At 44.1% G+C, this 62,218-nt stretch overlaps 1 protein-coding gene across 2 annotated transcripts; it reads right to left on the bottom strand.

Annotated features, from left to right (window-relative positions):
* Window positions 1–4,997: 4,997 nt before the first annotated feature.
* runx2b (RUNX family transcription factor 2b) lies at window positions 4,998–44,941 on the bottom strand. Of its 2 annotated transcripts, none has more exons than XM_069158592.1 (7): window positions 44,854–44,941; window positions 26,258–26,520; window positions 24,612–24,768; window positions 22,470–22,574; window positions 11,722–11,889; window positions 9,005–9,166; window positions 4,998–6,182 (listed from the first exon to the last, which is right to left on the bottom strand). In XM_069158592.1, the coding sequence occupies exons 1-7, from the start codon at window positions 44,909–44,911 to the stop codon at window positions 5,704–5,706; spliced, it is 1,392 nt and encodes a 463-aa protein (XP_069014693.1). In that variant the 5' UTR covers window positions 44,912–44,941; the 3' UTR covers window positions 4,998–5,703. The 2 variants fall into 2 exon arrangements, with proteins under 2 accessions (XP_069014693.1, XP_069014694.1); XM_069158593.1 differs by lacking the exon at window positions 44,854–44,941 and adding an exon at window positions 27,641–27,855.
* Between the last annotated feature and the right edge of the window lie 17,277 nt (window positions 44,942–62,218).

Below are 62,218 nucleotides of genomic sequence, written 5' to 3'. Positions count from 1 at the left end.
TTTTCTTTTAAGACTTTAAAGTCGGCCGTCGCCTCATCAGACATGGAGATAACAGAAGTTCAGGGAGGTCGAGGCTTCGTGCTGATTCAACACCGGAGAGAGCCCACTGTAGTGAGTTTATCCTGGGACTAAATGAGAAATCAAGATGCACAGATTTCTGTTTAAAGGCAGAGAAGACGAAGAGACACTCACACTGACACTCACACACACACGCAAACACGCACACGCACACGCACACACACACACACACACACACACACTCACACTCACACTCACTCACACTCACACTCACAGGCCTGTTAGTGGAGACGGAAACATAGGAAGAGATATACAGCTCTATGAGTGGTATGAGGCCCTTGAGGATCACTTCCCGCCTGAGCTGCTCCTCTGAAACATTTGTAGAGGTCAAGTAAACAGTTTGTATTGGGCTGGCAGCTGTGCATGTGCATGTGTGTGTGTGTGTGTGTGTGTGTGTGTGTGCGTGCGTGCGTGCGTGTGTGTGTGCACCATCGTCTGAATGGAGTGGGTTCGTCTCCTCATAAACTCTTGTTTGCACTCCTCTCCGTTGATTGCATAATGTGAGGAAGAAAGTGCAGTCTGCTTTGTGCTGCTGCTGCAAAACTACTTACAACCTGGTATAAAAATCAAGCGTACATCATCGCTGGCATCATGTTCGACCACCAAAATTGAACAGGGACAAAAACTCTACACCAGCCCGTCTTAAATGAGTCTGCCTCGGGACTGCTGTCTCTCCCGTGCATGCAGGACATTATGCTAATTTCCCTGGGTGTCTGGGTCCCGCTGCTCCTCCGGAGTTCATTATTATAATTGCTAGACATGGCTGAGAACGCTGAGAATGTGAACCTGAAACCAGCGGCAGCTTTTTTTTCCACGCAATCTATATTCAGGGAATTCCCAAGAATGTTTCCAATCTGAACCTTAAAAAAACACGAGGAGATGGTGTAGGTCTCCGTCTCTCCCTCTCTGCTCCGGCATGTGTGTGCACACTTGAGATTGGCTCTATTATGTCTTGGAATAATGTAAAACAGCTTCCCTGGTTCTGCCTGTCTCTGTTCCTGTCTCCATCGCTTTGGTTTCTCAGTGTACCTTTGAAATGCAGCCACGGCAGCGGTGGCAGTGGCAGCAGTAGTCTGGCTTCGGTGTGCAGGGGGCCCAGGGCCCACCTTCGTCCCCGTCCAAAGACAATGTTGGTACAGACGGAGCGGCAGACCAGAGATGACACCAAAAAAATTTGCTTCTTTACGTGCAACCCACTCGGGAAATCTGCAGTTTCAGAGGAGATCAAACAAGTGATGACGGCTAAATGTTCCTGGAGAATTAAGAGGGCTCTCAGTGGTGGCCCTTCGTACTGAAATGGGAAAAATACTCCGTGAATATAGTGGATACCTAAACATTTTTAAATCTAAGCTCCTCTGTAAACAAGTTCAATTACCTGGCTACATTTTATTCTCTGAGTTTATGTACTGGAGGTTTCAAGTTTCCACATCACACTTATTTAAGTTGCAATATTGGACCACCAGTGGCTTCAAAAACACATAAAAGTACCAATATAGTAATATAAAATCCCTCCATTGCATGTAAAGGTCCTGCATTATAAATAATACCTAAAGGACCGGTGTGGAGAAATTAGAGGGATCTAATGGCAGAAATGGAATTTAATATTCAGAATTATGTTTACATGAGTGTATAATCAGCTGGAATGAGAAAAGTTATTGTGTTTTTGTTACCTGAGAATGAACCTCTTCTAGAGAGCATGCCCTGTTGCACAGCCATTTTTCTACAGGAGCCCAGAAGGGCCAAATACTGGCTCTAGAGAGGAACACCACAGGTTCTTCTCTTACACACTTGGAAGGGGAAGGGGAGGCAACGGGTGTTCAGTTGGCTGCAATCTGCTATCTCACCAGGAGATGCCACTAAATCCTACACACTGCTCCTTTAAGTAAAAGAACGCAAGTGTTACTGTACTACTGACTGATATATTATTATATATGACATCATTAGATTATTAATAGTGAAGCATCAGTGTGTGAGCAGCATGTTACTGTTTTAGTTCCTGCAGATGGAGCTAATTTGAACTACTCTATATTCAGTTTTATATCCAGAGACCGCAGATAAATCTGAGGGGTCCTCAAACAATTATTGAGACTTTCTCTCTAATCTTTGATTTTTGCAGAACTATTGGATCATGAAATATTTTTTGAAATGACACCATGTGAGACGTTTTGAGGGAATAATCACTGTTTGGTGGAGCTGTTAACAGCTCATAGACATCTGAAATGTGACTCTGACTACATACTGATTCATGTTAATGTCAGGAGATAATCTTTGACAATGTGTTGTATATTTTAAAAGCTTGTGTATATTATCCATTGTGTCAACTCTTCATCTGATAAGTAATTAAAGCTGTCAGATAAATGTTGTGGAGTACATAGTGCAATATTTCCCTGTGCAGTGCAAATATAAGGTAGCATCAAATAGAAATACACAAGTAAAATTCAAGTACTTCAAAATTCTACTTAAGTACAGTACTTGAGTAAATGTACTTAGTTGCTCTCCACCACTGCTTGTTATGATGTCACAAATCAATGGACATAAATACATGCGAGTACCTCAGATTTAAGGAAAGCACAGTAAAATATCCAGTAGATAAACGTAAAACCATCATCGACTGATCATCATTCATTAAGTAATAATAAGCAAAAAAAATTATGGAGGGGAGAGGACCCAATCATACTTACACATGACCTTTCAAATTCGACAAAAACTGTGATTTCGGCGGAGAGACGAGATTAAGAGTAGAAATTAAGTTACAAAATTCCTATTTTATTCTTAAAATAAACAAAATGTACAATCACAATGCCAATTTCACTCACTGTTGTCAGGTCTTGTTTGTCCCTTAAAAAAAAAAAAAAAAAAAGAACAACCTTACGATCTTTATGAAACGTACCAGCAAAAATTGAATGGAGTCTCCATTTCCTGACAAGTGTTCATGAGAAGAAGCATAGCAATAGAAATAACAAGTAAACTTTACATAAGAGGAAGGTAAAGTACAATTCCTGGATATCATACACGTTGATCATTAAATAATACAAGGTTTGTAATGACAGTTTGTACGCAACATTTCAACAAAAAAAAAGAAGAAAAAGATGAACCTCTGTTGTGTGAGGAAGAAAAAAATACAAACAGGAGACAAACAAAAGCAGATGAGGACAGAGCGGGATGTCAGTGCTGCGTCGGTGTGTAAACAGTTTTTAAAAGACCGTTTCCTGGTAAACGTCTGAAAAAGAAAGAAGCAGATGATGTAAATTCCCACAGACGTGCAGAGTTACTATGGAGACACTGGATATGAGTGAAACTGGGAAAATGCTCTAAAATGACAAGAAACTAAAAGCTTTTTATTTGCTTTCTTACGTTTGACTGCAGCAGCAGAAATAGTTTTCGTTTGGGCCGGAGCAGTCGGGGAAATGTAGTGTGACATGTTCAGTTCCATTAACAGAGTTCAGAACATCCTCTGCAGAGACTGCGTGCAAAAGCTTCAGTGAGAAGCTTGAAGTCAGATCCTTGGACAGGGCCTTGTTTTTCTCAGCTTTTTCAAATTGGGTTATTATATTACCTACATGCACTGAAAATGTATGAAAGGGAAAAGAAAGGATTTTTTTTTTTTTTTCAAACAACTGCCTTGTGAGATCAGATTCAACTCCAATGTAAATGGCTTGTTTGGCCAAGTGTTATCCATTCTGTGTGTGTGTGTGTGTGTGTGTGTGTGTGTGTGACTCCAGTGGCGTTATATCTGCACCAAGGACCAAAACCACGAGCCCTGCTGGCAGCCAGCCGCAAGTGCTGCTCGAAATAAAACAAGAAATAAGTGCTTCATGAAACAAACATACACAAGTCTCCCATATTTTTTGGTTACCAGTTTGCTGCCAGCAGCTGAATCCAATCACCATTTTTTTTTTCTTTTTCCTTGAACTTTGACGCTTTTTTGAATCTCACATAGTCATTTTAAAATCCAGACCTCCCCTCACGCTGGGGCCGCAGAGTGATTTTAGGCTGGGACATTAGTCGGGGGGAGGAGGGTACAAATCAATCTGGTGAACCATGCCAACAAAAGCAAAAAAAAAAAAAAAAAAAAAAAAAAGCAAAATAAAAATTGATAATAAATAAATGTCAGAGGGAATGGTCACAGTCTCCCGTGTCTTTAACTGTAAGATTTCCTTTTCAATCTCAAAGACTGAAAGAGAAATAAAACAATACAAACCTGTGTGTCACACACTAAGACAAACTTTTTCAAAGCTGTCTTTTGCACATGATATGAAAACTAAAATAGACATGGCGGGTTTAAGCTATAATCTTGACGGAGCTTTCAGCCCGGCTGGATGTGGAAAAAAGTAAAAGAAAAAGAAACGCAGATACAGCAAATCTGTGGGATCATCCGAGGATTATTCCAGTCCTGAGGAGTTCATGTATCACAAAGTAACCGAACCTTAAAGTCGGACCTGCTGCTTTAAAGTGCACCACCAGGCGTGGCACCGCTGTAATCATCTTTGGGCTGAGTGTCGGTTCGTGTGTGAATGTACCATTTTCTGATTTGGACGAGGAGATACTCAAGTATCTGTGTGCATGTCAGACGAGACGAAGTCAAGAAATCAAGAAGAATTTCCCCAAACGGATAATTATTCCCCCCCCCCCCCCCCCCCCATTGAAGCTCTCCCTCGTGGTATGTTGCCAAGAGGCACAATACGAGTTATTGCTCAATAAATACCGAAGGTTTAATTCGGAGCCAAATGTGTGTCAACGCCTAGCGAGGATGTGGGGCTCTTAATGTGTGGAGCCGTTAAACTGAAAAGTTACACCAGAAGAAACATGTTGCAATACTCTTTGGAAATTACATTTCATATTTGAAACGATGTAAATCTTTGGGTGCCACAGAAAAAAAAAAAAAAAAAAAAAAAAAAAAAAAAAAAAAAGTAAACCTCTCTTAAATTACCTATCAAAACAAAAAGGATTTTAACTTAGTCATATAGATGCATCAAAAATATTCAGATTACACTTCTTTGACTCAAGTTTCAAATACAATACATAATTTATGGCTTTATAAGTTAAAACGAAGAAAAAAAAACGCCTCAATCTACATCAACGTCTCACCCACAATATACAAGTTAAATTAATTGGTTTTAAAGCAAATTTACTGTCCACACCACTCAAAGTAACATATGTGTTACTCTTCTGACTTGCTACTCAGTGCTTAATTTGCATCTTGATATTGTCGTAGTACAAAAAAACATGCTCTGCAAAAAAGCCGTAATGAAGTACAAACACTATACAAAAGAGGCAGTCTTTTACAAATATTGTTGAAGCATCCCTTAGCTTGTGGAGTAGAATAAAAGTAAAAGTCTCATCCACTTGGGCCAAGTAAACCAAAAAAAAAAAATTGTCTTTCTCATCACTGCTGTGAGAATGACTCCCTTTGTAATGCCTTGGTCACAACACATTCCAGGAAGACAAGTTCGAACAAGTCTGGTCTCTTTTTTTTATTTTTTTTTTATCTCAGCCTTAATTTCCAAGCAAAAGGTAGAGATCGCTGATGAGAGCTCAAAAATCCCCTTTCCACTATAAAAAGGTTTTGTGCTTTCAAACCATGACATCAGTTGACTTCTTATCTGGCCGCCCCGCTGCCCTTCTTCAATATGGCCTCCAGACTGCTTCATCCATGCGGCCCCCCGGGTTGAGGACGGTCGGGGAGTTACTGTGGCTCCCGTCTCCGTCCACCCCTCCCTCCGTCTGGCTGGGCAGGTTGGGGTTCACCAGGGAGGTGCCCGTGGAGGCGCTAGTGCAAGGCGGGATCATGCGGGATGGCGAGCGGTCCCCGCCGGGAACCATGGAGAACTGGTAGGAGTTGGAGGAGGCGCCGTAGTAGAGATAGGGCGTGCTGCCGGTCTGGAAGGGTCCGCTCTGGCTCTGGGTGGAGCCCGGGTACGGCGGGGGAAGGTAGGTGTGATAGTGGGCGCTGCCCAGCGACATGGCCGAGGTGACGGGCGGCGTGTAGGTGAAGGTGGCCGGGTAGTGCATCCGAGGGCTGGAGAAGCGGGTGTCGGTGAGGGAGGAGAGGCCCGGGAACTGACGCTCGAACTGACCGGGGAACGGGCTCAGGTCGGAGGAACCTGAAAACACACACAGACATTTCTTCAGGACTGTCTGACATCACGGATATCATTATGACATCTCTTCACACAGTTTGTCAGTTCTGATTATGTGAAATGTGGCCTGGGCTCATAAACTATTTAGCACTTTGTCTTGTAGAGTAATTGAATTTAATAAATAAGTCCCTTGAGAAATTAAACAGTAGTAAACTGAGTCGTCGTTTCCAGCCAATGTATTAACCAATTTGGAGAAGCTAATGGATTTTGTGGGCACAGTTATGGAGAAGCATTTATCTTAAAATATTGTTACATTCATCAACTTCAGCCGTGTTTTTCACTCCAACTCCCGAGTTATGATAAAGCTAACAAACACTCCGTGCATCCATGTGCCTTAATGTGTTTACACCTCTGCATATTTACGTTGCTGAGCGTGTGTTGGTGCATGTTTATGTGTATCTCTATGTTGTTTATGCATGCAAATGCATGTATGTGTGTGTGCAGTCCGTTCGTCTGTGTGTGTGTGTGTGTATGTGTGTGTGTGTGTGAATACTGTATGCACATAAAAAAGCAGTTGGGATGAATCAGGAGCTGCACATGTGGAAACACTTTGAGCAGAAACAGTTTCCATGAGATCCATAATGAGGCAGGGCTGAGCTCTGATGTGGCTCCTCTCCTCGCCTCCCATCGGCTCCAGAGCGTGTGTGTGTGTGTGTGTGTGTGTGTGTGTGTGTGTGTGTGTGTGTCCGTGTGCACGCCGCGCGCGAGAGAGAGAGTCAAGAAGGAGCCGCTCCATCTCACCCTTCGTTCCTCTTTTCGCTTCATCCCTTTAAAAAATACCCAAAAACCACTAACTGGCTGCGGCGAGCTTCGCGCTGGGCGAAGAGTTTAAGGAGAATACGAGGTCCTCCCCCTCTCGCGCTCCCTCCCTCCCTCCCTCCCTCTCTCCCTCCCTCCCGTCTCCTCTTGGTGGTTTAAGTCCAGCCATGGCGCTCTTATCATAAATCACCAGGCGTCTTCCGTGTCACCATGTCTGCTGCGTGAGGACAGGGGGCGTTGGGGTAGAGGAGGGGGAGGAGGAGGAGGAGGAGGAGGAGGAAGAGGAAGAGGAGGAGGAAGAGGAGGAGGAGGAGGAAGAGGAGGGGGGGGGGCAGTGTTTATGTGCAGGGGAGGAATTGCGAAGCCGAGGTTTTGTCGCTAGCGTCAGATAGCATATGCTGCCAATTAAGGGCCTTTAAACTTCCTCTGTCCACGAGATGGGTTCGACTGGAATAGAAATGGTCGGTGATTGTCTCCGCTGTGGAGCAGCAGCGTGACCTCAGACATGACCGGCGCGCGCTTCAATAAACTCGCGACTTTTAACTTTTGGACCCGTTTTGTTTTTCTGCGCTCAAAAGCGGTCCCCCCCAGCGATGAGGAGCCAGATCGAACTTTATGAGCTTAAACGAAACCAGGGTGTGAAATATCTGGAAGAACCCCACAAACTGTGAAGCATCACTTCCGACTTCAGGTGTTTGACTCGACTGATGATCTTGTGCATCTCAGCAAATGTCACATTACAGCACAGGAGCTCGATTGTTTGAAGGTGTGCCGCGGTGTGTGTGTGTGTGTGTGGGGGGGAGGGGGGGGGGAAGAGGAGAGGTGGTGGGTGGAGGGGTGGGTGGGTGGGGGTGGGGTTTAGGGGAGGTGTGGGGGGGGGGGGGTGGGAGTTTGCAACCGGGAGCATCCATATCAGCTTCTGCTTGTACTTGTCGGTATGTTCTGCGGCGGGATACTGTTACAGAGCGGCCTGGCGAGGTGTCAACATGATCTCCAGAGATCTGAGAGCCTTAGTCACATCACTTAGGAGGCATTAAGCGCTCGAGGTGTGCGAGTGGGTAGAAGGCGGGAGGCGAGGTTTGAATCCCGCACGCGCTCCCGCACGCACATGTGTCACTTGGAGAACAAAGCCTGACGCTCAGGAGATGAAAGCTGAAGGGAAAGACCAAACTAATCAAAGCTGACAAGGCAGCTGGCTGGATTTTAAACCCTTTCTAATGCAGAGTCACACGGCTGCATTGCTTAATCACTCAACCTTGCTCGGGGCGTGCACGCACACACACACACACACACACACACACACACACACACAGACACACACACACACAGACACACACACACAGAGGAGGGTGTAATGTGTTAGCACAAGGAAACAGACAGAAAAAGTAAGGAAGAAAAAAAAATAAAACCCTCACATGGCAGTGAGTCAAACAGGTGTACGGGGGAGAAAAGTTGTCTGGCGGCATGTAGGGGTTTTAAAAAAGGAGCTTTCACATCGGGGGGAAAACAGAGACAAATTGGAACACAGATGCTGCCGTTACTGCAAACAGACTGGCTAATGCAATTACCCAGAATGCCTTGTGAGAGTGGCGTATCGCTGTAAAGACACTTTATTTGTCAGTCACGAGCCTGTTATTATCCCTGGGCCTGTTATTACCCATACTCCTCTGGGATCAAAGGCTTACAGCTAGGAAAAAAGGAAACAATCGCTTTTTTTTTTTTTTTTTTTTCCATCGCTGTCTGAGAGAGGCCGTCCAAACCGCTCTCTGGAGAGACAGTCAGACTCTGACAACATGCCTAATACCTCACGAGCAGCTAGCTGTGCCGTAATATTCTCTAAGAAGTAACTAATAGCTTGTTTTCATCTTAGTATGATCCTCTGTTTTTGTCTGAATGTGAACCCGTGTGTGTCTGTCTCTTCACCCCCCCCCCTCCCCCTTCTGACTGTTGTGTCTGACTTATATGCAGCAGATTTGGAATCATCCCGATGGGACGAGCAGACTGGGTGGAGTAGTCGTGGTTTCTACCTGGCAATCGTCTAGGCACGTCACTGATGGCTGGCAGGCCCGTGCCTCGGCTGGAGGAGAGGGGGGTGGTGGAGTGGACTGAGGGGGACGCCATGGGACTCAGGTAGGACGGATACGTCTGTTCATATGACCAGGGAGGAGAGGACTGGGACTGACGAGGGTCTGATGGGGAGAAATGGAGCGAGGGTGGGAAAGAGAAAAGGAAGGAAGGAAAATAAAAAGGAGCCCAGAAAGACAGGAAAAGAAAGAAAAAATAATTACCAGAGGCCCACAGGCTTGTTCAAATATTCGAATTTTCTCTGGCTAAAATTGGACAATAACAATCACAACAACTGTAGACATTATTAGAGTCGCTGTCTGTCAGGCTTGTGTTTCGAGTTAAGTATCAGTTGGGTGCGTTATGCAACATCCTCCATAATGACACATCTCATGTTTACCTTCGAAGAGAAGATCTTCCTGTTTGCCTTATAAAACATTGGGCTCGCAGCTGAGGCACAGAGAGCCTCGCTGGCACTCTCCCAGGGTGTAAACATACCGGCAGACAACCGCACCACACTTTAGTATTGTGTCTGTGCAGCAGCACAACAACAGGACGTTGATTGAGACTGGAGGCTTTATCATATACATATCTATGTATGTGTTACGATGAGATTTCTAATGTGATGTGATGTGATGTGGGCTACTTATGCATTTTCCAGGAGGTGCAAAGAAACATTGTAGAGCACCTCAGCTAATGGAAATAGAAATCAATATTTCATTAAAACATATATTTACTTGCGTTAGCTGTAACTTCTGAGATGTGACTGAGAGTGCACGAAAACGTCTTAGCACAGAGCAGAGAGATCTAATACGTGGCTAAAAAAACAAACGAGAGAGCAGCTCAAAATAATGAACAAACAGTTTTTATTGTTAGCAAAGAAAAAAAAACAACTAAATTATGGGTTGTATAAATGGTCGGAGCAGATCGCTGAATGAGCGGAGAAACAGTTGGAATTTGGTCAAAATTTGAGCCAGACATATTTCGATCAGCGGATTTATTATTCGATATTGACCTATCGCGATATTTGTTGTTGGTCGATATGAAAACTTTTTTTTTTTTTTTTACAGATCAGAATGCAGACAAAAAAAAAGGTTTGGGGGGTAAATTTTTAATTGCTCTATTTGTGTTTTGTTTTTTTGTAGTTATTGATACTGCATGGACAATTTCTTTTTTTTTATTCTGCCTCCATTACATATCTAAAAGTGTTTTATAACCACATTTGAGGGATCATTGCAAGAAATGGGTGTTTATTTATACTGTATGGGTAAAAAGAATATCAGCTGATATATTGATATCAGAGCTTTTCTACTCTCTAATATCGGGTCCCAAAAATCCAGCGTCAGTCGGTCTCTGGTTTAAATAGCCAATAGTAATAGATGTTGTCGATCCTCTCCAGCTCCAATTAATATGTTATGAAAATGCAAAGGCGACGAAACTAAACTGTTCAATTGTATGAAGACATTCGTATCCACTTTTATAAACTTAAGTATCTCTATTGTAATGTAACGCATTCTGCAAATGAAGCGGTACTTGAGTTCATCTGACAGGGCTGACAGGGCGCGTCACACAACAAACTGTGCTAATTATTAAACCCGCACCTTTCACAGGATGCTCAATTCAGATATAACACGCTGTTTAACCATGCCTCAAATGATCCACTAAATAGCACCACAAAAGCCACGCCAGAGAGTAACTAAGAGCTAAATGACGGCGCGTGGCGAGCCTCCAGAGGTGCGGGCCGATCGGGTGGCAGCGCATCCCCGAACCGTGAGAGATGCCGTTACCTTCTGAGATGGAGATTGATCGAGCAGCGGAGCAGAGACAGACAGACGATCTCGGAGGCAACGTAACACACCGCAACGGGCGTTTTTGTGGCACAACCGCTGGTCCCATGAGGATGTGGGGTTTGATATTTCACCTTACAAACAGTTACTGTAGCTCAGCTTCTTGCCCGGTAATTCAGTGATATGACGCTGTTCAGAATAAGTGCAGTGTGCTGATGGTCCTGTGAATCCAGTACTATATTTTCCCGGCAGTTTGGGTGTTAAATACATGATTAAAAACACAAAAAGTTTTGAACACTTTCAAACCTTTTTGTCCTTGTGTGCAAATATGAAATACAAGGCTGGATAATCTATCCGCAATCAATGCTGTGATATTATCAAGCATGTAATAACAATGAAGTGTGGTCTATGCATCAGACAAAACTCTTCACACCTATTGTGATGTCTTGTTTTGGCAATTTCTTTTAAATCTCAATTTGGAGCCTTTTATTTTGACTCGATTTCCCAAGATGACAGACACAGTACGATCATGTCATACAAAACGATCAGTGCCAAAATACGATGACACATTTCAAAAGAAACACGGCAACCTAACAGGTAAAGCCAAAAACATGTTTTTGACTCCGGATAAAAAAAGGTTTCATTGTTCAGTTCAGTCGGTATCATTTTACAGTCTGACTCCTCTCACAGACGACACATACTTCGAAACAGACTTTAAATGCCAACCACCTGTGCAGCAGAAGGGGGTGTTTGAAACTTCGCTTAACTCCCCCGAGGTCGGGATCAGCTAGCGAGCAGTAAGCTGACAGTGAATCAGCGCTTTGGTTGGTGGATGATTCTTGGTGCCTGAACGCTGCACCATCACCACCAAGCAGCTGACCACGGGAGCTCACCTGTGATCTGCGTCTGTCCCTGCGGGTTGAAGGAGTTGGCCCCTGTGTTGAGGGTCGGCCGGGGGCCTTGAGTAGGGACCGCGACCCTCACTCTCATCCTCTCCAGCTCGCTGAGGCGGTCAGAGAACAGGCCGGTTTTGGGAGGGTCCTCGAGCTTTTGTCGATGTCCTGCAGACGCAGGGGGGAAACGCAAAGTTGTATTGATTAGTATGATGGGACACAGGCAACCTAATTGTAGTTAATCAGTGATTCGAATGGCTGCAAACCACATTGTTATCATTATGGGATGAACTGTGCCGTCAACACTCAGCTGTATCACGTTCTCTTGGCAGACAGTTTGTCAAGTATCCTGTACAAGGTATTGATTCTTCTGAGTCCTGCCCTACTTTGTAAATAGTTTGTGCTCCTACTCAAAGAGGAGTGACAGAGCCTTACATCGTGTTAATTAAAAACGCTAAATATCGTATTACCTTGCATGAGAGAAAGGAGGAGCATTGTATTGAGAGTGAGAGGTTGCATGTGTGTTCGTTCTTTTAACCTGAGGCTTCTTCCTCAGGTAAACACCAGCTCTCACGCCATTGCCCCATTATCCCCACAGGAGTCATAACTTATGCCAAATATATTCTGCCCGTTCTTTTCCTGCATTCCGCCGCTGATAATTTTACACCCTTTATATCCCAGCTTCTATTCTCATCCCCCTCTCAGGCTGGAAACTCTACACTCCTCCTATGTACGAGTACACTACATGCACATCGCCGCTGCGGGTCTGCACAAAAACACAAGAGACAGTGTCACTCGCTCTGTCTGAGCCCATCCCACGTCCCAGCAGCGCTATCGCCCCAGCAGCAGGAACCAAATCAAAACCTGCCCAGGGGCCCCAGGTGTAGACGACAGTTTAGCAAAGGCGGGGTTAGAAAAAAATGAGGCCTGAGCACACACAGTTCTTTTTTAACACCGACACAGTGGTGTATCAGTGCGTCTGTCTGGTCTTGCACTAGTTCCCCTGTAAAGGCGGTAAAGTAAATATCAAACAGAGGAGAGTAGAAACTCCTGCTATGCTTGGCAGAAGTCCAGCTGGCTCTGGCAAAAAAGCCGAGCTACTTCACAATCCAGCCCAACCTGCCTGCTGCCTGCTGTGGGAACAAAGGCCTGATACTACAGCTATACAACACAGGGCAGATGATGAAGAGAGATGAAGGTGAGCAACACAGACCTTTTAAAAAGACTCATCATCAGTGTTACTAAAGCATGATTACAGAGATCAAAGGCAAAAAAAAACAAAACCCTGCCTCACAGCCAAACAATGTGTATTAATGACATTCTGGCTGCAAGTCAAACCCACTTTTCTGCCTGTCTACAGATTGTTTTCAGTCACTTTCACTGTCACATAATGACAAAACCGCCCGTCGCAGCCTCGCATTTTTCCACTCTTGCAACAACACATAATTTTAGCTTCAGATATTCTATTACAAACCATATGACTCTTCACAACAAATTAATTTACTCTGGAACAACTGTTTGGAATTTTAATGCCAAAATCCTGCAGCAGTGAAATGAGACTTGAGAATGGCGGCAACGAAAAAGGCAGCCAGTGACAGTGAGACAGACCCCGATTTTTATTAGGATGACGTGACCGGACTGGCATCGTCCAGCTGAAAATAAACAGGCAATCTCATCATCGGCTTCTTTGAGTTCCTTTTGGAAGGGATAATAACATCAGCTACTTAAAAACCTCAGCTTATTGAAGACTTTATAACATAATTCATGTCCATATTTCATTAATAATATTTCCCCATCGTTTCTTCAGGATAATTTGTGCTGCTCGTTGGCATTCGTCGTCTCTCTGTGCAAGCGGTGCCCAGTCAATCATAGCGTTTCCACTTTCAACAGACTGAATTTCTATTCTAAAAAAGCCTCGGGACACAGTGCGGGCTTTGTGCACAAACTGTCTCCTAGTGATGGGAATAAATAGCAATGGGAGACCGGGGGAGATGAGGGGAGACAGAAAGGGGAGACAGACACAAGTGGGGAGGAGGCACATGGAGAGGAAGAGACCCTGATGACCAGTAAATTAAGATCTCTGGATGTGTCTGAGGCGACGCAGGCTCCAGGAAGAGTGCAACAAACGGCGAAATGGGACAACAGGGTTTAGGACCTTTGAAGAAGATCCCAAAATACAAATATCGTATGTTAAAGGAGATAAAACCAACTCTGATGTGCGCGACAAAGTCTGTCACTGGCAGCTTAAAATCGACATCACAATTTCAAAAGTCTCAGCTTCCATCATGATGCGCAATGTTGTCAAGAAATCTATGGATACAACCCACATTAAAGGAAACCGTATTTATTTCTCCTATAGGAATGCAGCATGTCAACCACCACATTACGCTCCAATTTACACTCCAAACAGCCAGACCTCAAGTCCATTAGTTTAGCAGGCCCTGACAGTAAATACAGTTTTTCCTGAGTTAATTACACCTTTTAGAGGACAACTGTTGCCAAACACAAGACGTCTCAGCTGTTTTATCGGAACCCTAGCAGGGCGGAGGAATGAGCCGGGGGTATTTAAAGGAGCGGGAAAGGCGGATGATTTCACTGCCGTAGGGAAAGTCCCTGAGATTCCCATCATCCCTGTGAAAACAGCGGAGATTTTCGATAGCGCCTGCCACTTCCCTGCCCAGCCAGCGGCCGGAAACATGGACAGATTCAGACCAGATGTGAGCAACTTGCGCACACAGGGAAACACACACATGCAAAAAAAAAAAAAAAAAGAGGACGTATGGAAACACACTTCTGCACACAAGCATCACTACACACAGGCTCACTCACACACACACACACACACACAAAAGATTAATAATGATTAGATAACACCTCTATAGATAGTATCTCAAATCACACAGTTGCACAGTGATCCTAGAATAGTATTATTTCAGCCGTCACAGAGACACAAGTCTGGATTCAGCTCCCCCCCCCCGCTGATCTGATAACAGTTAGTACAAGCAAGTAGGAAAATACAATATAAGTCCTCTGTAATTAATGGCAGCATTTGACGGCATCTGAGCCTGAGCGCAGAGATCTTTGACTAACAGTGAGCTGCCACCTCGTCCTGTCCTGGCTGAAAATATACCTCAAAAAGGTCTTTCAGCTCGGTTTGCGTTGGGATTTCACATGACAAGAGTATCAATGTCACTTTTTGAAAGCTTAAGCAGCTCCAAGGGCTAAAACGTTGAGAGTAGTGAATTAATTTAGTAAATGATTTCCCTATTGGCTTATTTCCAAGAGTCAGACGAGAAGATTTACACCTCTCACATGAGCACATGTGAAGTTAGAACCGGCGGCCGGCTAGCTAAGCTAAGCAAAGACAGGAAACATGGGGAACGGCTAGCCCGGCTTTGGCTGAAGGTAATAAAATTCATATTTTGTACATATTAAACAATTAGGACATAATGTGTGAATTAGTGAGCTTTAGAGGTGGATTTTTATTACTACTGAAGTGAGCCAAGCGAGCTGGTTCCCTTCTGTTTCCAGAATTCCCATTCACCTGAGAGGAGTCATCCCCAACTGAGAAACAAATAAATAGAAGTGTATTTTATATCTGCAACAATTAGTCGATTCATTGATTATTATTTGTTACAAATATATGAATCATTAATTAATTGAAATATTTTAATCCTTAAATATGAATATTTTATGCTTCTTTTAGTCGTCCGCGATAATAAACTGAATCATTTTATTGTTTTGAACTGCTGCTCGGGACAAAAGACATTTTTAGGCTCCACCGTAGGCTTTGGGAAACTCTGGTCTACATTTTCTGACATTGTAAAGATCAAACAGCTAATCAATTAATGGAGAAAACAGCCAACAGATGAAAGTAATCATTAGTTGCAGCCTATTTCCAGGATGTTGATCTATTCGTTCAAAGATCCTCCTCCTCCTCGAACACGTAACGATCACCAGACACGTCAGTAGGAAATTCTACTGCTTTCTGCCTGACTAAGTAACATATGAGGAAAACGCCGAGCGCCAGAAAAGCCGGAATAAATGGGATGATTTATAAATTTAGTGTCACGTCATGCCCTCTAAGCCCTTCAGTCTGGTTTATGATCACTGGGTGAGCTGGGATGAATGTATCTTTGGGGCTGATTCAGAAAACCCCCCATGCTCGCGGAGCCTGGCTTGAATCAGCCAGTCTGTGTTTGCGTGTCAGTCATCTCACGGTGGAACAGTAAAGTCAATGAATGAATACACTGGGTCCATATTTCACTTTTTTATTTGCAGCTCTCACAGTGGCCGTGTTGTGTTTTGCGAGCGGTCAGAAACAATGAATTATTTCAGGTGGTGATCTGAAGCTGGCAGAGCGTGGCTCGAAGGGTAAAGCGTCTACCGTGGGGGTCTGGCATAGGAGAGGAGAGGAGAGGAGGGGAGGGGAGGGGAGAGGAGAGGAGAGGAGAGGAGAGGAGAGGAGAGGAGAGGAGAGGAGAGGAGAGGAGAGGATAAAAACAGAATTGGGGGTAAAAAAAAAAAAAAGGACAGAAAAGAGGAAGAAGGGGGAAAAAAGAGAGAAGAGAAAGGAGGTGTGTGAGACGAAGCAGCCAGCGAAGGAGAAAGAGAGAAAGAGGGAGCCAGGCTGTCGTGGAGCGCTGCCAGCCGTCTGTGTGGTCCATGCGTTCCAGCCTGGAGGAAGCTAGCCAGGCAAGGGAAGGGCGCACACACACACACACACACACACACACACACACACACACACACACACACACACACACACACACACTTGCATGCACACACAGACATACACAACAATTCCCAAAGGCGATACATTTATTGAGCGCAAACACACTTTATACAATATTGTACAAAGCGCGCACGCACACACACACACACGCGCGCGCGCACACACACACACACACACACACACACACACGCGCGCGCGCAGTTTGACTTGTGTGTGGTTTTCAGAGCGGCTCCCTCTGCACCTCTCGGCTCACATTAAAGTGTTTTGATTCAGAACAGGGGAGAACAAATCCCTCAGAGGTGTTTTTTTTGTTGCATCTCGGGACCAACCAAATCCAGACTTTGTCTCTTTATCTCTTTTTATGATTCACTTTGTACCTCCCTCTCTCCCTCTTTATTCCTCTGTCTTCCTCTTTGTCTCTCCCTCCCACTGAATAATTTGGTGTTTTTGTGTTGTAGAGGCCTTGGCACCTCTTCAAGGAACTTCATGAGACATTCAAGTGACTGGCTGCCTCTGGAAAAGCCTGAAGTATTTTTTTTTTTTTTCTCTCTTCGCTCTTTCTTGCCATTCTCCCTCCCTCCCTCTTTTCCTCCTGAAGTTTGGGTGAGTTTTATTTGTCCGGCTCCCATTGTTAAAAGCTGTTTCAAGTGAGGCAGCAGAAGATAGGTGAAACTTCTGAAATCCTCTTTAATTACCTGGATGCTCAACAAAAGTATTCTGTATTTTTTTGTTTCAGTTTTCTGGAGGCAGTTACTGACGAGGTACGATAATAAAGACACATAAAGGGGCCTCATTCCTGTACATAATTCAAGGAAATGAATTAACAGCTGGCTGACATCATTTTAATTTCGTGGTACAATGGAATTAGGATCTGCGACGCTCTTAGCATTTAGTGCTGAGCATAAATGGCTGTTGTAAGAAACAAAGGCCAGGCCTGACAGCAGGTAATAGTACCCTATGAGAACATGTGATGGCATGTGTGTGGGTGTGTGCGATGACACTGTTCAGAGGCCTTCTGGTGTCATCATGACCAATGTTAATGAAGGCATCTCACTTACTCATAGTGTTTCCAGACTAGCAGTGTTTTGTTTTCAGCAGTTTAAAGGTCCTATGTTTTCCATTTACATTGTTTCTGCAGTCTTGATATCGATAAGATTTTACTGTGGTTTTAAGTACCAAAAATCATCGTCGTATAGTTTTACATCTCCGTTCTCAAACGTCTCTTTGGAGCTCTTCCAAGAACAGGCTGTTTTGTGTCTTTAAGGCGCATTGATATCAATGAATCTCTCTTCTGATTGGCCGACTCTTTCCTGAGTGACACACGCTCAGGCCAACACCAGGTTTACTTTGCGGTTGTAGCTTGCCAGCTCCACGACACACTGACCAGTCTGTGTTTTCTTCCACATGACAGATTGGTCAGGAATTTGTGACATCATAAACTTACGACAGTCCAAACGGTTTGTCCAAACAGCAGAGTTGCTGAATATTGGCTGAGCGTGTGACATTTTCACAATATTTCTAGAGCCCCGAGGTCTGCTTAAAAGCCCCTTCAAGTACAATGCGATTGCTCCTGGGTTCAGCACACATCTGACCAGGCGTTCGGGGTGTCTTCTAAACACCTTGATTGTAGTCGGGAAAACACTCAGTAAACCGTATAGTAAAGTTCAGCTACGTTTATCACATTACACCACACATACTGCCTCAGGTAGCTACAAGCTTCCTAACTGTTGGAAACAAGTTTTAAAGATTTCCTTTCGAGGTCTCGATACAAACACAAACCTTCGTTGTACTATTCAGATAGCTCAGACACGCAATCTCCACTTTTTCTCCATTTCTCTTTCTGTGCTCTGTTTGTTCTTGCCGGGCAGATATTTGTCACAGCGATCATGGTTTGACTAAGTTGGCACGAACCCGTTTTATAACATGCTGCGCTGTGCGCGTGCTTTGCTCAATGCAGCGAAAAGCCGTAATAAAATTACATAATTAAATATTAAATATTAAAATTAAATACGCACGCAATAAAATTACATAAAATACAAAAAAAAAGAAATACAAATCAGAATTTATATATGGGACCTTTAATAGGTTGTACCCTAGCAACCAGTCCAATAGGGTTGAATTTTGGATGTGGGATTCTTGGGAAATCTTACAATTCAGAATCAATTAAAAATGATTATTAAACCCATAAAAATAAAAGGTGCACACTATATATTTTTGGCTTTTACTGCAGTTTCGTGTGTGCCAAACCACTGACTCCTGTCTTTCACCCACTGCGCTGCAAATGACACATAACTGACATTTAAGCCAACTGGTTTTGACGAGGCTTCTGTCTGACTAATAGAAAAAAGCAGAGATGTGTGTGAGAGTATTCAGCTATTTCATTGGCAGGGGTCTCCCGGCTGCTCCAAGCCCCTGGTTAGTAAGTGGAGGTGACAGAGCCTTTGCTGTGAGGGCTCCCCAGCTTTGAATTTCATGACAGCAAAACATGCAACTTCTGTGTCAAAATTTAAATCGCTTATGTTTATAATTTCCAGCCTGCTATCAGCCTCTGGTGTGATTTCACATTTTATTTCATTTTTTTCGTTGTATTTCAGTGTATTTTATCTGTTATATTTATGGACATATGCAAATTTTTGGGGCTCTGCGAAGCACTTTGTATCTGCAAATAAAGTTACTATTATGACAAATATATAGAAAACCATAATTGCATAAGTACTGTGCGTGTCTGTGTGTCACAAGGGTTTGGCTTGGCAGACAGGTCTCCTGAACCACTAATATTGTCTGCAGGCCTGTAAGTAACCAGGGCCTCTTCACCAGACTTGTTAACACCCTGACCAAAACCGAACCAAAACACGACCCCGTCCCCGAGCCCAGAACCCCCAAAGACCCGATGGCTTCAAACACCACAGAGCGGAGACGGGCCTGACCACTAACCTCCACCACTGACACACACACACACACACACACAGTTATGCGTAATAACCACGGGAATATGCCACAGCGAGACACAGTATGTGTGATGCCACAATGGTTTTTGTCACCTTCTGTGTTTGTCTGTCATCAATTATCTGTAATGAGAACAGTGGGTTTGGACAGAAAGCCTTGTATATTGTGTTATTACAGCTCAGCTATTATCACTCAGGAAGTTTGTCCCAGCTGGCCGCAGCCACCGTCAGGAGCAGCCGAAGGGAGACAGAGCCACCTATAAAAGCATATTGGTTTAAACAACCACTCCCTGTCTATTAGCTCAAAATGGCATTTAATGAGGCCTATTACTCTGCTCCAAATCAGCACTGTGGCCACACTAGACTAATGACACCAATAACACACACTCACTCTGCAAAACAAGCCATGTGGCTGCACAAATGCAGACACGACAGACATACACGCAGATCCAGTCAAACAGATACGCCTGCATGCATGAACACACACATGTATACACACACTCGGTGCAGTGGGAAACCACAGGGTAACCAAGAGCTGTCAAGCGATTAAGCACAATGCGAGCCACAGAAACCAAGTTAGCCTCCCGCTAATAACACAGTGGCCAGAGGGACCTGACTAACCACTTACCATCCTCGTGCGCACGCACACGCACACGCACACACACACACACTGCAAACCTCCGAGAAAAATCCAACCGCAGATCTTTAAACTCGGCCTCACTGATATTCGTCACTCTGACCACGCAATTAATTAACTGAAGCTCAGCGCCACAGTTCAGAGATATGAGCCCTGCTGAGTCACGGGTGGTCCCACTTTATTCCCCCCACTGATATTAGACGAGGAACCGCTGGGGAAATGACATCCCTCAGGAGGACTCATATGGTTACCATAAGGCTCATCAAACACACTCAAACAAAAGTGTCCTTCCTGGAGGAGACACCCACAACCAGGCAAGTCATTAACAAGCAGAAAAGATGCCAATAAAACCTTGAAAAGTGTCAAAATGATAAATAGATCTGCAGCGAGTGCTCTTTCCTTGTAGCCTCACCAGCCCATGTTGAAATGTAGTGTTACTGTCAACTCACTTCCCAGAAACAACACAGTGTTTTTACAGACGAGGGCCACAGAGTGCCAGTGTATGTCAACTTCAAGAGACAGCCTACTGTTTCCCCTCTCCACGCAGACCCTCCCCGCGGGGGCCCAGCGCACAGCAGGCCTCCTAATTACCCACTCGTTTAACACAAAATAGAGCTGTAATGGCCGACAAAGCCCCCCATGTCTCAATGAAGCGTTCACAGATAGAATCGCCGCTTTGGAGACAGCCGGTGCTCTCTGCTCCGAGTCTCAAAGACCTGGAGGAGGAGGAGGAGGGGGAGGAAGGGGGCGGAGGGGCTCGGTGGAGAGGGCACATGTGTGTTTTGCCACCCTTCGACCTCGGCTTAATGACCCCTGAGAGGGAGACGTGTTCTGGCTGTAGTTTCTGGGTAAATTATACCACCACTGTAATTCTGACCACTTAACAGCAAAGGAAAGAGGTTCAGGGGTTATGTATGATGACATAGTCTTTATTGCTTAAATTACTGTCCTGAGACTCGAAGTAAGAACATGCAAACTTTAAAGGTTTTTTTTTTAAGACCACAAATTGGGCAAATAAAAGGAAAAACAATGGATGACTGTGTAAAGTCTCTTTACTCTTCCAGAGTTCCCCTTCACCTGATACCAGGTAGCGCTCTGTTTGTCTAGTTTAGCGACTGGCCTCTCACATGTTCAGGCTTCCAGTAAAACCTTCTGGACTAAAAAAAAAAATCTCAAACTCTGTTGAGACCAAACTGAGCTTTTTCTAAACAAACTCAGTTCCGACTCCCATCTGCTCGCCACCAAATAACAGGACTTGTTTGAAAGTCATCTGACGGGGGACAGCAGATGCACAGGAAATGCTTTTGATCAAACAAGATGGCTTGAGAGTGAGAACGGATGATGGTGGTGGCGAGGGGTGGGGAGAAGGGAGAGAGTGGGCGTGATTGCGAGTACATGTGCGTTTGAGGACAAGCATATGCCTTTGTTTTCGGGGCGCATGTCGACGAGCTCCGAATGTGGAAGTGTGTGAGGCGCTTTTTTGGCACCGCGGGCAGGTTTTCCTCCAGCAGAGACTGATGGTGGTACTAATCCTACTGTCTCCCGGCTCCTCTGTGTCTCCTGGTGCCATATGTGACGGGGCAGGCGGGCGGGTTGTTTGTGATGTGATATTGTTCATTGAGACGCCATGAGATGAGATTTTTTTTTTTTTTTTTTTTTTATGAATAGGGAGGAGGGTTGTGGAAACAGCTGCATGCCAGACCAGTTGGCACTGATGGCTATAGTAAAGTTTTTTTTTTCCTCCTCAGTTGTTTTTATATGACCCATTAAAAGGAGCTGATGCTAGCACTCTGCTACCCAGTGTACCCTCTCGAGATCACTTTGCCTCAAAGTTGTATTCCTCTTCTTTCTCCCAAACTGTCACACGGGTGACTGAGCTGCTTTCTGAGAGGTTAATTGTGGTTAATTGCCTGTTAATTGCTAATTAACAGAGTTTAGAAACTTTTTTTTTCCAGTAAATCCCTTTTTTTGTTAATTTCCTTGTTTAAATAGCCTGTCATCATTTTGCTGCCATTGGTCATTAAGTCACACCCTCAGCTAAGTTAAAGGGGGTTTCCAAAAAAATTTTGCGTATCAAATTTAGAAGTACAAGTCAGTCTGTGAAAAGAGTTGAGCCACAGTAAACCTGACGATCTCACCAGAAACTGGACCTGAAATTTGATCTTCCATCACAAACTGGAGGTGCAGGGTTAAATCGTTTGAGTGGCATTATGGGAAATGTAGGATCCAGTATTTTTCTGCAGATTCATGGCTGCAAAGGAACGATATTTTTTTCACCATCCTTATTAAAAATCTGTCTCTTGTGACTTCCCCGTACTAAATCGCTGGCGTGCTCTTCTTAAGGCAGATTTATATCGTTCACTGCCTCTGTGTGTGTGTGTGTGTGTGTGTGTGTGTGTGTGTGTGTGTGTGCGCGCGCATTGGTACTCACTCCTGGGCTCACGCGGTCCATCCACGGTGACCTTTATGGCTCGGTGGTAAGTGGCCACTTGTGGCGGGTTGGTGAATACTGTGATTGTCAGTGTGAAGCTCTTGCCTGTGGTGACATCAAACAACATCAAATGACATACCATCCAGGGAGACAATGACCGGTATTCATCTGAAAACCATCCCCGAGTCACAAGTGTGGTTGTGATCACATAAAAGCTAATACAAACTGAGTAAAATCGACTTTAAGAGGATTAACAACAGACAACATTGGCTGCTTGAGAGGGTCTATTTGGGTTCTTTGTCGAAGTCTAAATGGAAGCTTGACTGCCGGAGCCGGTATCTTGTTATCCAGAATTTCTGATGCAGTGTGAGTGGGCGAGAGGCATTTTAATAGTCACTTCCTTTCTCGCTAATCCCCAGCAGTTGCTGCCTTGGGGTGTGAGTGTTTGTCTGTGCAAGCGTATGCGCTCCTATGAGCATGCACGGGGAATGCTGTGAATCAGAGCACAGCGGCCAAGTCAGCAGCAACACTAACGTTTGAGGTATGCAGACGCGTCCTGTAGCCATGGCTACGCGCAGGAAACAGGAAGTTGGGGAGGGGGAGGGGGCAGCTGTCCATTGAGTCGCAGCCTTCTACCCGAGCGCGTCCTCCCCTCCTCCTCCTCTGCACGCTCTGCCCGCCCTATAAACACGCTTTTTCAATGAAGTGATAAGACGAGCCAGGGGAGAGATAGCAGATCACAGAAGCAACAGGTGTCCCACAGACCTGATTGGAGGCGCATGAGGGTGAAGCAGGGCTGCTGATCTACGATAAAGTGGGACACCCAGTGCGTCACTTTTCCTGTGTCCCTGCCATCCTCTCTGCTGTCGTCTATTACCCGTCATCTAATTTCTGCTTACTGTCAAGGTAAACCTGCACACTACACGATTAAGCCTATTGATGCTATCGACGGTATCTGATTCCTCTCAGAATTATCCGTCCTACACGTCGCCGCTATCATCATGACGCGGCACCATTTCAGCCCCGCGACTATCAATCCTTGTCCATCTCTGCTGGCTACATCCTCCTCTCTGCATGACTTTTAGCTATCTAACATCCTATCGGTTCGCTCTGCTTGTACTTATCTGTCATTGCTGGGTATTGATTTCAGACACCTGGTAGTCTGATCTTCCCTGGCTCCTATGTCACTTCCTGTTACTAGATTCTGTGTCACAGCAAAGGGGACGCACGCAAAGGTCTCCGTGGCAACAGGTCCAGTCGACATGCCTCTGCTCTCCTCTCTATGCTTTATCACCCCCTCATCCCTCCGGACTTCCTCTGCTTCCTCCCCTGTTTCTGACAGCTACTACAGAGAAGGAAACCAAGAAGTGAAGTCACTGGCGGAGCTGCTGACAGCACTTATCACCATCAACTTATTGCAGGCGACCACGTTCTGCAAGACTCGCACAAAAAAAAAAAAAAAAAAACAGAATAGAAAAACAGCTCCAGAAAGTTAGGAGCGGGTGAGAGAGGGCGAGCGCACGTCGTCACAGCCAAAATGTCAAATCGTAAAAAGACATGATTTAGTAACAGGACAGTAAATGATGCAAATAGTCACTTTAGTGACGCCAAACATTCGGGGAATGCCACTTGACTCAATAGCAGTGTGTCTCTGCCTTGACAGCCCGAAGATATGCGCGGAAAGTGATCATCTGCGAGGCAGCAGCACCACCCAACATGTTTACGAGCCTCAACTGAGCTGGGTCACGTCAGGTGAAAGTTAAGGATGAAAAAAAAAAAATAAAACAAGTGTTTCTTGTTATCGGATCGACACTTTCTACTGCATCCTTCTTTGTCCAATGTTTTGATTACAAATAAGAAAAAGGTTTTTGTTTTTTTTTCCTATAAAGCGTGTTTGTTTTTCGTCTGGATTAAAAGATGTGAAATATATGAAGGAGTCTCATTTTGAGGGGGAAGCAGCACGAATCGCCACTCCGGCTTTGGGAGACGCGTGGTGGGATTTGAGTCTGTAGTTAGAGTCATCATTATGTGGTTGCCACGTATTGGGACTGTGGCCACTAATCCACTCCACTGAACCTAATAGCTCCGGCTGAGTCGTAGCAGCGTTGCAGTGAATGGAGCACACAGAGCCTCGGGCCTCACCTCTGCCGCTGCGGCCCACGAAGCGCAGGTCGTTGAAACGCGCTACTTGGTTCTTCATCACCCCCGAGGCGTTCCGCAGCTCGGCGGAGTAGTTCTCGTCGTTGCCCGCCATCACGGTGACAACGGTCCCGTCAGTTATGTCTCCCAGGGCGACCACCTGTCAGGGACACGAAGGTCAAAGGGCAGAAATTCAAGAACGGTTAAGGTCAAAGTTTTAAAGTCGTCCTGTGACAATAAACTGGTAAAATATAACCTTCATGTACAGTATGCTACAACTTATTCTTTTCTTCTGTTCATGGTGTAATAAATAAAAAAAAAAAAAAAAAAAAAAAAAAAAAACATTAAAAAAGGAATTCTTTTAGTTTAAAAGACAAAATGTGTGAACCCTTCTTCCTCCTTGGTTCCACTTATCCAAAACCATCTAGTTTGCTTCGCACCATGTCAGCCTCCTCCAAATGATGTTGATTAATGGTTTTAATTTTGCTCCCCTAGAGCAGTTTGATATCATGATGAATGGGATTTTGTGAACCATCTCAAATGCAGACTTCCAGACAAAAGTGCAGGGGCCTCGTGTTATCATTTAGATTCTTGGACGCAGATAAAAGAGGATGAGTAGGCCGACAGAGCTGCGATAATTACAGAGTCGTAGTAATAGGAATGGTTAAATAACACTTCAATTTTTATAAAGTGTCACATTTGATTTGGAGCCAGAGTTACAGCTACAAATTTTCTCTTTGATTCAGACTTTAAATAATATCTGTCATGTTAATAAGGCCTTTCCTGTGAAACATCATGGGAGCAAAAACCACGTTGAGGCTTCAAAAGTGCCTGCAGAGGCCAAAAAGAATAACTCTCGGGTTTTATTTAAAAATAAAATTTTCTGTGCATTTCAGCTTATTTAAAGCCCAGTCAAACTCAACTGTGACAACAAATTAAAAGAATTTAGCATGATCATTACAGTAGTGATTAAAACAGAGGTAAATGTAAATTACATAACATGCTGTTATATTTGTTTAATAGGTCTGGTATTTTAAAATAACATCTACAAGAAATAAAACTGAATTTATCAACATCAATACAATGTTGTCTTTGTTGCTGTGGGGAGACGTTTTAAATAAACAAATGTTACAGTAAAAAAAAAAAGCATCCCATTTTCTGATGTTTGGAAATAATTAAAATGTTGCTATATTAACAAAATTTCGGAAGAAAACAATGTAAACATGTGATTCGTTTTTTTAAAACATGTTGACACATTTTAACTTATATTTACACGACCACATGGACAATTTTCTTTAATTTATGTCTTTAAAATTATTTTCTGACTATAATTTGTTTTTAATGTAAAATTATTAACTTTATGCATGTTAATAAAGCCTGAAATATGTCATTGGTAATACATTTTCCATAAGTCCAGGTGATAAATAGTCTCGTGGGACATAAGGGGGGGAAAAGTTCGAAATTCACGGCATCTAACAATATGAAATTAATTCCCGATGTCTTTCAAGAAAAAAAATCATCCGTTCACTCTTTTTAAAATACAATTTTCCGCTTCATTTCATGGTTGTTTGTCTTACAGTGAACTCCGGGATCATTCTGCGGCTTTTACACCTTTTAATTTAGCAGCACATCTCTGAGTCGGAACTCACCTTGAAGGCGACAGGCAGCGTTTTGTTGCACCGCCAGTGGGAGGGCAGGACCGAGCACAGAAAGTTGGGGCTGTCGGTCCGGACGAGCTCGGCCGGGTGGTCGGCAATGATCTCGGCCATGCTGCGGTTTTCGTGGGGACGCAGTCTTGGCACCGCCGCCGCCGCGTCCGGCTGCCCGGCAGGAGAGCTCACATCGTTCATCTTCCCTGGGACCGGCTGGAGGCTACTGGACGGCGGACTGAACCTCCGACTGGCGCTGGGATCTACGGGAATTCGCATCACAACAGCGCGGATTATCAGAAAAGGCACCAAAGGCTCTCCAGCTCCCCCGCTCTCTCTTCCTCTCTCACACACTCAGGGAGAAACTCGGAGCGTGCGCCGCTGCTCGCTGAGCCTCAGCGCGCCTGCCAATGGAAAATGGGACTCGGTGAGCGCACACCGCGTTTCAAAACTCTCTCCACTACAAACTTCAGTGGGCGCCTTCAAACGACATAAAACATACTTCTCCGGCAAGAAAAACAAGCCTTGAAAACTTGATGATGTTTTAAATGACAAGCTCTTTTTTTTTTTTCAAACTTCTCGGGGGAAGAGTCCATGTGCCATAACGCAGGCGTAGTTGCTCGTGTGTGGATATAAATAACATCAAATAAATGTCCGAGCGTGTAAAAGGCTATACAATTACAAAAAAAGCAGGACTAAAATGGAACAGTCGACCCAGATGCTCAAAAAACTTTTTTTTTTGTCTGTCTTCCTTTAGTGAGAAGTCAAAGCGCTGCTCCAGGTGCGTCATTGAAGTCTTTGTGCCAAACTGAAAGGCGCTCTGGAAGCCCGCAGGCTATGTACACACAAAAACGTTTTCAAAGTCAAAGGGGTAAGCTTTAACAATACTTAATGGAGCTATTTATAATCCCACGACGCCTGCACATTGTACATATTTTTCTGTAAAATCTTCCGGCCGAGGCGCAGGTTTTTGTATATGGGGTTAAAAAAGGTTGATGAAGTCGGAAAGAAAAAAAAAAAAAAATAATCATCGCCGGTGAGATGAAGGCGGCGGAAAAATGAATCCCGTTTTTGTAGCCGTAAATGCGGTTAGTGTTTGGAGGCCGGGGTTTCCCGTGCTCAGGCTTTTTGTGGTTTATATAGCTCGAGCGCCCAGCAATTATTGCGCTGATGCGACTCCAACACGTGGTGTCTGGAGTCAGATCCATTCCCTCCGCCATAATCTATCACGCCTATATAGAGCGCCGGACAGCTCTCCGTGTAATGTCTATACCTTCGCGAAGCACACCAGGGGCCACGTCTCGCGCCTTTCTATCTGTCTCTATCCACACTTTCAGAGTTTACACACACACACACACACACACAGCCTAAAGTACAACATACCGACATATTACCGCTGCCCCGGACCGTCCGTGCGCTCCCAACTCTGAAGGTGGTCATTTCCAGTCAGCAACACGCACGAGTCCATCAGAGCGTGTTGTGTTACCACTATGTCCTGATAATGTGCGGCTCACAGGAGAGTTTGAAGGGGAGCCCAGCCCGGGTGAGAAGCTGCACTCCGTACGGTAGGAGTGAGTGAGTCACCGGAGAGCGGTGAGTCAGGTAGAGGCGCAGGAGTAGAGTTTCACTCGGTCGCAGGGGAGAGCTGTTGTGCAGGTGTACAGGTATTCTGCTTTACACGGGCTTTAATTTATGTTCATCCAACCATGTGGCTGTCATGCGAACCGACTGCCCGTTTAGGAGAGTCATTTATGTTCAATTCAACTTCACCAGTTTGTGCCTCATGCTGTTAAAATGCCCTGCTGTTCCATTCCATATCAATAAAAAACGAAATATGAGTTCCTGGATCATTTTCACTGTGTAATTACGCACAACTTACTGTATGCGTATTTCAAAAATAACAGTGGTGGAGTACGCACATGAGATACAATACTTGCATTTTTTATTATACTTCCATTTCATTTTTACTACTTTTATACATTTCAGAGGGAAATATTGTACATTTACTTGGCACCTGGATTTACTTGTTACTTTTCAGATTAATATTTTACACACAAAACCTATAAAATAACTATATAACATATAATAGGTTGATATAGATCTAGATATAATCTATTCAACAGTATGTAAAATAGCTCAAATTAGCTCCACCTCCCCCAAATAAAACAATAAGATGCTGCCATACACGAGTGGATCTGCAATAATAATTGAGTATCAGTGGAACCCTCAGAGGGCCAATTTTTACTTTTGATCATCTTTGTACATTTTGTTGATAACACATAAGTACTTCTTTTTTAAAAAAAATTAATTGCTATTTATTTTTGAATCCGAAATACTACTGCAAAATAATATTTAACTTTGAAATGATACATGTTTGAAAGCATGGAAAAAACAAGAACCAACAAATAAAATTTTGAATAAAATATTGTTTTAAAAATGATTAGTGGCATCTTTCCACTCCTTTGCAAACGTCATACTATTATTAAAAAAAAAACACATCAAATGAAAAAAAAAACAATAACTATATTTCATGCAATATATATAAATATATATATATATATTCCGTGAAGATGCAGCACTGAAAGCAGGCAGAGAGAAGGCCCACCTCGCCTGCCCCTCTTCTGTCTACTGTAGAGGGCATCATCTACCCTCTGTGAGATGCCATATCTCAGCCGTCTCTCATCACCCCCCCCCTTCTCTTCCCTGATTACCCATCAGTCTCCCAATGAGACTTTTTTTGTTTTTTTTTTCTTTGAGTGCCACATCACACAGCAGCATGTGTATTGCCACTCTGTGTTCCTTTTCCGTTGCTCCCAAACAGGCTTTTATTGCAGCGAGTCTTTAAGACAAAGGTCTTTGATACTCCAGGCCTGTTTCTAAATAAATGGGACGACAGGGAGGCACAGCTGTCGGGGTTATTTGGATCCTGCCGGGGCTTTTGTAGCTTGTATTTATGTTGTAAACTTGAATCTAGTTTTATATATTTTCACAAACAAATTTCTGTGTCGAGACAAAAAAAAGAAGTTTTTTTTCACTGCAGCACACAGCCGGAGCACTTGAAATAACTGGACTTCTTGTGTTTCACAAGTAAGGATGTATGTGTGTGTGTGTATGTGCACATACGTACACGGCTGAGCCTGTGTGTGAGTGGGAGGATGTGGGAGGGATATATCTCTCTCTCTATATATATAGATATAGATATAGATATAGATATAGATATATAGAGAGAGAGATATATATATCTCTCTCTCTATATATATAAAGTTTGAAAAGCACTGACACGCATCTGGCACCTCGTCATGTGGATGGAGGGGTGGGGGGCAGAGGAGTGATTGAGTTACACTTCCCTTCCTTGTGCCCCAAACACCAGAAATATGGTTCACATTGTCCGACATTCTCAAAGATCAACTAACAATTCATGGATGGATAAATGTGAATAGTAGTAATTAAATCTGTAATAGCGATAAACATGGCCTTGCAGGAACCGTAGAGCCGGTTATTCCAGCAGAGTTAAGTTTCAGCTCCGATAATTTCTTTTTCTTTCTTTCTTTTTTTCATCGCTGACTACATGTGCAGTAATGTGGAAAACATCCTACATGTTGTAGTGGAATTTAATTTAGGAAATGTTCGGGATGAAATAACAACCTCTGAGTCAATTTCATGCCATCATCTCAATCAGCCTTATTACTTTTAATTTGGACTCAAATTTGAGATGGAATTGAACTTCAGACCCGTCTCCTTGTTTCATTTATAAGTAAAAGAGCCTTTTAAAAGTACATTATATGACTTCTCTTAAGGCAAACCAATCAGGTCTAAATTTGGATCTGCTGCAGTCTGTTATTGTCCCGTCAGAGGCACCATATTTTCCCGGCTCAACCCCAGGCCCCCCTCCGCACCCCCCCCTTCTCCCTCCCACCCCCTTTCACCTAGTCGTGACTTAAACCCTGACAAGCTCGGCTCATCAAAGGAGTGTTTGTCCCATCTGACTCCGCTTTGCTTCTCAACTGCACATCCAGCATCTGTCTTCCAGCTTCCCTGTACAGGATACGATCCACATTTATACAGTAAGGCCTTGCCTGTCTGGCTCTCCTGTCATTCAGAGGTTTTGGGTGAACTCAAGTTTAAAAATCCCACCGTTTGATGTGATGGAGACAGCAGAGAAGGCGTTAATGTGCCCGTGTGCGCCGTTCGATCAAAAGCGCCACTTCTCCGCTCCAGTGTCGCCGATTTTATTCCAAATTATCTTTTGATTAAATGCGAACGCTGGAACGGTGGACTTGTGGGATATTTGAGCGATCCTGCTTAGTATTAACAGATTTAACGTGATGTAGTAATGAATCTAGCATAAAGCTGTTTAGCTGTTCGGTGGGTCTGCAGCTCGCCTGGTGCACAGCTGCATCGTCTCTCTCAGCTCTGGTATTATTCATCTACTGTGTTACACTGGCTCGGAGTCATTGCACAGTAGGAGAAGTCACTAACAGTGAAGAACCACAGTATACCACATTGAGCAGGATGTGCGCTTTATGATTTATGGTAATACAGTATTTCTGCCGCTCAGTTTCAATTATTTGTTTTCAATAAAAATCGAACTCAGCTGACGTTCTCCGGCTAATTTTCCTGTCGAGATATCAAGCGTGCAATAAAAAGTTTCTGTTCTCGTTCCCACTTGGAATGACAAAGGCTGTGTGAACCGCTAATATGTGCGCACACCCCCGCTGCCTGTGATGTTGTCAGCAAACTAACCATGCAAAATCCTGCCCTGTGTGTCTGTGAACTTTACATCTCTCTCGCTCTGTGACATTCACAGAGAGACGGAGAACGAAGAGGCCACGTCTAACTCATTAGGGAAGATGACAGGACAAAACCAACGACACGGGCTCGTGCAAATACACTCCCTTTAACTCCTATAGAAAAACAATAATGTCCGTCTCTCAGTACAACTCTTCCTCGCGCTCTCCCTCTCCTTCTCACAAGCATCTACTGTACTCTCACCATTCAGGAGGAAAAGTACAGCCACTTAAGGCTCAGGATTAAGGCTCCATTTCACAGTGGTGCATTTTTCAAGACACTTAATTATAGCTTTCTAGAGGAGCGCAGTGACGAGGCCCGGGCTTTTTCAGCTCTAACGGGATGTTTCCATGTTTGGCGGGCCACCGGCCGAACGGCTTGCCAGCAAAACCAATCAGCGAGCCCACCAGGCTGCACGGGCAGCTAACCAGGCCGAAAAGATGCGGCCCCGCTCGAGCAAAATCAGCCACAAGCGTCCTGGAGGAGGACGGAGGCATGTAGCCGCAATGCTAGCTTTGCCGGTCAGCGAGCCAGCTAGCCATGCGGAGGAGGAGGATGACGACGGGCAGAAACTTTACTCCTCGTGTGACCTCACCGGCTCACGACTGATCCCAGATCACAGCTAAGCCCTTAATGACTGTTTGTGACCGAGCACCGTGACATCACGTGAACTGTTGGGACGGGGACGGCACGTTCTGCGGTGTGTTTGTGTGTTTGTTTGTGTGTGTGTGTGTGTGTTTGTGTGTGCGTGTCCCTATGCAACTATATTCACAGACTGCAACCCAAGTTGTATCAGATGCTGAGATGGCTGCAGCGGCCGTGCGTACCGAGTTTAATATGTACATAGTGTTTTGACGCGAGATGCCGAAAGAGGGTCTGATATTTCACTCGGTTTTTGAAATGGCAGTGAGCAGCATGGAAAGAGATGGAGACATGGAGGGGGCGGCTGCTCACGGCTTGTGGTAGGAGGGTAAGGAGGGAGGGGGGAGGCGGAGGGAGGGAGGGAGGGAGGAGGGGTATAAAGACAATTTCCTCTCTGCTCTTATTGCTCTGACTGTCTGCCGCCTACCGCCTTCATGGAGGTCCCTAATTGAGATCACTTGTACTTAAAAATAGGAACAAAAAAGGAACTTCTGTGGGCTGGGAGATGGAGAGGAGAAAATAAAGCGGTAATATGTGACGAAGGCTGCCATTAAAGAGTCCCAATGATAGATCTGAGCGAGTGGGGCGCACGGAGCTGAGAACTCCATCTGGGTCTGCCAGGGAACCTTCAGATGTTGACGTGTCACACACCACCTGCTGTCACTGCGCTAAAACGGTGCGGGTGCGAGAGTGTATTTGTAGGGTTTCTCTGTGTGTGTGTGTGTGTGTGTGTGTGCGTGTGCGTGTGCGTGTGCGTGTGCGCGTGTGCATGTGGCTCTTTGATGGGGTAGGGTGACAGTGCCCGGGGCTGAGGCCAGAAACATGCCATTAAGGAGGAGTTCAGTTTTTCCACTTTTGTATGCGAGCGTGTTTGCATGGATTTCACAGTTTGTCTTCACATAGCTGCAACAGAATATCTTTAAAGCCATTAGGCATATCAGGCTACCCCTCTCCACGCAGCTTTTGTGTCATTAGCTATGCTATTATTAGTCCTTCACTTTATTTCAGCCGTCCCACCAATCAAAACCATCGGCGGTGCAGACTCGGTCCCTGAATGTCCCTAAAGCGGTGCTGGTTTTCCCTTCAAACCATCTATCAGTCAATCAGGGCCAATCGTGCTATTAATCAAACAATGAGCCCGGCTCCGTGGAGACCAGTTTGAAGGATTGGCTTGAAGGAAACGCAGCGTATCCAGGAGTGGTACCGGACCACGGCTGGGAACAGGAACCCCGTAAAGAGCGTTTTTCTTGGACCGAGACCCTCTGTAGGTGCTAAAGACAATACAGACACTCGGGCTAGGCCAACATTCCACTTTACACTTTCCCCCTTCCTCTGTGTATTTCACTGGTCTACTTCCCCTCTGCAAACTAGCCGGCTAGTATCAAAATATTTATAGTACATCTGCAAGACATGCTGTTCTCATGTATCCAGGACCGTTTAGCCCTGTGTTCATTATGCGAGGTAAAACTAATACCAGATTTACACGGGGATATTTCTCTCTGTTCTCCCTGTCCGGGCAGTACGACCCAGGATGATTTATGTGAGGCGAGGACGCACAGGCGAGATAGATAGAGTGACTGCATGGGCAAGAGGCAAAAAAAAAAAAAAAAAAAAAAAAAAAAAAAGGCAGCGGCCCAGACGAGCGCTCGCAGGGGGGCTATCGGCTATCGCTCGCCCGTTTCCACTCATCCAGTGTCAAGACTGGAAGGACGGGCAGCGGCTGAAAAACCGGAGAGGAAAAGGAAGGAGACAGGAGGCAAGGATGTATGTATGTATGTATGTATGTATATGCACGGAGGCAGGGTGGAGGAATGTCCAGGTGCACCGGGTCCAAATCGAAATAAGGAGGTGGAGAAGAGTGCCAGATGGAGGAGGTAAAATAATAATAAAAAAATAAAAAAAAGTCAGTCACGGATGCCCAATTGCACGCAGACATAAACATTTAACCAGAGACAGAGCAAACCCACACCTGGAAATGTCCCATATACATTTTTTGTTGTGGAGCGTTTAAAATGTGTATTAAATATACCATTTGTTTTGCTTGGCTATCATCACAGAATGGGTATCGTGAATGGACTTTTACAGCCCGTGTAGGAAAGCTTACTTGACGAAGCCGTGGCATTGCTTTACTGCTTCATTTCTGGGGGGTCACGAACATCAAAACTGTCAGTCAGTTAAGTGAGTATGTTCAGCGTTGAGACAACAGCCAATCAGATAAACACAAAATGAAAAAAATGAAAGTGCTGGGCGAGCAGTGCGAGCAGCCACCGCGCTCGGCGTGCGTCGAGCAACTCTGGATCGCACTCCCTCTTTCTCTCTTTCTCCTTTTCCTGATCTCTTCCCTGATCACAGTCCAGCTCGGAGCAGCTCCAAAACACTGAGCCTGAACTCTGCAACCTGGAGCCATACATACTCGTTTGAATTCCAAACCGTTCAGACGTCAAATATGGCCCCAGGAAGTCTTGGCTTGTGAACGCTCTGAGAGGCCCTACGTATAGCATCTGATGCCGAATGAGTTAAAAGAATCAAATCGAGAGCGCCACAGCTGATGCAGCTCACCCAGAGATCAGCCTGAAACCGTAATCCTATAATTACACTGTGCCTATTAGGCCACTGGTCAGAAGTGACTCACAACAAGGTCGGGGTGTGGAGAGAAAGAGGCAGACGGGATGGAGTTCACATTCATAGCTCCAAGCCTGAGATGTCCTCAGACAAAATCAAATCCAGTCGTCTTTGGAAAAGAGGCTCCAGTGACAGAAAGCGTCATCAAAGTTGAGGGAAAACGGGATTTCACCGAAGATAAATGCCTGATTATGCGACTTCTGACCCTGCGTTTTACACACACGCACGCACGCGCACGCGCGCACACACACACACACACACACACACACACACACACACACACACACACACACTCAGAATTGACTGGTTATTCCAGGACAGGGCCTTTTCATGTCGGGTGTGCTCTGCCCCTCACTGAGACTCGGATGACTCCAGATTCATAGAGCGTCAATGGAGTCCTGAACGGAGGAGACTCATCGACTGCCGGGTCCCACGGGGAACATCAATTACGTTGTGAAACGCTGTCCTTCAAACACAATCTATTCTGTGGTGTTGCATTATGGCAAAGCTGAGAATTTGAACGTCACACATAGAAAGAAAAAAAAAAATCCCTCTTTGGCAACGAGGGACGTTAGGATGTGGTCTCCGGCTGACAATTAAATTGTCCGCTCGGAATACGCTGTCGCTCTGGAAGCACCAGATTTATGGCGAATAATTTTGCGAGAACTGATCATCTTAAATATTATAAATGCATTTTATGATGTCGTAGATCACTCCGATGTGTTCTTGCATCCTCGAGGGACTCAAATCTGTCCCCAGTAGTTGCAGAACTCATTTAGAGACAATTAAAGAAGCTCTATACAATCCAACCTCCCCATCACTGAAATATGGTTTAAAAATCACTACATAAATGCTCTTTTTGCATCGTTCCCGCAAATATTTGACGCCTTACAAACCACCGCTCCTCATCGTCTGGCTCCCCGAAACATCTTTCAGGCGACACAAACTCACTTCAGCCAGTAAAAAACCTCTGTATCGTAAAACGGATATACAGGGTTAAAAGCTGTAAACATTAAGCCTGTGTTTACATTGCGAGGCGTTCTTTTTCATCAGTAATAGTCTCACACTGTGAGCCCGATGATTGGGTAATATTTATTATGGGCCCTTGGGGTGTGCTTCCCTCTCAGTCTCTCTTATGTCTATAAAACCTTCTTTACCCTCAGCTCAACTGTGCAGCACAGACAAGCTCCCATTAGAAGCTGATTGTATATGTGCTTTTCAAGTGTGCCTCTATAGTGCCTTTAATGTGCATACTAGGTCATGTGCATATGTGCACATATGCATGTGGGTGTGTATGTACGGTATATGAGTGTGTGTGTGTGTGTGTGTGTGTGTGTGTGTGTGTGTCGCAATAAACGGGCTGGCTCGGAGACTTTGGTTAACCAGACTATAATTTGGAGGCCCGGTGAAGACTCCCAGCAGCCTCGCACTGTTTGTTTACCAGAGAGACCAACTCTACTGTTTCTGCTGCATCTGCAGGGTCTTGCAGGGAAAGGGCGTGTGCATCTGTCTGGCTCTGTGTGTGCATGCAGAGTGTGGAGGTGTACTCCTGGGTGTAATGAAGAATTCATGTGAAAGTGACATTTAGGTGAAGCATTACAAAGATCTATGAACTTTCCTAAATTAGCATGTTTTCTATTTTTATTTTTTTTTTATTTTTTAAGGAAACAGTGCGAAGCTAAAGCTAAAGAACATCCCTCGTTGCCCTATTTTCCTCGTACATCTTTAAGCTACAGTAAATCAAGGCTATAATATACACACGGTACCCTTTCCAGACAGAAATGGTAGCTTTGTCATAAATAAGAAAACAGAAACAGCCCAACTTGACAAAAAAGAAAAGAAAAGAAAAAAAACCTCGCTTTAAAAAGTGTTTGTCAGCAAAAAATGACTGCTATTTTTGTTTGTGCTGAGAGTAATTCTCCCGAGACCGAACTGCTCGCTCTCTGTCCCAATTGGCCTTTTTTTTTTTTCTCCCCCCCCCTCCTCTTCTTCCTCCTAAGCAGGAATAAAAAGAAAACAATGCGATTCAAAAGACCGGAGCTCCCAGCCTGTCATTTAGCTGTAACTTTGAATTGTCGCTGCTCTGTGTGAGCTGTTTTCTTTCACACACACAGACAGAATTGTTGCAGCATCCTAAAATTCCATCACGAGAGGGGAAGAAAGACAAGAGGAGGAGGAGGAGGAGGAGGAGGAGGAGAGGAACTTTCAAAATATCACACTAATAAAATATTCCTGCTCCTCTGGGATCCTCCTTTGCTCATTCAGCATCGGGAGAAGTGAAGTGGAAAAAGGCCCGTTATTGTCCAAAAAAAAAAAAAAAAAAAAAAAAAAAAAAAAGGAGGAAGAGAAAAGAGAGAGAGACCTATTTCCTCTGGGGAAAGACACGAAATAGAATGAGCAACAGTTGAAAGGGGGAAACTTTTAACTGCGACAACAAAATGAACTACAGACGACTGTAAGAGAGCAGCTGTCTGGGTGAGTGACAGGATTCAACTCCAGACTGAAAGCGTGCGGCAGTGAGGATCAGACGATGTGTATGTATAGAGACTTTGATCAGACGGCGCTGCTTGTCGGAGCGGCGTGATTGGATTGAACGTGTGTAAACTGGAACAGCTCGGGGATCGACATGGAAAGAAAAAAAAACGACAGCCGAGTTCTCCAGAGATGTCGGCCCCGGTGACAGGAAAGCACTTTGAAACGAGCTGAAATGTAACGTCGGGGATTTTGCAGTTTTGTAACATTGCTGTATGAGCAGAAATCGTTCAAAACTTTTTTTTTTTTTTTTTTTTTTTCCACAAACAAGAGTCATGCCGACTGCCGACAATTTGCAGCAGAAGTGTAAGACAAAAAGTGGAACCGCTTAATATGAGCCACCTATTCAGCATTTATAAGTAGATTAACACTTAATGAAAGATTTATGATGCACTACAATATGTTGTTATAAATATAAGAAAATGAAATGTTTCTTATGTATCTGTCAACAACGATGGCTCCTTCTAGTGAGGTGCTTAAACACTATCATACTTACGTGCAAGTCTCGCTCTAATAACATTTAACACACATTAATTTATTATTTAAATATGTCTCCTTCAGTCTCATAGATGAACTCTGTCAAGGCCAAGAGGTACAACGCAAATTTCCCTGACAAATTACAAAAAGTAATCCTTGACTTAAATTTTGTTGTTGTTGCTGTTCAAGGTCAAGAATGAAACTTCCAAGTTGACACGTCTTCATTTGTGGTTACCTCTATCGTATCCTGCGTATTTACGACCTGTTTTCATCCCGGGGTAACAAACAATGCCGTTTTATCACAGCTCACAGGCGTCTCAGAGATTCGCACAAAGTCCGAAGGCACCAGAACCCCACATGGTTAAGTTGAGGAAAAGATCACGGTTTGGGTTAAATGTGACGCAGTCCTCATTTGTCTGGGTTTTGGTGCAAAGGACAAAGATCTTGGTTGGTTTGAAATAAGTCGTGTTACGCATATTCATGCAAGTTACTTCACAATCGTTACTTAAGTAACTGACTGTTCGTTACTTTAAAGTAATCCACATTGAATCCACATTAAATTGACGTTTGTTCAATTTAACCACCTTAAACCACATTGAATCCACATTAAATTGACGTTTGTTCAATTTAACCACCTTAAACCGGCTCTTCACTTCGTCGCTCTTTCTGCGACCCGGGTGGTCGCGACGTCGAAGGCCAGCTCGAGCGTTTCTCTCCGACACTGACGTCTCTGACAAAACGGCAGTATTCGAGGCCCCGAGGATATCAACGGGCAGGGATTCAAGGTGTTGCGGGGAGAAGTTATAATTGTTGTCAAAAATGTTTACTACCAACAAAACTGTCGGCATGTCTGCGTAGAGCCACATCACCGTGTCCTCCTAAATATTTTACAATCCTTATAAATGCTGCAGAGGGCCGTTAAAGTAAAGCATCAACACGTGACCTTCTAAATTAGTTCGTTCTCATCCCCATTTCTCTTCATTCTTCTTTCTTCTCTTTCTCTCTGCTCCTTCCTCCTCTCTGGAGGCCAGTTTACAAATGAGAGCAACCTTTTCTAGCTTCCCCTCTTCTCCCCGGAGACTTGTCAATATCAGCTACACACACTATTCGAAGTTCAAAGACCAAGCATCCCCCTACGCCCCTCCCACCCCCCTTTGTGTCTCTGGGGCATATTTAATTTCAGTGTCTCTGCACACACTTGAATGGGTCACCAGGCGCGCTTGTGTGTGTGTGTGTGTGTGTGTGTGTGTGTGTGTGTGTGTGTGTGTGCGTGCGTGCGTGTGTGTGTGTGCCACAGGTGGTGCAGCGCTGGTGACTCTGATTATTGTGGTGACCAAAGCATCGCCGCCCCATCATGTTTGTCATCGCCCTGTTCCTGGGAGCGTGGGTGGGAGGGGAAGGATGGCGGGAGGACTTGAAGGGGACAGAGAAGAAGGCAGGAAAGGGAAGAATGGAGGCAGAGGAGGGTAGATGATGGTAAATGGCCACCCCCGCAGTGCCATATGGGAGGTGGTTTAAAAAGAGTCAGTTTTGTGTTGCTCTTACTGGATAAGCGCAAACCGATCCGTCTCTTTGTATCATATCTCCGTCTCACTTGCTCTTTTCCTTCTTTTAATGTTTCTTTCTCTCTAATTTCCTCACATTATATTCTCTAACATGACAGAATACGCACGCAGCCCCCTCTCTTGCACGCACGCACGCGCACGCACACACACACACACACACACACGCACGCGCGCACACACACACACACACACACACACACACACACACACACACACACACACACATTCAGAGCACCATGAAAGGCTTGTGTGGGCGTTGCTGAGTGGGTGGGCTCTCTGATTTTCAGGTGTATTTGATCTGTTGTGTTCACACCTCAGCGCTGGCAGGACGCCCACTGTGTGGGCAGGTAATTTGAGCAAATTAGGAGATGGGGCCTGTGTGGCATTAATGACACCCCATACCCTCCACTGCACGTCCAGCTATTGTTCCCCTCCCCTGCACACACACCTTTCTTTTCTTCCGCTCCCGACTCGCCCCGGTCCCATCTGCGCCTCCTGCTCCACACCCACCGTCGGTCCCTCTGAAGGGAGCAGTGTGTGGAATGCACACACACGGACACACACACACACACACACACACACAGTACACAGTACACATGGGGGCAGCAGGAGGAGGGGATTGGTTCCAGGTGCCAGTTTGAGTGAGAGCATTAATCAAATGGACAGATCTTCCTGTCACAGACACCTTAAATATATATACACACACACACACACACACACACACACACACACACACACACACACACACACACACAGAGAACTAGACTCTTTACACTCATTTCAACCAGTCATTACTCTGTGACAATGCTACACACCAAAGTCCCATTTAAAAAAAAAAAAAAAAAGACCAAATTCTCCACTGGTGCTTTTTTGAATGTGTGCTGAGTGATAAATGATCGTGACTTGAGAGAAAGTGAGCGTCGATGCCAGCGTCTGAGGGCGCGTTGTAACAAGGTGTACTTATCCCCTCACACAGCTCCACTGATGTGTTGCCAAGCTATTGATCACAGTCAGACTTTGATGCCCCTTTAACTCATCTTGTTTCACCGCCGCCTTCAAAAAATGGAGCCCAGTCCGGCTGCTTCGATGTTTACACTGCAGCACATTATGTGTTACATCATGTAAATAATCAGAACTGCTCTAAAAAATACGTCCAACCATCGCTGCTCTTTTCCTGAACTGCTGGAAAGTAGGGTTTTATGTTTGGGAGTCCGGCCTGAGTCAGAGGGGATACCGCATTCCTTTAAGATTAAACTAACAAGGCGAAAAACCTGCCCTTTTCTCTGGCGTGAGGCAGAACAGGTAAAGCCTTGTGTAGGTGCCGCGGCCGTGCTCTCGCTCACATCGTTTTACACGCTGAACCCAAACTTCCAGAGGGCTCGACACTCCATATTTCCCCCTTATAGAAACACGGCTGCAGCCGTTTCGCAGGAAGGGCGACGGGAACGTTGGAACAATGCTGCTCAGCTTTCCTGTGGTTTGACTTTGCTATATCAGCTCTGCTTAAAGACATCTTCTAACTTAAACAACTGAAATAAAGCATGAATAAATAGAAAAGCGAGCCCATGAACCGGGTTATAATACTGGTGTTCTGTTTCATTACGGTGAACCGCTTCCAAGATAGACCAATTTTCAAAGTGTTAGGTAGTTACTTCCTCTCTGAGGGCTTATATCGGATAACGGTAATTCGCCCAGCATGATGCTATTGAAATGCATGATGGGCTGCAGGATCTTGTTAAGTGTGAAAATAGCACAGCGCTGCATTAAAAGCTTCACTGCAACGGCATTAAGCTACCTGGCAATTATGGTGCATTCAAACATCACTGCTATGCGTAGCATGCACTTCCAGGGCGATCCAAAACACACACACACACACCAATTTGGCTTTTATTTCGAGCAAACACTGTCAAGATATTCACTGATTTTAGAACAAATTTAGCCTGATTAAAAAGAGAAGATCTAAGCACCCACAGCAGAGAACAAACAGGCTTCATAGCTCCTTTGAGAAAATTGATGTGAGTCTATTAGTAACACTTTAAACAAGCAGAACGCAACAGTGAGCACAATCAACTGGCAGGTTGTCTTATCATAATAGTGTAATTATCCCCACAGCTACTGAAATATGAAGGATAAAACAACACCGAGCCCCTGTGAGTATTTACACTCAATTCTCCATTTGTTGTTGTAGTCTCCATTTTACAGCCATAAGTGTAATCTCACTCGATTCAACAACTTTTTGGGACAGAAGAGAAGCCGGTATTGTACGGGAGTCAGTAGTTCTCAGCTGGACGGGGCAGCAAAGTGCATCAGTTTACGGGAAAGATGCCACACTAATGTTATACTACAGATCTTAGGGAAACAGCTCCAACATTGTAATGTCATATAAATATGACTTGTTTCCCAGAAAACAAGAGAAACCAGAAATTGATTATTTTAACATTCAACACTTAAAACTTATAAAAAAAAAATACAAAAAAACTTTCAGCTTCCACATCAACATTAAAATCACAGGTCACAGTGCTCCCGAGACTCTCTCATTTAGACTTTAATAACTGCCTGCAGCTTATTTTTGGCCACAATTAACCCACCATTCACTTCCAGTACAGTTAAGTGAAATCGCAGACCAATTAATCTATCTTTGATTAAACCCTGATCACATTAACACTCCTCACCTCCCTGATTGCCCTCAGGAGTCACGTAGACGAATGGGAACCACCAGCGCTAATAAGTCCTAATAGCTGGCGCAGCCTCACAAACACAACCAGCACCATTTTCCTCCATCAATACGACCCTGCTGGGATTAAATAACATGTTTGCCTCAGAGGTACAATTAAGCGATGCTAAATAGAGTTCCTTTGAGCTGGGAGTTAAGGGAAGAGTCTTCTCTGCACAGTAGCAGCCAGTGAAGAGCTCTCACTTTTTTTTTTTTTTTTTTTTTCCCACTGGCATTTTCAAATTACCTATTGATGAGTGGGCTTCACGTCTCTCGCGCCGGCTGGGGGGGGGGGGGGGGGGGGGGGGGGGGGGGGGGAAGGGAAGGATGTCTGGTTCACTTTTAAGATGTCTCCAAGAAGCAGGCCCTGTGGTTAGATCTAAGGCAACACTTATGCAACAGAAGCTGCCTTTCTCAAATACATATACGGTTTCCCTGCAAATTATCTGAGATTTTCTTTTGGGGAAAGTTTTCCGCTCGGAGTCTTCAGATATTTACCCTCATCGTCCCGCTTCTCTTTTGATCGTGTTGATTTGGGTCTCTCTGTGTAAGCATTTCTTTTTTCTTTTCCTCTACTGTGACTGCACAACTTTACTGAACGATAATTGCTCCCATGACTTAATTGTCTATATGTAATTAAGTTTGTAATAGAGAAAAGAGGCACTTAAATGTTCCCCAGAGAGGCATGGTGGTTGAGTGGGTGCCACACATGTTGAAGATTACTTTGCCCTCTCCATCTGATCTGCCAGTATGAGGAGTTATAAAAAAAAAAAAAAATAGATTTGAAGCAATTAAATGAAAAAAATTGCTTGATGTAAATGCCAAGACAAATTTTAATGAGCCCCCTTTTCTCAATTTGGAATATTTGCCCGCTCCCTCAAGTCACTTTAATTTATCGCTGGGATTTCTACGCTCAGTTCTAAATTAAAAATGTCCTTAATAAACACAAGTATACGGACGGAACGGAGCAATGTGGCTTTCTAACTAGCAAAACAATATTTTGTAGGTCTCAGCAAACTGGCTGACGCTGGACAAAATGATCCAGGAGAAACATGGCAGCAGGAGAACTTCAAGAAAATATGTAAAATCAACAAAAGGCAACACTTGAGCTCAGTTTTATTATGTTTCTGTGCACCGAGTGGATTTAAACTGAGAGGAAAACACAGCTGAGACTTACATCTTTCAGTTAAGATAAAGAGAACTGTATTTATGTATTAAAATCTTCATATTGAATGATATATTGAAGGTAAATGTGAGTTTATTGAACTCAACTTCAATCAAACTCAGATCCTTTCTGTCTGACCAAAGCAAAAATATTCAGGACGCCAATCCTGATTTTTGCCAGTTCTGACACAGCGCTGTACACGACATTTATTTATCCAGAATTATAAATACAACAGAAGGAGCTGGTGGTCTTGCAAAATCACACTGTGCTGTCAAGGGGACTTTTTGTGGTTGTACTGACAGATTTACTGCCCAGATGTTCATAAACAGGGGCAACAGCAATGAGGCGCGGAGCAGTTATCAGTCAGCGATGCTTTATGAGAATTGATCTGCGGCTATCTCCCCTCTGAGCGTCTCTACCTGAACATCTGTGCACATCTGCTCTTCTCTCTCTCTCTCTCTGTCTCTTCCCCTGTCTGCCTCTACTAGCAGCATGCTTTCAATTTCCTGTGGCGGTCGTTCCTCTCCTCTCCTCTCCTCCGCTCTCGTTCTCCCGCTCTCCGACCCCCGGCGCACACCGAGAGGTCAGGGGGTTAACGTGGTAATAGGTGGTGGTGATTGGTCGGAGACGCTCCCTCTCTTTCCAGCTTTCAGAGCGCATTAGGAGCCACCGTGCTTCTGTGCCGGAGCCGGGGGAGCCCAGAACAGCTGCGTCTGACCACGGAGCGACTTCTTAAAAACATCTTTTAAACATTTGATTTGGACAAGAGGAGCGGAGGCTGTGGACCGGAGCGGGGGAGGAGCGGGGGGGAGAGAGGAGGGAGGGGGTTGTCTATTAACCTGAGCCCGTCTATTTCTTGTGTCGCGCGGGGGGGGGGGGGGGACTGAAAATGTTTGTTTGAATTTGAGACATTCATCTGGTAAACCTAAAACATCATTTATTTGGCTGATGAAATTAGGCTGTGTAAAGAAGCTGTCACAACACAACGCATCAAAACCCAAAACAGAGGCCGCAGAACTGCAGCATGCAGGATGGCCTTCACAGGTAGTTGGAAATCATTAGGTTGTCACGGCTACTGTTCACACGTCTCATATATTTTGGTCCTATTTCCTATAGATCCACTTCAGGAAGCAAGGAGGAATTGGACTAAGACAGAAAAATAAATATGAAAAGTAAATTGAACTTAAACATGCAATATTTCGATGAGAAGAAACTGCAAATCAAGAGTTTATTGTACAGAAGAAAACATATTTTGTGTTTTTTAGTGTTAGCAGAGAAGCAATAAATCAGAAGCAACTGATTGTTTTAAGTTTAAATGAACCATTACAGACTTAAGTTATGAATTCATAGGATGAGAGTGGATCAACTTCTTGTTCAATCTGGATTTATGTCTGTGGGTTAAAGGCTCCCTGGAGGCTGCAGAAATCGACACTGATTAATTAATGACAGCAGCGCGACCGAACAATTTCAGGAAGCGATTACAGAGTTTTCTTGGCAAACTAATCGATACTTCTTGTCGATGCTCAATAAGAGACACCCAGCGCAGTCATACACAGCCCAGTAAATCCCCACATCTTGTTTCAATGCTCCACTGTAAACGCTCCGCTGCAGCGTCTGTTTACGTCTGTCAAAAATATCACCCGTGCTTTTGTTTTTGGTTCCGCAATGGCATCGCTTTGTAAATCTATGGGCTTGTTGCACAAACATGTCATCCCCCTCTTCCAGAAATATTTATAAACAACACATAAGAGTAAATATTGCAATCTCTAAGTGCAGACTTTTCTTTTTTTTTGGGGGTATTTGTGCACCCAAAAAAAGAAGAAAAAAAAAAAAAAAAGCGCCTTGATGATGGTTGGATCTTTCTTCCACCACTAAAGCTTGGATCCTGATAGCAGGGTCCTCAATGACCTCAGCTGATCTCCCCCACTCATCTGGATCCTTCACTCAGATCCGATATGTTTGACCATTTTTACTCAAACCCCTTAATTCCTCCATCCAAACCTCAACACCTGACCCCAGAGTCCTCCCCGCGACCCAAACCCCCGACCCCAGAACTCCAGACACAACAGCAAGCAGCAGAAGCGGTACTCACCCCAGAAGAAGTTTTGTTGACATGGTGTCACTGTGCTGAAAAGGCTGTTCGATGCCATAGCTGCCTCTGGTCGCAGCAAGCCCCACTTTTGTTCCTCTGCGGTTTCCGTGACCCTTGACACGTCCTAAACCAAGAGCATGTCATGAGGAAAAAAAATGGAAAAGCCATCCACAAGACATGCTTTTACGTATCAACTATTCAGATGACCACAAGTAACAACCAGGTCTGGTTTTATAGAGCAAAAAAAAAAATTGCAGAGGCAAATATCGCCTTTGCGGATAAATCAGATGGTGTCGGACTTGCTTGCTTGGCGAGTGTGGTTGGAACGTACTTACTCGCTTAGCGCCGTCCTTGTGACTGGTGCTGGCCCGCGACGATTAACCATTTACACTCCAGGTCGCCCTCAAACACCAACCCCGAGCCGCACGTCTGTGGTTCTGTGGTTGTTTGGGAGGCGAGCAGAGCCCTCACACAACCCAAAAGGCACCAGCTTTAAAACTCGTCTCTTTCCTGCCCTCCATGTGCCGTCACTGGAGAGCCTGGGTCACATGCCCTCTGACGTCATCACGGCACAGCAGCGGAGTGGGACAGCCTACCGTTGTGGCTTTCTTCCCTCTCTCCTCTCGTCTTCTCTTCTCTCTGGACTTTTTTCTCTCCTCCCTGGCTCCCCTCCTTCCTTCTCCTCTTGCGCGTGGTTCGGCAGCGTTTTCCAGGCTCTCTGGGGACTGGAGTCTGACGCTCCCATGAGTCAGGAGGCTTCAGTGGGGGCAGCTTGTTCAACCGCCCATGCCCCCCTCAGCATATGGGGAACAGTGCTCTCTCTACTTTGCTCTCCCTTCACTCTTTCATCCCCCTCCCTCCTCTCTCCTCTCTCCCTCTGACTCGGCTGCTCCTTCCCTCAACTCCTTTAACAGGCTGCCGTGCTGCTCCTGTCTGCCTCTGAGCAGGGAGAGCTGAGCTTGGTAAGATTTGAGGGTGTGAGTGAAGAGCGAATGGCTGGCTGGCTGGCAGTGTGAGACTCTGTGTGTGTGTGTGTGTGTGTGTTTGCGTGCGTGTGTGTGTGTGTGTTTGTCCGCATGTGCAGCAGAGAGAATGGGGAAAGAGAGAAACCCGAAGGGAAAGCGGAGGTGGTGTGACACACGGCTTATTTACAGAGGAGTGAGTCTGAAGAAGTTTCTTCCGTCTGAATTTGTTGTCTTTCTCCCGTCTCACACGCTGCTGGGTCACAGACAGTAGTCGTGTTATTGCGTTGTTGTTACCGTAACAGCCGTGTTTGTGTTTGTGCATGTGCATGGACGTATCCGAGCCTGCGCTCAGCTTTTATTGGCTCTCATGGAAGCGACAGACGGGGGCGATTCCTGTAAGAGGCCATAGATCACGGCCACCTGTCTCCTCCGTGGAAGAGACGCCTTCTCACACACATGCAAACACCCACACGGACGGACACAGACACTAGGCAAGGCCGGCCTGCCAACATTGTAGTGCAGAGTAGGCAGGTCATGACAATTAGGAATGAATCATCACACGCCACACACACACACGCGCACGCACACAAACACACACACATACACACACACACACACACACACACACACACACACACAACGATTCCCACACATGCTGTACACACCCTCCCACATCTCAGCGTGGTTCCTCTTTGATCAGCGATCGCAGGTGTTTGTTGCAACAGATCAAAAACACAGACGGGGTGTTAGTGCAGAAGTGGAGGAATGTGAGGAATGAAGCCGGGCGTTCAGTCAGGTTCGAAAGTGTTAAACTAACGTTTGTCACTATAGCCGGTGGGCAAGCGTGACTAAGCAGTAAATAGTAAAATAGTGCCCCGGGCTTTTTTCATGAGATTTGTTATTGCCAGATGAAACTTTTAATCAGAAATGATATATCGCTGATGTTGAGTTATGGGCTGTGATTAAAAACAAAACAAACAAAAAAAACATTTTCTCACTAACAAGATGGTATCTCTCCATGTCGGTAGATTGGCTTTTATGTGGCATTGGCTTTGAGATTTCACACAGTCAGTGTCTTTAGAGAAACAATGTTGCCAATGCTACACAGACCTCCCCATGGACTATTAAATGGCTGGACGTCAATGGTGGCTCAGATAAAAACACTGTTCTGTGGATTATTCATGCTGCTGCTGCTGAATTCTCTGGAGCACCCCAAGCAACCTTACTAGGATCTCTACTGTTTTGGGAAGCCAGTAGATAACAGACACTTCAAACACAGTCAGATAAAGTCAAAACGTTTTGGGACGATAAGTTACATTAAATGGGAAAATATCATTTTTTTTTAAAATTTGTTTTATTGCCAACTCCAAAACTAGTATAATATAGTGAAAATAGGAAGCATTCTCTGATTGTTTGGGTGTTTCTTTTATATATATCAGAGTACTATTTGATTATTTGACTTGAAGTAATTTATAATTTTACAGCAACGTAACATGATATGTTAAAAAGGTAGGCACTTTGTTCTTACAAATGTTTTTACAAAAGTTACATCACAGCCCCGAGTTAAACAATTCAAAGTGTGTACATTTGACTTCATTAAATTGAAGTGAGGCCAAATGACAAATTTGTAATTTGTTTTTGCACTCAGGCAACATAAAGAAATATAACTTCAAAATTTGTCAAAGCAATTAAAGTAATAGACCAAATAAACAAATACTATCTGGCTAAATGCTGAAATGAAGCATGTAGTCATATTTTAGCAAAGGAGTCTGAACCATTATGTTTTTCTAATAATTCTGACCTTAATTTAGGTTTAGAGAGAGAAAAAAAAGTGAATAAAAATGTCAAACATAAAGTATAAACACCACCCCCACCCCTCTCACCCCCCACATTCCTCAGCACAACAGCATTTCCACAAGTCTTCGCCACCTACCTTATTTTTGTGCAGTGAAACATTTTCCTTGGCCTGGCACTTTGTAAATATTTGCTGTCTAAAACAAGAACATGCCTCTTGAGTTGCAGCGCATGTTACAGAATCCGTAGGGAAAGGCTATTCAAATCCTGCAAACACACTAACTATCACAGCGCATACACAGCACCGATTTCTATTTAGAGATTTGATCGATCAAGTCACGCCTGCAATTTAACTTCACTCTAAATATAAAACCAATTTAACTGCATCCTTAATAATTATCAGACCGTTTGGGTCTCCAGTACAACAGCACAGACAGGCTGCACATGAGGACTAGTTTGGTACGTGATACTAAAGTATTTCCAGAATAATATTGAAGGTCATGTATAAACATCTTTAAGGTTACTGCAAATGGATGCTTTTCTGTCAGAAGCGTTAAACTTCAGGACAGAGTCCAGCCCCGCTGTGAGTTCTGCTGAGCCTCAGTAAATTATATGCAGTATGATTTGCACATCGTGATTAAATCTAAAACACGGGATGAAAAAATAAAGCAGAAATGTCAAACCCCGCTCACATGGCAGGAAACACAACTTCTTGGGTGGCACGGCATGTGATAAACAACCTTGATGGTGAAAATCTGAACTGTGATGATGTTGCAGTCTCGGATATCTCTGCACAGATCCTTTAAGGACGGCAAAGATTGTAACTGGAAGCAGCGGAGGATGCCCCCCCGGTACAGTAACGAAGTTTAGTTAAAGTCGGCCAAATATTGTTTTACTTGCCCCGCTCTCGGTCAGGTCGAAGGTTCAGCCACCTTAAGAAAACCACAACAACCTTTTTCATCACTGGAACCTCGACTGAAACTGCTGCTCGTCTGAAGATTCAACTCAACTACGCCTTGATCTAAACTGGGAAACATGCAAATGGAAGAGTCCGATTATTTTTTTATAAGAAAATTGTTTATGGAACATTTGACAACTCGACTTGAAAACTTGTTTATCGAATTTATGCCGGCCTGATGGGAGGAATATTTGGAAATTATTGAGAGAGGAGCCAAGCAAGGCCGAGTCGGACTGTGAGCATTTAAAGTTTGTGTAAAACACAGTGTTTTAATGGTTTTAACATATCTAATCATGTGTATATAAGAGGAGGAGGAAGTGCTATACAGCAACTCATTAAATAAAAACCACCAGTGTGGAAGCTACATTTTGCTGAAGAGACAATTTTATAATATATGTCCTTCTTGCTGTCAAAAAAAAAAAAAAAAAAATCTTTTATGTGAAGGTAATAATGTTTAAGGCTGGAATATGATGTGGAATATAATATTTCATTCATTACTGCCTCTCCACTGGTGGCCGTATACTACCCTCGCTGTACTTGTGCGTCTGTGCGGCGCTGAAGAGCTTGGCCATGCTCTGAGCTCTGGCCAAGGTCTGCCCTGAGGACTGTGGTTGATGGCCCACCCTGCCAGACACTTTCTCTCTCCTACCACTCAGGACCACACACCTTCAAATGGACTCACTTTGTTATCACAAGCTCTCATAGAAACATAATAGAGGTATCATGTGTTGGAACACGCTTAAAATGACACATGCTATTAGCGCAGCGTGAGAGCGATGGCGAGCTGCTTCCTCGCTTTGTCACAGCAGACGACCTTCGCAGTCGACCGCTTTCACAGAAGATGACTTCCTCGCAGCCGAGTATTTCAGGAAAAATATTAGGGCATAATGACACCTAAGATGAGTTAAAATTAACTCAGACTGAGGCTGTCTGTACTCGTCTCTTCTGCGAAAGCTAAAAATGACGTGACATAATTAGCCCGGCGCAGACATTACACACATGGAGGGATTACAGTATTAGAAAAGGAAGGGCTTATTAATAGCCCCTCTTTGGCCCGTGTTGTGTACTCTCTCTGGCGAGGCATCAGAACGGCCCGGCCGGGGCAAACAGGCAGGTACAGTGATTCACTTTAACAGGCGACATCTGTAAAACGCCAAGGTAGTTTACACTGCGGCCGAGCCCGAATTAACGTGCTTTCATTGGAAACAAACACCACTTGCAATCAGCTTCTGTTGGCCGCTGGTGTGAACGTAAATATCTCCTCACGGCGCTGCTGAAGGCAGAATGGCGACCGGCAGCCACTTCAACACGGTCCAAAAACTATGGAAGTGCAGAAACATAATCTTTGACGCCATGTCGCCAAGAAGATGTTGATGTTCGACGCAAATTGTTTGGTGAAGTACGGTATGGCAGACTCTTAATGAAAAGTAGATATTTTTCTTTTGGAGTCCAGCGGTGGTATTTACATCTTCCAGTGACTTCAGGCCCTTTCTTGTGGTGTCTGGACAGCTGTTTTTGGAGTCACAGCTTTGAGGGAAAATAAAAGTCGGCCTTTAAGTAATAAGGGGAAATGTTTAATATCGAATGGCGCGCGCACAACCTAAACACACATTAAAAATAGCTCTCGGAGATGTGATTACATAAAATTGCAAAAACGGGGGAAAGTCGGATCATTGGTGTAGGCAGCGATGAGGAGGAGGCTGTGGCTGACCACCGAGAGACTGAGCCGTTTCTTTTTTATTTTTTTTTTCCTCCATTCCTCATTTTAATCAAGGGCCCGGTCCAGGATAAACAGTGCCTACCTACACTGCAGTTCAAACAGCGAGGCCCGCCGAGACCCAAGCGATGATTTCTAAATGTTCACTGACAAGTTGGTTTAATTTGTGTGCTAAGTAGATGGAGTCCGACTTATATATATCTTTCTTATTTTGGCGTGCATACCACTCTCCCGCGATTTCTCCACCTCTGAAACTTCATGGCGCTTCCTGAATGAAAAGCATGCTGGTCCTCCGCAGGTCCCGCTGTCTGGTTTATATATGCCATGCTGTGTTAAAGGTGAGGACAGGTCCAGCCGCGGAGACCTGAGCTGAGACCTACAGCGGCTCCTCCATACCGAAGATTTCCTCACCATGCCTGAGGACCTCGCTGATGCTCCTGCGTGCTTCACCTCCAGCTTTACTCTGATTTCCTCCACAGTCGGTGTCCAGTGAGGCCGGTACAGTATAGTTGCGGCCACTGGAAACCCTGTCATTGTGTGGTCAGCTGTCAACAGCTGAGAGAGTTCACAATAGCAGCGAGGCCCGAGGTTGACAGAGTTCAAGTGACTGAACTGCGAAGTCAGCGTTATAATTACATCGCGCTGATGATACAACTCCACTACAAGGCTGAGAGTCACATGACGCCCCCGGTCACATGATGCTGTCACGCCAAGCAAATGTCAATAACACAAATGACTGTGCGTCATGCGTAAGCGAGTGCGAGGAAGAATAAATTAACTCTGCGCAGGCCGTGACTCAGATCTGGGGGGTCACAACAGCCAATCACAACCTGAATGAGCTCACAGATAAGCTGCCCATTATGTGTCTCAGAAACTCAAGTTTACTTGCTGAGGAGAACAAAGTGCGTCTGATGAAGGCAGACAGCTCACTGGAGAAACAAGCTATTATGAGGAGGAGTTCGGCACTGTGTCACTGACAATGGGGCAAACAAAAGGCTCTGTTGTCTTCTCCAGTCGGTGGGTTATTTTTTTGTTTTTTTCTGTGGCGCTTTTGTGATGGATAATTGCCCTCCTCACATGATTTCATAACGCTGTGACTCGTCTTTCAGTCCCTGTTTAACACAATAACAAGATAAAAAAAAATAAAGAGGGGAGGAAGGAAAGGGATCATCTAAAACTGAATTTTTTAGATGTTCTTTAGAAGTGGCTGCTTTTCTTCATTGTGGTGTATAATTTTAGAAAGATGTATGAGCAGGACACCGACTTGAACCAGTCAAAATACAGCCTGAAGCGCAGGCAGGACTGCAAGACGGCAGGACTGCAGGACGGCAGGACGGCAGGGAGGCAGGCAGGCAGGCAGGCAGGGAGGCAGGCAGGCAGGCAGGCAGGGAGGCAGGCCAGCTCCCAGAGTTCACTGGCTGCATTGTCTTGGGATAATCATTTGAAAAGAGTGCTCACACAAATGTACCATAGTTTATGGCTTTATATCATACTGATGTTTGAATATCAAATTCAACTCAGATGGGAATACTCAAAGTCAACCCACATTAAAAATGGATAAAAAAGTATATTAGTTTACTTTTCTAACAGTAGAACAACGACACGGTGTGGGATAAGGAGGCGCTATTTATCACCTGCACCTCTTGAAAGATTAATGTTTTGTCTTGTTGACAGTAGTATACTAAATTCTGCAGAAATGCCTGACTGTGTTTCAACCCCAAGGACTGGGCTGAACTGTAAACACTGTTTTCAAACACAAAAGCCAACTGTATGTGCGCGGAGGTAACCCCCGGGCCATTGTCTATTAGATGCTCGCTAGGTATGCAATCTCTTTTCTGAGTCAGCAGAGATCAATCCAGGACAAGCCAGCCGAGGAATGTATTTACTCTTTGTGGAGAAAACACTTCACTTCAAACAGAAAGTCTGATCACATTGCAATGAATGTTGGAATATGACTTATCTAAAAACATATCAGTACATGGGAGTGCATATATTACAGTGTAGCAGGACAGAGCTAAACACATAATATTTAGTGTTAGAAAACTGCATGTAAATTTGGCTTACGGCGCTTTAAGTAAGAGCATAATACTCAAAAAGCCTGTTGAGCAGAGGCGGATTAGAATTTGCTTAACTGAAATACATTTCATAAACAATGTGTTATTTTTATCATCACTACATTCAAAATAACAAAGTGTTATCAGCAAACTGTACATAAATGTATATTTGCATCTATATGTAAAATTTAACCATAGCGGTCCAATTCTAAAAGCAAAAACGCAAATAAAACATCTACGTGTGTCTTTCCCAAGACTCAAGACATCTGAACGGTGCCCTGTGGCAACGACACATTTGGAAGAAGCCTAAACTGGCATGAGGACCTAATGCTGTTCCAGTTACTGGGGACTTCTAATTGCATGTCTCCCTGTAACAGACTGTAGCAGACTCTTATTTCCAAACAATGTAAAATACTTTTGTGCCCTTTTAATCCCAAACAGTCCCAAAAACTAAATATGAAAGGAGCACAGCTGCAGTTAAATGAGCTTTCTAATGTGTCTGGTTTGAACAGTACACTCACATATTGTTGCCTCTCCAACGCTATTTTACAGATGGTGGTTTTGGGATGCGTAGCTGTGAATTACAATGACGGGTTTTTTTTTTTTTTTTTACTCTCAAAACATTCCTACAGCCTGCAAAGATGAAATGCTGGAATCCGAGGCACGATGCTAATTTGAAGACAGAATAAATCTATAAATCTGACTGGCCTGGGGCTATACAGCCATGATAATTACAGGTTGACTTTACAGACATGCAGACATCTCTCATCTGCACTGCTAATAGTATAACCAGCAGGCTGCTGCGTGCTCGCTTAGTGTCTAGCAGTAGGGGTGAGCAGAGGTAAGCTGTAACAATGATATCATTATAAAGCAGAAATCGCTTGGCTCAAATTGCATGTTGTTATGATAAAGATTTACTGCAGCTTAAAGACAAGGATCTGTTTGTCTTTACTCTGTGTGTGACTTCTAGGACTGTCCGTTAATTACCAATAATTCAGAAATGAAAAAAAAAAGAAAAAAGAGAGGAATGTAAAGCCAGATGTTCAGGCGATGCCATGGCATTAGTTGGCAGCCAGAATTAAATCATATTTGTGTCCCTCTAACAAACAAACAGGCATCTCCTTCAACTGGCAGCGTGGCTATCTGAGGAAGATCTGACACTACGCATAACAGATGATCTGGGAGGACAGGGCTGCATCTGGTTGTAGTTAAATCCTTGTTTTGCTGTGTCCTTCAGACTTGGTGCCATAGGCCCAACTGCTCAAGCAAGTAGAGTTCATATGAACACAAAACCAACCATGCGGTGCCTGGAAGACTCCCCACAGAGGTCAGCTGCAGGACTCACCGGCCCAGGAGACAACGGATCGGGACAGGGTGGATTGGATCGCTGCTGCAAAAAAACACGAGAAAGAGACATTTGAGACGTTAAATAGACCCTTGGCCATGTGGGGAGCTTCACTGAGCTAGAATTTTGGAGACGGGGCAAAATGTAGGCCTGCTCAGATTTAATCTGTGCTGTTAACAAAATGTATTCTTTTCCTGTTTCTCATTTTATTTCTCCGTGAAGTTATGGGTTTTTCTCAGCTGTCTGGGTGGGCTGGATGAGTTCCACATTGGTGGCCAATCAGGACAGGTAGGTCTTTGGTCCAAACCAATCAAACTCTCTCATTCTCTAATACGTGACGAATTTCTACGCACAACTGCTAACACGCCATCTCCGCTGACAACAGGCCCGCCCTGCACCGGTCGGCCGTTCTGCCTCTCCGACTGCATTTGTAGGAGTTCATCAGAGGCAGTTATATTGTTTTTGCATGGTCAGACTTTTCCGGGTATTTTTGCGGCCTCCTGTTTGCACACCTGGCGGAATTGTGAAAGTTTGTCTTGGGTCATGTGTGTTTACCCACCCCAGGCCCCAGAGGTGACCCCATCACGCCACCGACAGGGAGGCCAGCACTTGCGTGTGGCGATTTCCAAAGTGGCCAAGTTTGGAGGAGGGCCACACTGCCTGTGCTGCCTTTCAAGCAATCTGGCCCCGCTCTGGCTGTGCCGGGAGCGGTGGTGTGTGTGTGTGTGTGTGTGTGTGTGTGTGTGTGTGTGTGTGTGTGTGTGGAGGGGGGGGGGCTTGTTGGCAGGGAACTGCTATGTTTTCAGAAGCACAGACTTCTGGCAGCATCGCTCAATATGATGGAGAAAAATGCCTGCTGCTAATGAAAGCCAGCAGTGTCTCTCCAATTGGACGGCAACCCAAAAGGCATTATGTAACTGAGATACCGTAAACATTTCAAAATTGTCTCTCAACAAATTATCAGTGTTTATTTTTTCCACATTATGTCTGATATTTTTGAAACAGTTTGTAATTGAAGGAAAAGCTCTGAATGTGGACTAAGTTTCTTTTGAAACCAAGGACATTTAGTCTGCAATTATTTTTCTATTCCATTATCAAACAGCCCATTGGCCGTAAGATTTCAGGAGGGCAAACACCAGGCGTAGTTTCGAGATGTTATTTGTAAGGACCTAATTTGTATCAATAAGCAATCAAAATACAAAGTCTGACTTTGTGGCTTTAGGTCAATGTTAGATGTTATATTTAGGAGGTGTAATTTGACTTAATTAAATCAAGATCCTGCTTTATCAGAGATGTGCAAACACTGCATCTGCAATAATCGGCGGCTGGTGAATGCTCCTCTTTCACTCATGTTTTGATAGCGGTGTTTTTGGCCCGAGCCCAGTGCTGCACCTACACTATGTATTAGTCAAATATTTATCTTGTTCAGAAATACGTGGCTATATTGAGATGGAAATTGGGTAAGATGATTTAATGGGCACACCAGAGGACCTTCTTGGGTGCCAAAGTTTCGCAATTTTGGTGGTCTTCTCCCAGAGATCAGACACCCGAAGGGTCGTTTAGGAGACCACGAGATGCCATGATTCAAGACCCACTGAGGGGACATGAAAGTGTGCGAAAGATGGAAGGGTCTGGATGGCAATTACTGCTCATCAAGGCAAATTTCAAAGGGTGACTAAATTGTTGAAAGTCTTACAATATGAAAGATTTACAGTTTTTCCCCTTGGTGTCTTCCCTAAAGACTTGGGGTGGGGAAGCAGCATTTTTATGTCTGCACAGACATCATTGCTGCACAATTAACTATAAACTCCTCTTCACAGGAGGATATTTTCTAAAGCTCATGGAGTTAATCTAAACTTACATTTGAATTGCAGAGACATTCCAGCCTGTCCAACGTACATATTTGCTGTACTGTTTACTGTATAACCATTAGATCCCACTGGAATAACAGGAGTGAAACATTAAAGACAAAATCTGTCTCTGTCTTTATTTGGAATTCTAAATCTTCCTCCCTTTGACTTTTTTGCTGCAGACCAGCATAGAAAATCTGATTTTCCAGTATATTAAATGAACCAACTTTCACTCAAAATAGATTGAAGGAACACTTCATCCTTAAAGCTGTTTCCTCTGGAAGATTCCTAGCAGTATTTGAGAGCTGAATAAGTTTCTAACTTCACATTGCACTTCATATATCACAGTTACTGTCAACTGTCATAAACTTTAAAATAATATTTGTCTTGTTGTATTTTTCTCCGTGTCATGAAATTTGATGAAATGTTCTAAAGTGTCTTTTTGTGTTGTCCTTTGGATAACCAGCCACGGGGATAGATATTTCCAGAAGGTACTACTAAAGTTACAGCATGAGGGGAATGAATCAATATACCCGAGTTCTGCTTTTTCACTTTATAGTAACACTTAACCACTGTACAGTTCATGGTTTAAAAACATTGAAAGTACCTTTAAGTTTTACCATGAATAACAATTTATGAACTTTTACTAAAAATGCTAAGGTGATTTGCAGCAATTCAGGGGTAAACATAATGTGTAAACAAAATTAATATCATGAAAGCTGTATGTCTAGAAGGGTAACAAGTATAGGGTGTATTAGCTGTGTGTATAAATTATGAAAGTAATGTTAAATTTTGTTGTTGTGTGCTTTTGTGCAGTGTTTGTCTGACAGGGTGTCAAATGGGCCCATGAATTATTTCCAAAGGAGCCATTTCTCCATCAAGAGAAACAGAAAGCAATATTTCTAAAACTATACACGCACTGAATAATAATAAATAATATGAGAATTTTTAAATCTAATGAATAGGCATATAATACATGTCTGCTACAACTATATAATTTAATGCAATCCAGTCCAACAAACCTGCCACAAATCCTTTACTTAGGAAGACTCAACCTTTGTCCTTGACCCTCCACTGACCCCTGAGACTTCTGCCCCTGGTCCCCGGCCCTCTCCATTCCTTCAAATGAATACCAACGGATTCATGTAAACATTAATAGCCTGCTAAAATCCTGACCCTGTTCATGATTTTTATTGGACAATTGGGTGCAAGGAGGTCAAAGTGGTTGGCAGTTTAATGATTTGTCCATATTGGCCTCTTTCGCTTAAACCCTGTTCCTTTAATGTTTAATTTCATTGCATGTATGATTTCTCTCACTACCTGTGAATCATGTGGCTGAGACTTGCAGCGTTCTCCCAGATTGCTAAATTCGGGAGGTAACATTTTTAAATGCAACAAAGTCAAGCTGATGTCCTTCAAACCACACATTATTATTACCCAGTTGTAAAATGTATTATTTTATTTACTTTAATACTTCCACTTTTACCATTCGTAGCTCATGTGTTTGGTCAAGAAAAAAAAACCTCACGAAGCATTTTGATAATTCTCTGTGACCCTTCCCAAAGGTTTCCCAACATGGAGAAACTTGGGTGGCCTTGATAAATGACATTTGACATTTAGAACTGCTTGCATTCATAATAGTCATTACATCAGTGTTCCCTAATGGTGGTTCTCATTTTAATGGGCGGGATTATATAAAAGGCCGTGACGTTTATATTGAATCTGTTTCACCTAATTAGAGTGGAATGGTGGATGTAACGCTCTGCTTATTCACAGGCACAAACCACCCGATTCGCAAATATCCTTCCCTCTAATACGACCGCAGTGCTTTTGTGTTGTTTCAGGTACAAAATCTCCACGTTTCATTTATTTCAGAAAAACCTCAAAATGAATGAGGAAATGTATGGCAAATTGTTTAGGCGTAAAGTATAATTCGGCAAGACGTGAATTTCTGTTGGATGGTCTGAATTTGCACAATAGGGCAAGGCTTCAGGCAGGTCAGGTTTCACTGTATCAAGGCTCTAAAATTGACGTTATCTTTTGTTGTGAGAGATAAAATGCCACGGGGGAGCTATCCGAGGCACCAGTGTGAACTGCTATTACAAAGTCATTGAGCAGCAGCGGTTATCTGCCCTGACCTTCTCTTATAACCGGGACTGGGTTTCCCTTAGGCATGTCTGTACTACACTAAGATCTTCTAGCTTTCACTGTAAGCTAATGTGCAAACATGATCTCTGTAAAATGCTTTTAGGAATCTTCACAGGGCTAAGTGCCCTTATGTAACTGGTCTAATTACTTCAAACAAGAGTAGTGGCTCAATCTTACACCTGGCACAGGGTGGCGCCAGGGATGACTTTACTGGTGCTTGCTGGTCTTAACGCTTTAAATGTGTTGAGGTGCATTGTTGGTACATTGCTATCTTAAGGAATGAGAAGGCGATAGACCAAAAAAAAAAAAACTGTTCTTAAGTCAATGGCACACATGGGAGGAAGTTGAATGGGAGTTCATGGAGCCAACCTCTAGAACGGCACTCAATGATATCGCAGCTTAGGGCACTTCCGTATCGGTCTCATTTTTCGGAACTGGAAGCTACGTCTACTTGTATATACAGTCTATGGTCTGCCTACACTCGATTGACAATAGTTTCTAGCTGTTGCACCCTAATGGGCGTAGACCTCGGGTTAATGTTGAAACTATTGGAGCCGCCCTAACCAATTGGAATTGACTGGCATATACCGTATGTTGTGTGCTGAAAACTCCAACTACTTTAACGTCATCCGACCTTGCCACCCTCACTGGTTGCTGATTGGTCCGCCTTCAGACTGGTTGGGTGAACCAACATAATCACAGCAAAGACCGAAGCTCTGACTGATAGTTGAGAAAATCCAGGATTATGTAACAGTGCACAAACATGCAAAAGACCAAAAACATTCAAATGCGAAAGATCATTATTGTGTCCATCAATCTACTCAATCTGCACATGAGCACATTAGTTTTCTCTGCAGAGAAGCACTCTGTCTACTAGTTGGCAAAACAGCTTTTATAATAGGAAATACGCCAATGTTTATTTCATGGTACCCCCAAAACACACCTTTGGTTAGTTAAGAAACTAAGTGCAAGCCCTCTGAACCATGAGCTGCTTTACTTTGTGCTCAGATTATCTGCCCTTAAACTTGTAGAAATGGATTCGAGATGCCCTAAATGCACTTGTGCCAAGAGTTTAGATTGGATAAGTAGGATTCTTAAAATATAGTCCTGAATGTTTTACTCAAAAAATATATACAAACTATAACTACAGCCTCACTGTTTCATCAGATATCTTACTCAACATGCAAAAACAAGTCTCAAGGGAATGAAGTGACAGGTCCCATCCACTCACTTTCTCAGCTGGAGAACAGACAGACAGACCAGAGCAGATGCTCTCTGTGTGTAATATAACGGCATGAATGTGCCCGTATGATATACAAGTGACTCATCTCTTTCAAACAAATGCCTTCATTTAAATTTCAATTTACTGTCATGACAGCTGCAAGATAAAATATCACCAGCGGAGATACTGCTGCTTTCAGAGGCGAGTCAGAGGACGACGATGACTACCCAACGATTGAAGGCATGACTGAATCTCAGGGCTGCTGCCAATGGAGGGAGATCCCCTGCTAAACAATATGATATCACTTAATCCTACTCCTATTCCCTGAGCAGTCAAGCCCACATAGGCTTTCCACTCAGTAGTGATGACTGGGCTCTCTGCTGATGAAAGAGAGCAGAGGCCCATTAAACCTTAGGACTCAACGGCTCATCTGAGTAATCTGGAACAGGCACAGAGCGAGGGGAGAGGGTGAAGGAGACACATGATAGAGACAAACAACTGACTAACACATACAATATTTCTTACATTTTAATACTGTGAATACTAAGAAATTAGTATAAACTGTACAATTTATTACCTTGGCATTTGATTTGAGCTTTGTATTTGGTCCCATTATACATTTTATGAACAGAGAATCCAGACAAATGAATAAAGAGGATAAAGAGAGGACTCAGACAATAGAATAAAGTCACTCTCATAAACTATCTTCTATTGTATTTTCCTTTACAAACAAAGCAGGAGGAATTCCGTGGACGAACAATGGGGATTAGTGATTGGTTATTAAGTACCATGAGGCAACCCACCGATTAGTTCAACTGCAGGTTTGAAGCCTTGACTCGGGCATTTTGGCCGTCGTCATCTTGGCTTCGTTAAGCCAGAAGTGGCCATATTTGAACGAGAGGGTGGAACTGAGAATCCAAGGACACTTTGCCCGCCCATGATACTGGAAAGCAAACTGCACCCCAGGCATGCCAATTAAATCAGGCATGGCCCTAAACATACATCTCTTTGTTGCCTAATATCTAATTAACTATGGAACTATTTTCAGAGGGACCATTAGGGCACTGGTCAGAAGGAGTAAATTTAGCTAATGACACCATCATTATTTGTGGAAAAACATAGTTTGACTTTGCATTTCATGAGAGAAGTTGATGCTTTTTGAACTTGAGTCCACTGGAGCCAGAGATTTTTTGGAGCCAGCCCCTAGTGACGCTCGGTGGTATTGCACTTTAAGGCGCTTCTGCGTTGGCTTCGCTTTTCAGACCCGGAGGTTACGTCGATTTTTATATACAGTCTATGTTAGGTACGTATATTTAGGGCTCATTCACATCTCGCTGATGATTGGTCGGCCGAACGTGCTGCTCCCTCTTCCTCACTGAACAGAGTCATTGCGGAGAACCACAGCCAAGAGAGTTCCTACAATATCCACTGAGAATTACAAGCAAATCTTTTCAAGCAAAATAAGTTAAGGTTTGCCAAAAAAAAAAAGTTGCCAGTTTTGTCACTAGACAATAAGCTAGGTTTGAAAAAAAGGACTCTTAAAATTCACCAAATCAAGTGAGAAAAGTCACAAGTTGTCAACACTGATTAGCTGTTACTCAGTTACATCTGTTTCTGAGCACTCCACACATTAATCTGTCATTTTTGTACTTTGCTGCGAGTTAGGTTTGCCAGTCTGGTCATTAGTCTGGACCCACGACAGGCAGCTAATGTTAGCTGAATCCACCGCTTTAAAAAGGAGAATGAATGCAACAATTGAATAAAAACTCGTGACACCATGCAGGCGTTAAATAAAATGACGAAAAATGATGCACAGATGGAATCCCTGCTAACTCCACTTTCGGAGTAAAACTCAAACTACACAAAAGGGTTGTTAAATGTTGTAAACAGGTAATAGAGCCAGTGGTTGAGGACATAATTGGGGATGCCTTTTATCGTTGTTTGTAAGTTATTCAGGGCTGTGACATTCTCCAATCAGTTGTGTACCACAGATGCTGACAGCGTGACTCCTTGCTTTCAGAAGTCAGTCATCTGCTGCCATGGGAAATGTACCGCCTTGTAGCTTAAACGCGTTTTCACACATCTATGTCTATAAACACTTTTATCCTCTTTTTGACAAATGGAAGAATTTGATAAATAGCTGCAGCGTGGGGAAGCCTGGTGGTAAATTCTCCCCTCTGGATTAGGGGTTAGCTAGTCGACCATAAACTACATCCGGCTGGGACCTTTGTTTCATGTACTTTCCAACCCTTATTCTCCCCCCTTCACTTCCTGTGTTCGGTTTAGTGTCGCAAAAAAAAGCACAAAATCCCAGAAAAGACACAGTTTCGCCTTCAGTACATATTTACAAGGATTATGAGAAGTCACATTTCAGAACAGTTTTAAATGAAACTTTCAACTTGATGACCCTGTCCTTCAGCACAGTTTGAGAAATTACACCACCTCTCTGCTCACTCGTATCAGCTTTATTAAAATTCCAAATGTGCAGTACAGAACATCTACTGTGGCTCATTTAAAAGTTGAAAGACTTGTTTCAGCCTGCAGTTTCTCTGACTTCCGGACTATATAGGTCAGGGAAACCTGCCAAAAGCCTTCCTGCATATTGGGCACACGTGTTATGCCACACATCAATGACTGACATTTGATGTTTTCTACCTCTCCACTTCCACTCTTCTCATCGCTCCCCCGTCTCTCCGGGATGCTCTCACCTCTCTTGCTTTGTGCTTCCAAGTTTTTTTTTCCCTCTTCTTCGTCTCCTCTTCCCTTGGGTAGTGTTTGTGATGGAGAGGTTAATCCGACCGGCATATGGTTGCCATCGGCGGCAGATCTCCTCATAATGGTGGATGGACAGTGTGGGCTAATCACGATCTTTGATCCTCCGCGAAACCCTCAACTCGCGTGGCTCTGATTTCCCCGCATCGCTGGCACGCTGAAATGAGGAGGCCCCCGCCGCTCTGGAAGTCATTTTGGGCTTATTACTTAAGCCTCAGCGTATCCCCATTGTCTTTGCAAGCATTGGAAATGACTAGAGGCTGTGCTTCTGTGCAGTCAGCGGTGTGGGTATTTCCTCTAACTGTGCTGCTTTGTTGGCCAACTTTGTGCCTTCTCGCCCTCTTTCCACGGCAGCCAACTTTTGATGAGAGCTTTAATTTGATGTTGTTAAGGTTGTATGGTTTCAACTTTGCCATTTCTTTGGCTTATAATAGTCAAGTTTTTTTTTTTCCTGTGCGAACTCACAGCCTGTTGGGCGACGTCCTAAAATGGCCTCCGGATTTATTAGTGAGATTTTTTGCTATGTGAGCCAAAGCAAGA

This window comes from Embiotoca jacksoni, unplaced genomic scaffold (genome assembly GCF_022577435.1).
Source record: "Embiotoca jacksoni isolate LCO1_2020_lvr unplaced genomic scaffold, fEmbJac1.0.p SCAF_23, whole genome shotgun sequence".
NCBI lineage: Eukaryota > Metazoa > Chordata > Actinopteri > Embiotocidae > Embiotoca > Embiotoca jacksoni.
This window is presented reverse-complemented; position numbering and strand designations above follow the sequence as displayed.

Excerpts from the sequence above, each read along its gene's own strand:
- runx2b (XM_069158592.1), bottom strand. The coding sequence starts at position 44,911 with ATGGCATCGAACAGCCTTTTCAGCACAGTGACACCATGTCAACAAAAC. Across the intron at positions 24,769-26,257 it reads CGCTGCCTGTCGCCTTCAAG|GTGGTCGCCCTGGGAGACAT; the intron begins GTGAGTTCCGAC and ends TGTCCCTGACAG. Across the intron at positions 9,167-11,721 it reads GGGACAGACGCAGATCACAG|ACCCTCGTCAGTCCCAGTCC; the intron begins GTGAGCTCCCGT and ends TCTCCCCATCAG.